Source organism: Pinus tabuliformis, chromosome Q (assembly GCF_031772625.1).
Source record: "Pinus tabuliformis cultivar Carrire ecotype Pingquan chromosome Q, CPIR1, whole genome shotgun sequence".
NCBI classification, from domain to species: Eukaryota; Viridiplantae; Streptophyta; class Pinopsida; order Pinales; family Pinaceae; genus Pinus; species Pinus tabuliformis.
In genome coordinates this window covers 676,188,566-676,260,654 of record NC_142296.1, presented here as the reverse complement: position 1 = coordinate 676,260,654, position 72,089 = coordinate 676,188,566, and the positions used below count along the sequence as shown (strand labels likewise).

General features: G+C 35.7%; 1 non-coding gene and 1 pseudogene across 1 annotated transcript; both read left to right on the top strand.

Annotated features, from left to right (window-relative positions):
- The first annotated feature begins 18,441 nt into the window (after positions 1-18,441).
- Positions 18,442-69,644, top strand: LOC149221348 (DNA gyrase subunit B, chloroplastic/mitochondrial pseudogene; annotated as a pseudogene).
- Positions 19,732-19,803, top strand: TRNAV-UAC (transfer RNA valine (anticodon UAC)). The gene has a single exon. It is a non-coding gene; the product is annotated as a tRNA-Val (tRNA).
- Positions 69,645-72,089: the final 2,445 nt, after the last annotated feature.

The following is a 72,089-nucleotide window of genomic DNA, read 5'->3' as shown; positions in this document are numbered from 1 at the left end:
ATTCATTAGAGAAGGCATTCAGGTTAGCAAGAAAAATGGAAAGCAAAATTATGGCAACTAGGAAGCATACCATTCACAACTATAAAGATGGAAGTGTTGTTGCCCATAGTCTTCCACAACCTACAAGGTTGACACCACAACAATTGGAAGAAAAAAGAGCAAAAGGGCTTTGTTACAATTGTGATAGCAAATACACAAAAGGTCATAAGTGTGCTGAGAAGAAATTATTCTACATAGATTGTGAAGAGGAAGAAGAAAAGGAGCAAGAAAGGTCAAAAGAAGAGGATATATTCCAGGAACAAAGCCTAGATGAAGAACAAATAAATCCGACCATATCTTGTAATGCATTGGCAGGAATTACCACTCCTCAAACCATCAAGATAGAAGGACAAATCAAGAAGAAAAAGGTAATAGTGTTGATTGATTCAGGAAGCACCCACAATTTTATTCATTGTAGGGTAGCAAAAGAATTGAATTGCTTCCTATATCCAGCACCAGAGTGTCAAGTGATGATTGCAAATGGAGGAACAATAAATTGCTCTGGAAAGTGCCATAATATCAAGCTATCCATGGGAGAATATGTATTGACTAGCCCAATGCTTTCCATTCCAATGGGAGGTGCTGATGTTGTACTAGGAGTCCAATGGCTACAATCCTTGGGTACAATAGCTTTTAATTTTCAAGAACTTTTCATGAAATTTTCTGTGGAAGGAAAGGAAGTTGAATTAAGGGGTATTGCAGGGAAACCAGGAAAGATAATCAGCTCTAATGGTATGACAAAGCTTCTAAAAAAGGAGCAAAGAGGTGTAATTGCACAATTATGTTCGCTAGATGTTTCCACATTAGAATCATCTATTTCTCCAGATCTCCAAAAAGTCCTGGACAATCATTCCAAGGTATTTGAGACTCCCAAAGGTCTCCCACCTATGCGTGATCATGATCATGCTATTCATCTGATTCCAGGAAGTGTTCCTCCAAACATCAGGCCGTACAGATATCCCTATGTCCAAAAAAGTGAAATTGAACGTATGGTTGCAGAAATGCTAGAGGCTGGTATAATTCAACCGAGTCAAAGTTCTTTCTCTGCTCCAGTAGTATTGGTGCACAAGAAGGATGGATCATGGCGCATGTGTCCGGATTATAGGGAGCTCAACAAGCTCACTATTAAAGATAAGTTCCCCATTCCTGTCATTGATGAATTACTGGATGAATTGCATGGATCAATTTACTTCACCAAGTTGGATCTTCGTTCAGGATATCATCAAATCAGAATGAAGATTGAAGACATTCCGAAAACGGCATTTAGAACTCATGAGGGTCATTATGAATTTTTGGTCATGCCTTTTGGCCTTACCAATGCACCTTCAACATTTCAAGGTTTGATGAATTCAATTTTCAAACCATTCCTTAGAAAATTTGTGTTAGTATTTTTTGATGATATACTAATCTACAGCAAGTCTTGGAAGGATCATGTTGAACATGTTGACAGGGTGCTACAACTATTGGAGGAGAAACAATTATATGCCAAAAGATCCAAATGTTTCTTTGGAGTCCGGAGGTGGAATATTTGGGTCATATTGTATCTCATGAAGGAGTTAAGGTAGACCCTAGCAAAATTAAAGCCATTAAGGAATGGAAAATCCCCACATCCATAAAGCATTTGCGAGGATTTCTTGGGTTGACAGGGTATTATCGCAAGTTTGTTAAGAATTATGGGAGAATAGCAGCACCTCTAACAACATTATTGAAGAAAGATGCATTTTCATGGACTCCGAAAGCAACAAAGGCCTTTGAACATCTTAAAGAGGCAATGTGCCAAGCACCGGTCTTAGCTACACCGGACTTCACAAAAACCTTTATTGTGGAATGTGATGCTTCAGGAAATGGAATTGGTGCTGTTCTAATGCAAGATGAAAGACCCATTGCTTTTGAAAGTCGTCCAATCAAGGGAAAGTTTTTAAGAAAAGCTATTTATGAGAAGGAAATGTTGGCAATACTCCATGCACTTAAGAAATGGCGACCCTACCTAATGGGAAGACACTTCAAGGTAAAAACAGATCATGATAGCCTTAAATACTTTTTAGAACAAAGATTATCCTCTGAAGAGCAACAAAAGTGGGTCACAAAGATGTTGGGTTATGACTTTGAAATCATCTACAAAAAGGGAAGCAAAATGTGGTGGCAGATGCACTCTCAAGAAAGGATGAGGATGTGGAAGCATTGTTGTGCGCTATTTCTATTATCCAACCAGATTGGATAAATGAAGCAAGGGAGGAATGGAAGAATGACGAAGAAGTGTGGGCACTTATTCGAAAGCTACAACAAGATTCCAGTACGTCTGATACATTTAGCTGGAAAAATGATTCGTTATGGTACAAAGATCGCTTATACCTCTGTAAGAATTCCCAGCTAAAACAAAAGATTCTTATGGAATTGCACACTTCTCCCTTAGGAGGGCACTCAGGATTTTTAAAAACTTACCACAGGGTTAAGAAGGAATTTTTTTGGGATGGCCTTAAATCAGATATTCAAAAGTTTGTGGCAGAATGTTTGGTTTGCCAGCAAAATAAAGTTGAAACAATTAAGACACCAGGTCTATTACAACCTTTATCCATTCCAAGCCAACGTTGGGAGGAGGTTTCAATGGATTTTATCACAGGTTTACCCAAGTCTGAGGGAAAGAGTGTCATCATGGTGGTAGTTGACAGACTTACCAAGTATGCACACTTTTGTGCATTATCACATCCATTTAAAGCCAGTACAGTTTCTACTGCATTTATGGAAACAGTTCAAAAGCTACATGGAAACCCAAAGATTATTGTAAGTGACAGAGATCCCATTTTCACTGGAAATTTTTGGACATAATTATTTTCTTGTCTTGGTACTCAGTTAGCTCATAGCTCATCTTATCATCCTCAATCTGATGGGCAAACTGAGATAGTAAACAAATGTTTGGAAGGATATCTTCGTTGCTTTGTATCTGATAAACAGACACAATGGGTCAAATGGTTGCCTCTGGCTGAATGGTGGTATAACACTTCCTTTCATACAGCAACAAAAATGACCCCATTTATGGCACTTTATGGGTATCAACCACCATCCATCACATCATATTTAAGAGAAAATTCTAAGGTTCAGGCAGTGGAACATCACATCGAACATCAACAACAAGTCCTCCAACTCTTAAAGGATAACCTGTGTTGGCACAGAATAGAATGAAACAACAGGCAGATCAACATCGCAGTGAAAGAAGTTTTGATGTAGGTGATTGGGTATTCCTACGGCTACAACCATATAAGCAAATGTCCCTCAAGCAAGCTAAGAAGGATAATAAATTATCACCAAAGTATTATGGTCCGTACAAGGTGTTGCAAAAGATTGGTACTATGGCATACAAATTGGAGCTTCCTGCAGCTTCTCGATTGCACCCAGTTTTCCATGTTTCATGCTTAAAAAAGGTTATAGGCGACAAGCTCCTGGTTCAAACAATATTGCCAGAACTTGACGAAGAAGGAAAAATTATATTGGAACCGGAAGCAGTTATAGAAACAAGAACTCGACAGTTACGAAATCGATCAATTTCAGAGTACCTTATCAAGTGGAAGAACTTATTCGCTGAAAATTCCACATGGGAGGACGAGAATTTTATGCAGAAGTATCCTAAACTACTCAAGCGTTGAGGACAACACTTTTTTGAAGGAGAGGGGCATGTTGGGTCCCTATAATACTAGTGATTACCCCATTACTATTGTAGTTATACCCCTTATTTATATTGATGTACCCATGTAGTGCCCATATTGTTACTATTGTGCCACATAGAAGCCCACTATTGTTATTGTTGTGCCCTACAATATTATTGCTATGTAGGCTTTGATTGTATTGGGACCACTTAGACTCCTATATATAGAAAGGAGGTATTTTCATTTGTATCATACAAGAATTGTTCATTTATGTAATGTAAAGGAGGTTGCCCCCTCGAAGAGGCTGAATTCTAAGGCGTGGATCTCTCTTTTCTATCTTTTTGTGAGCTGGTTTCATAACATAATGCTTTACTATGCCCTTTGAATTCCGTTAAACCAAGCTTACACAAAAATTTAAAAAAAAACTACACACCTTTTTTCACTTTATAGAAGCCTGATATTGAATCTGATGTATCTCTGTAATTTCGGATCATCCAGTTCTGAAATTGGTATCTGTAGTGGCCTTCTGCGTCCTCTTTCCAATGCCACAACTCTGAGCCCAATTGGATTCTCCAAGGAAGAGTTATGTGAAATCTCCCACAGTGACTTGCTTTTAGACTGGTTCAGTAGAGCGAACTTGTACGACGTGCCACGAGTCACTATTTTAACCTTTGAATCTGAAACTCACCCAAAAGAAACTACAGTCCGTCCTCTTTCTGTACCTTTTTACGAAATTTCAATCCGATCCTCAGAGAGAGAGTTATGACGATTTTCCCCAGGTCACCTGTTTTGAATGTAATTCAGGAGTCTTCAAAAAGGCCAAATTCCTCAGATCATATCTCCGAAAATATCGCGCTAAAAGCTCTGAAATTCGGACCCAAAGTGCAGCGCCAATTCTTCTCAAACGGGTTTTTTTTGTGACTTTTGAAACGTCACAGAAAAAAAATTTATAGCGAAAATTCCACGATGACCTATTTGGAGCAGCGAAACCCTAGAATCCAAAGCTCTGATACCAAATGTTATGAAACCAGCTCACAAAAAGATAGAAAAGAGAGATCCACGCCTTAGAATTCAGCCTCTTCGAGGGGGAAACCTCCTTTGCATTACATAAATGAACTATTCTTGGATGATACAAATGAAAATACCTCCTTTCTATATATAGGAGTCTAAGTGGTCCCAATACAATCAAAGCCTACATAACAATAATATTGCAGGGCACAACAATAACAATAGTGGGCTTCTATGTGGCAAAATAGTAACAATATGGGCACTACATGGGTACATCAATATAATAAGTGGGTTATACTAACAACAATAGGAGGGTAATAGGGCACAACAATATAAATAAGGGGTATAACTACAATAGTAATGGGGTAATCACTAGTATTATAGGGACCCAACAAACTATTTAATATGGGTTGACTTTTAGTGATGTTTCTATGGATCATCTTATGATGTTGTGGACTATTCAGAAGACCCATCACTAGTAAGTCAAGTTTTTATGTCTCCTTCTCATGTTTATACAAAATAAAGTAGAGAATGGATGGGAATCTTTAATTCATGGTACTAAAGATGGGATCACAAATTATCTTAAGTTTACACACAATATCTTCACAATGTATCCATGTGAGAAGTGCTAGAGTAGAGGGATTGCATCAACCAAGCCTTTTCAATATATGAAAATATTAGGTTTCAAGAGTTCATGTGTTGTAGTAATAGATGCATTAAAGAGGGTCAATCAAATTAACTCAAACTACTAGAATGGGATAATGATGGGTGGAGGTTAAGTTGTACCTATTATGGGAGCCTCATCTTTAGTATCTCCTTGGTCTATATGTTCTCCTTAGGTGATGGAACTTTTTCAGAAAACTATTTTGAGTGTTAACATTTGTTGATTACATAGTCATCTTGTTTCATTAATAGAATTATATTTCTTGATAAAACAAGTAGAAAAAATCCTATTGCTGTATTAGGATTCAAAGTAATTTTTCCTTCCCCTAATATTATTTTTTAACTTGAGGAGGTGGAGGATTTTGAGGATGGCATATTTTGTTCTTCTAGGCAATGTGAGTAGGCCTTTTACTTAGATGTTCTAGGTAAAGTAATATGTTCATATTTGGTTAGGTAAAATCCAAGAGGAAGGTCTATAAAGTATAAATAATTGTGGATGGATCAATATATTATTTTTCAGCCATATTTTAGAGCAGAATATTTGGAGGAGTCAACTTTATGTGTCATTTTTACTACTTCTCCCAACTTGAAAATTTCTGGAGGGAAGCTTTAAGATCCATGTTGGGGCCTTAAATGACCACACATTTTGTTCTGAACCTTATTATTCACCTAGATTCCATAATTCACATACCTTTTGATAATGAAAATTTTTCCAACAATAGTTTGTAACTCTCTATGGTATGAGGTCCCAACTGGACCTCACAAAATTTGGTATGAGAGGACCATTCAAATTTTGGCTCAACTCCCATGCTTAGTTTTGTGTAATTACAATGAGATGTGTGTGATCATTACAATGATGGATGCAACTATTGGGCTTGTAGCTATATTGAATGCAAGAATGCAAGAATTATAACCTATTTAAAGGGGGAAATTGATGACAAAAGTTGAGGTGATGAACTCGTCGAAAATTACATATATCCACATTTAAGGATTGTTTATTATAAACGTGGAAGGCATTGCACACTTATCTGATAAAAAACAAGACATATAATAGTCATTAACCAAACCAATAAGTACCCAATGTAGAAGGTAGCCAAACTGAAACCATGTACAACGGATGATACTTCCCAAGGATCAAACGTGCAACTCTTCTTCTTCAAAAAGTCCTTATTAAGTACATTATGAATCTAAAATCCATTGTCGGCGATTGTCAAATTCATTGGCTAGTAATTGAGGAGAACATTAAGAGTATTTAGCCTATCCATTGGTTCTCATAGTTTATTCTTTACCTCTTTAAACATGGCAATTTCCTACTCAAGTATAGAGGATAGCTCATATGTCTTTTGTTTCTTATTTTGTTGTTATGACTACTCTAACTATTCTCTCCTTTGGAATCAAGATATGGATGTTAAAATCCAAATAAAGAAGAAAAATATTTGTTAAAATCCACATCAAGATGTTGAAAATTGCCAAAAAAATCTAATTGGGACTTGGATAGGTGAGCCGTAAATTATGTCATACTCCTAACATTAGATCATATCTAGGAGCAACCTTTTATTATGATCCCATCGGTTTAAAATTGCACTCCTTGAAGATCTTTTGTTATAGAGTTTAGCTTAGAAAATATCAATGCGATTTTTTCACAAAGTGTCCAATTTTGCAAGACCTTGACTCAAGTTATTTCAGATATTGTGCTCATATTTGGTTAAACACACTAATTCTATATTTTGGAACTCATTTATACCACTTCTTTTAGCTTTTCTACCCATGGATCGAATTCACAATGTGTTTTTGAATGAAGTGATTTGCAACTTTCCATAAAAGTATGCCTAGGGAGTTAGATGGGAAAACCCAATATTTTGTTGGACTCCTTGGATTAGCATATATTTGTAAGCATCCTTCTACTATGATTCCATTGTCCATAAATTTATTTATTTGAGGATCTCTAGAGCTATTCTTTTTCTTCGTAAGGATCAGTGTAGTTTTTGTTGAAAGGGTCGATTTTGGAAAACGTTGGCTTGAACTTGCTAACATTAGCATTTGCCAAAAAAACTTACCAAATTTGATGGAAATTTTTTATTCTATATATTTTAGTTTTAATATCCCTAAGCTAAATTCTTAATGTTCCTATGAATGGTTCCAGGATGGTAATTACAATTTTGCGTAAAAGTATAACCTCGACAAAGATTGGAAACCCATTGATTGTTTTAATTTGGTAATAGGTTATAGTTATGGGAAATCCTACTAATTCTAATGGATGAATATCTGTAGTGAAAGGATTTTCTCACAAGGGACAACATTTGTTTCTAGGAAGATGTTGCTACTAGAAGTAAGGAATGGTTTTTTGCAGGAAGGGGAGGTGCTAGAGTAGAAAATAAATGGGTTTGGCAAAAATTCGTACCCTTACCATGGACCAATATAACATACTTCATTCAAAAGTAATTCAATTGCAAATGGTAACAATACGTTATTTTCTTATACCACTTGAAGCTATTCAACCATTTACAACACCATATGTTGGTAAAATCAACCTTCTTTTTCTAGAAAATGTTGTAGTAGATGGTATTGAGTGTCCAAATGTACAATGTGTTACCTCTTGTCATGCATGAATTAGAATATGTGGGTAACATTATAGTTGACCTTGTAGGCATTCCCCTATTTTTCTCAAAGTTGGAAGATAGGGGATAGAGTGTGATGCCAGATGAAGCAATAATGAATACCACAAATAGGGGAAGATGCAACCGGAATTGTTTTGCTTTCTTATTAGTTTTTTTCCTCTAATTTTGTTTTTTGTGGTTGATTTAAGTATATTTCACTATATTTGACTTGATTTCTTATGACATTTATGGAAATTCGTCTTTAATCTTTGCATCATAAATTTCCAAGATACATAACTATTGATATCTGATTAGTCACCGGCATCTGAAATTTTGAGTGAATATGTTTGTTTGCACATTTTGGGTTCTAGATCTAATATTTTGTGGCTAGATCTAGATCTAATCTTATCTTCTGCCTTATTTCTCTGCGAGTGGGGCCTATGGGCATGTAAAATATGGCTCTCAGCTTCGCAAAAACAATTGTTGGCGTATCCGCTTCTGGAGGGCAAGTTCCTGCCCATATCGTTGGTGAAGCCCCAACTCAAACTATCCAGGTTGTCCAGGCCTCACTCGATGAGGCTTTGAAGTTTTCCGAAAGTGCCCTAATCTGCCGGTTCAATGGTTTTTGGTCACGGCTGACAGCTCTCCACAATTGGATCTTGGAGGTATGGAAGCGTATAATTTCTGATAAAATTAATATCTACCCCTGTGCTAGGGGTTTCTTTATAGTAGATTTTGAAATTCCTAAAAGTAGACAATGTATTCTAGATTTCAGCCTTTAGTTTTGGGAAGAATCAGGCCTATTCATGAAGCCATGGAACCCACCATTCGGTCCCTCTACAATAGTCATAACCTCAGCACCAGTTTGGGTGAGATTACCAAACCTACCCTTGCATCTCTGGAATCTCTCCTCGCTAAAGGCCATTGGAAATGCAATTGAGAAATTTTACTGCAGGTGCCGAGAAACAGAGGAATATGCCAGAACCACCTATGCATGCATTTGTGTGGAAATGGACTTCAGCGCTGGATTCCCAGCTGAAATAAACCTAACAAGTAAAGACTACGTGTGGAACCAAAAACTCGATTATGAAAGTGTCCTCTTCAGATGTCGATCCTGCTTTGAGACAGGCCATCTAGCCAAAAATTGCCAAAAAGCCTCCCAAAAAAATTTTGCTAGAAAAAACCCCCACAGATCTACATGGTGGGAAGGAGCACAAAAATAACACTACACTATCATCAAAGAAGAATATTCTAGAGAAAACTCTGAATCATAAGAAATCGGGCAAGAAAGAAACAACTCTCAAGACAAGCAGGGAGAAAGCTCCGCCCAACAAATCAATAACTATGAGGATTCCAATACCGCACAAAATAAATCTTCATTTAACAGCAAAGCAAATCTCCTAGACCAAAATTCGTCTTCGACTATCTTCAAAAGGACGAACACAATAGATGGCGAAGCTAAGACACCAATGTCCCAAGAACCAGAAAAGATGAAGGAGATGCAAGATAAAGGAAGTTGGAAGACTGTAGAGAGAAAAAAGAAAGCTACAGCACCAATCTCACCAAGAAAGACGAGGATCCAGATAATTAAAAACTAAGAAAATTGTAGGTCTGATAGACCAATTTGGTCCCAGTGGACGTTAACCACCACCACCACCACCATCATCATCGCATTTGAGCACTAATGTGAATGCCATTTTTTTAAATGGAATATTTTTTCAAGAAATTAATGTTATGCTATCAAATTATATTTTTAAAGACATTTTACTTGTAGGTTGTAATATTATCACTCCAAATAAGATCATAATTACATGTATGAATTATCTCCCTCGTAAATCTCATTTAGACTTAGTATACACACTCATAAGACTGTAAATCTCTAATGACATCTAGCATTTTTTCAAGAAATTGACATTCTAAATATGATGTGGAAGAAATTGAAAATTAAACACCAATCAAATTTAAACCCACCAATATACAAATACCTCTAAACACTAAAAATTTTATTTAAATTTTTTTCTTAAATTTTAAAACCATTATACTCTTACTTAACCATTACATTCTAATTTCTATATTTTATAGTTAAGAAAAAAAAAGATTAATATTTTTATAATGTTATTTCTATTGTTTAACATGCTCATTTTTTATCCCGGTTTACTAAGCTCTTCGCGAGTAATTAATTATCGATTTGATTTTTTTTCATTCAAGATTTTATCCAAGCGTTTATATTCTATTTATATTCTGATTGGAGATTTTATTGAAGGGTTTCTAAAGGCTGAGAAAACCCTTGATGCCTTGATCACAATGCATGGGCATGTTGCGTGCAGAAATAAGGTTCCCATATTTAGGCACCAGGTTCGGTGGTTCTAGATCCAATCCAAACATGCAGCAGTTCGATAATTGCCATATTCGGGCACTAGGTTGGGTGGTTCTAGATCCAATCCAAACGTGCAACAGTTTGATAATGAAGGGATTTGCGTGGAAGGGTTCGTAGGAACACATTACAAAAGAGGGAGCACAAAAAACACTTATTGTTCGTTGAAGGTTGAAAGCTGAATCCTTTCATTCTGCCTTTCCTAGGTATGCGATATCTTGACCTTTGACTACACTTCAACTAGGATTCTTACGGCGTACTTTTATCAACATACCTACCATCCATCAGACAATACAAATAGGCTATAGTTTAAAGAGAACCAATAGACCATGTTGGTGTTTTGAATGAAGACGTAGACAGTGGGAATGTAGATCTCTTGCTCTTGGGTCCATAAATGCTATGCCATAGGGCGGATGAACTTGGTGAACCACTGAACTCGAATAAGGTATTTCCCAACACCCACTTTTAGCATTATGTGTGATGCTACTGGAGGAATCGTTTTATCCTGAATGAAATTTTCAGAGATCTTGGAGTTTTTGAATTTTCTCTGCTATATTGGTAGTGGCGCGAGATCTTTAAACAGCTTCTGGATTTTCTCCAAGAGTATAAGGTCTATTGCCACTTGTTGGGTTTCATCAAGAGGTATACTCACCACGAAAACCCCATCATGCTAATATTCTTCTGAATACTGAAACACCAAACCCTCTTTCCTTTAACACAGGTTTCTCCTGTGGTTTGTTTCGCATACACAAAACAAACTCATTTCTAATCTGCAGTTTGGATTTGCATCCTAACTTTAAATTTACTAATGCTCTGTTTCCAAATATAGATATTTCCCAAGCTGGGCACATTCCTCTTATTCCATACCAAAACCATGATGTCATAGAAGTGTGGAAAATCTCCAAAAATCAATCATGATTCTCCTTGCCAAGACCACGTTTCCCTTACAACTCAGATTTAACCAAAATAAAAATGCCAATACTTATTATGACTAGATACAATCCTTGGATACAATTTTGGAATCCTTCAACCGAGGGTGATTTCCTTCAAAACTTAATCACGATTTTTGACTAGGCATGTTTTAGCGAGAACAAAGGGACCCTCAATGTATTTCCGATACAATGCGGAGGAGTATCAATGCCCTCTTTTGTAAGTTTTCCTTGCAGAACTTTAATTCCACAATTTCAAAATATATTTATAGATCTTCACCCTACACTACACTATAAACAATGATAAAATATGATCTTGCAAGATATATGTCCTAGCCATAAGAATTCTTGCCATCAAAACCCCACTTTGGAGCGATTTGAGTCCTCATGGTAATGCCACATTGTGACCATGACTGGTTAATGCTACCGCTTGCAAAATTGCGTTAATAAAATGCTAGTGTATACAATGTTCATTTCCTGGTGCATAAGATAATCAAGTCCTAATAAAAATTATAGGATGCCCTCATTGATCCTGGTAGAGATGATAACATATTATCATAACATATTTAATAGCTTCATTTCCTGTTATAAATAATGAATGGCTATAGCTTAATAACTCTAAGTGTCTTCATTCCTTGTTGTAAATAATTAAAGACTATACTTTAATAATGGTAGTTTGAACTTTATTTTTGAAACATATCTCCAATTTATGAAAACGAAAGACTATAGTCCAACAAGTGGTCGATGCAGTCCCTGTAGTGCATTGATAATTGCATATGAGATTTCCCTTACTGTCTCAAATGCTGTCAGCATCTTCAATAGAAATGCCATGAAGCAATCATTGCCCACAACGCTAGGAAGGAGTGCCAATGTGGTTGGGAATTTATGTCTTGGTCGCTCTTCACCCAAGAGGTGAATTTCCTTTAGTCCTTGACCATTCCTACAACCAATTGTTAGGTTTTCTCTTTAGTGTTGATACTTGACTATTTTTCCCAACACAGTGTGTCAAAATTAGAACATATTAACTTACACAGTTTCCACAGAAAAGATGTTGAATTCCCACACTCTTGGGTTTCGGACACAGGGATTTACGAAAAAAGGAAATTTGAGATCACTCTTTCATCTGCATAGAAAATAACATGTTAGATGACTTTCATCTATCATACATGGCAAATATATCATACCGCAGTGTCAAAACCCCTAGGTTGTGGAAAATTGTGCCCTAACACCATGTAAAATCCTAGGTTGTCGACTATAGAGTGGTGCAAGATGATTGAAATCCATTGAGGAGCATAAGTACCAGCTACATTGTCTCTTTGGCTAAAAGATGTGACTTTGTTCAACTATACTTAGAATTGATAATCATCTGATTGTGCAACAACATGCCAATAGGGCATTGATTCATTCGTTAGATTGAATTAAATACCAAGCCATAAAACAATGTTTCCACTATCACTGTGGTCTTTCCCACTTGAATGGCATGAGCTTCAAAGGGATGATGCCTAATGCAAGTCCAGAGTAATTTATGCATAGTAGTTAACCCTCAGTTCAGGTAGTTAAGCTAAAGGAAGGCCGCTCTATTTGTTGTAGCCCTTCACTATGTGTTTCTCAAAGCATTTGTACCCAAAACAAATTTTATTCAGTGTTAATGCTCATAGCCTTACACTGCTAATTTCCATATGGCTGAGTATCCACTAACATGAAGGCGAGAGAAATTGGTAGGGATGTCCTAGTGCAAAAGGGTTGAATCCTGAAATCTATGGTAAGATTCTCATTTCCTAGTGTTATCTAACAGAATTCTAAAAGATTTATGAATGAATGTTTATCCCAATACATTAAGTTTCAGGTTTATCCCAATACACAGTGGAATCTCCACGGCTTCTCTGATTCCACAAAGAATCACCCCTAAAGAAAATATATGCTTGCAATAGGTGATTATTCATTGAATTTTAGGAAACAATTGGAGGATTTCCATTTCAAGAATGGAATTCTAATTCGCTGCTACAACTAAAATAATGGCTTTTGCTGAGGAAGGGTGTGTTAAGAATATTCATGACAATTGAAGTTTCACTGAATTGGATTTGAACTACATTTGTCTGAATATGGTATTGATCTTTTAATTGTAATGATTCTGACCATGTCAAAGTGTTTTTGTGAAATGATTGTGCTCTACTGCAAATTGCAAATTTTAGGTTACAAATTTTAGGTTTCAAATTTTGGATTTGAAATTTTAGAGTAGAAATAGTCTATGTCTGAACCAGACTATCTATAGCAATCCAAAATTTCAGAGTAGAAATGGTCTATGTCTGAATTAGACTATCTATAATAATCCAAAATTTTAAAGTAGAAATGGTCTATGTCTGAATGAATCACTATGTATAGTGGTTTTGTAGGTTTCAAATTTTGGATTTGAGTTCATGCGCAATTTCAGAGTAGAAATGATCTATGTCTAAAACATTCGAAGCACTTGCAGTGGTTTTGTGTATTATTATGTTGTATTGGAAAAAGTTTCTTTCAAATTTTGAGTAGAAATGGTCTATGGCATACTCATATGGTACCATACTAATATGTGAGAGTATAGAATGAACAATTGAATATGCCATTTTGGTACCATAGTAATTATGGCATCTTGGTACCATACTAATTTGTGAGAGCATAGGTGTGGTGTGGTTGAAGGGTACTCAAAGACACCTTTTGTTTGTACCTTTCTGATATCATATCTGATATATGAAAGGTACTAAGAGACATTTGATTTGGTTTGACTTGTTACATGTGATTTTTTAAGTTACTATGTTACTATGTCTGGTTAGGTTTTTTATGTTACTAGAGTTGTTGATAGATATTGTTGGGGTTTTCTTAAGTTACTTAAGTTACTATGCCTAGTTATTTATGGTTTTTTAAGTTACCCTTGTGGCTTCTAAAGTTTATTCTTGTGGTTTTTTAAACCATTGGAGTTGCTAAGAGAAATCATTGGTTTGATGATGGATTTTTTTTTTATAGTGTGATATTTATATGTATACACTATTATTTACATTTTGCAATGTATTTACTAATATTAAAACATGCAAAAACATGCATTTACTTTATACTTGTTTCATACTAAAAACATGCAATGTAATGCATTTAATAATATTTGTTTAATACTTCATTAATAGAAACATTCATTAATGAAAACATTCAGTGTATTCAAGTGAGGGATTTTAAATATCATGCTTTATGAAAACTTGCAATGTAATGTATTTGTTGATATTTGTTTCATACTTCATTAATGAAAATATATTCTTTTTAAATATCATGCTTTATGAAAACCTGCAATGTAATGTATTTGTTGATATTTGTTTGATACTTCATTAATAAAAATATATTCTTGATAGGTTGTTAATGTACTGGAGTTGCTAAGAGACAGTGTTGGTTGGTAAGGGGTTTTTTGATAGTGACATAAAACATTCAATGTAGTGAACGATTTTAAATATCATGCTTTAATGTAATTTATTTATTGATATTTCTTTGATACCTTATTTATAAAAACATAATATTCATTAATGAAAGAATTCAATGTATTAGAATTCAAGTTTATCCCAATATACGATTGAATCTGTGTGGTTTCTCTGATTCCACAAAGAATCAGCCCGAAAGAAACTATATGCTTGTAATAGGTAATTATTCGTTGAATTTTAGGAAATTATGGGAGGATTTACATTTCAAAAATGGAATTCTAATTAGCTCTACAGCTAAAATAATGGCTTTGGCTAAGGAAGGGTGTGTTAAGAATCCTCATACAACCATCCATCATACAATCTAGAATCATTCATCTTATGCTTCAACTCTTAAAGAACAAAGTAAAGGAAACCATCCTCTCGTGCTCTTATGAAGTACTGACTGATCAAGAGATGAAGTACTAATAAAGAACATCCTGTGCTAGTCTCTATAGGTTGGGCTACCCATGAAGAAATGCTTATCTATCCACTATCTTATTTCCCATCATCTTTTCTCCTTATCTACCCACCATATTCTCAATCATCCCCTCTACCATCATATTCTCTGCCAACCTTATTATAAACCATATTAGTAGATGACTTAGTAGATGAGCATTCGTAAACTCAAAGTTTTGACATAAAAAGGTGTTTAAAGCCAATTGATGACTGATATTGCATAGATTTCTTGGGCATATGAACTAGATTTGATTGATAGTCAAACCCTCAATTTGAAGAAAACCCCAAAGACAAGTGATAAGTCCCTTTAGAATGAACCTCAGGCATGATGAAGAGACCAATGAAAAACACATTAAAGTAAATGGTGTTTCTCGCCTAGATATCACAAATGCTTTTATAGAAGATAAAAAACAAAATCTAGAAAATATATAAAAAACAAACCTTGAAGGCAAACCGAGCTTGAATATGAGTTATAGGAACCCTACCAACCTGAGACGTACCTTACCCATGGAATTCCTAGAGTTTTGACGCAGATCAGCTCAGCCCGTGTATAACACCCAAAATACCACACTAGGAAACCTGGCAATGTTAACTTCAAATCATGTCCAATATGTTTATCCATAAAATAAAGATAATAAGTACGAGGATCATTTTCAGAGTAGTAGTGGTGTTATGTGTAGATATCTCTTGTCAAAGATATCCCACAAGCTTCACACGAGGCAGGTAATCTCTCCATAAAACTATGTGTGTTGTGTATACAAGCCAAAAGCATTGCTCGAGGAAACATTGAGTTTCAATCTATGCATTACACTGACCTTGAGGGCCAAGTGTCCACCTTTGGCATAGAAGTCACCTCTTGTGATAAATGACATTGGAATTTGTTCTATATATAAAATACCTATGGTATCCACCTACGTTGTGGATAGCCATCAATTTTGAAACAGGTGCCCTTGTCTAGACCTACTCCTTGATTCGCTAGAGTGTCTCCCTATTCATTGTTGTGTCTTTTCATATTCATGAGGTTTGGCTCCTTAACAGTGCCTTTTCATATTCATGACGTTTGGCTCCTTAACTTATTTAAGGAGGCAACTAACTAAGGCTGATATTGTAATGGAGCAAGCATTGTTATTCAAAACTCTCCCACCTCTGATATTATGGGTCTTGGCTCTACTAGAATGGTGTTGCTAAATGTTGTCTTACTCGTGTCCTTGTTAGCTGGTAGGACTTGAAAAAGTATGTAATCATCTAAGTGTTGCTTGGAATTGGGCAAGGAGTGGGGATGGGGAAGACAGTGATTATCTTAAAAATGGAAGTACGAAGACCCAATGGCTCTCTCATAAACAAAGTTGGTGTCCATGTTAGCTGGTACGACTTGAAAAAGTATGTAATCCTTTGAGTGTTGCTTGGAATTGGGCGGTGAATGGGGATGGGGAAGGCAATGATTGTCTTAAACATGGAAATACAGAGACGCAATGGCTCTCTCACAAGAAGAGCCAACCATCACTAGTCTAGGTACAGGAAAAATATGGAAAAGGGAGTCCTGGTACTCTCTTAAAGAGGTTATCATAGTAACAGATAGATGAATTTACCCTGCTCTTTTCTTACTAGATTTTTTTCTACAAACTAGCCATCTAGGGCTTGGACATTATTGATTCAATTTCTAGTTTTATTTTCACATCCCAAATAGTGGCAGATGATGACTTCGTAATAAAACAAACATGTTTGATATATTGGGCTGAGAAGTTTACTCACTGTCTATCAACCAACTAATTAAGTTATCTATGCTTGTAATTGTAAATGGATCTTCCACCTAGCACAAACTTTACTTGTAGTTTATTAAATCCATTGGTATTTTCTTAGGTATCAGACACCTAGTTCATTCTCGTCTGGGAAATCAAGTATGGTACATAATTTGATTAGAAATTGTGTATGATGTTGGTATTAAAAGTAAAATAATCAACTTACCCACAAATGCTCGAAGTTTCTAAACTAAAAGATATTAAAAGAATAAAATACATAATCATCCTTGCCTCTTCTAGAGACAGTTGATTGCATGTCACTGTATCTTGTGAATTCACATTTACTATATATGACTCATATTTAGATTACATGGCCCAGTGAATTTGGCCACAAGTTCTTGTAGTATTTTGCAAACATTGCAAGGTATGCCACAAGTAACATTAGAACAAGTCAAATTGTCGGCCTCTAGCCATTGTCACTTTTGAAATAAAATTTCCTTTCTAGTAGCCAAACATTTCTCTTCCACTTAATCAGTGAGAAGTGGATCAAAACATTTGATCTACCTCACTGTCTATTGAGGGAACACCACCATTTGAAATATTTCTGCTAAAATATTTTGACCTTTGTTGAAATAATATAACAATGCAATTAAAACTACCAATGTTGCCTCTAGTTTCTATGGAAATTTCATTTTTCTATCCTTCCCCACTCACCATATAATCTCATTGATCTATTGAAGAAGAATATTTGTTATCCTCTATATAGAAATATATAACTTGTATTTGTAAAATTCAGTGCCCTAATCTTTATTATGAAGCAAGATGATGTTTTCAATTTTTAGTACCATATAATTTCGTTTTCAAATTCTCCTACCCTTCCTTTCCTAGTTCTAACACCCAAAACATTGCACTGACTCGAAGAACACTAGAAATGATGCAATCATCATATTCTATGTAACCACATCTCTTGAGATATTTTGTTAAGATATGTTGTGAATCCTCTAGAATCATGCATAATTATTTAATGGTATCATGCAGATCCATTTTAGATTGGATAGACCCCTTCATTGTTGTGTATATACGTTATTTTCACTTTTCATGAGTCCAAACAAGTTAACATATATGCATGTATACTTATTTAGACAATTGAACTAGCCACCACTGTTATTATTTACACCTACCCTAAATAGACCTGTATTTGCTAACTCACCACCTAGTACAACCTTTCACAACAATTACTAGCCCCACCATTACACGGACATCCCTTGCTAGATAGTAGATTGTAACAATATCACAAGCCAATTTTTTTCCAAACATCAATATCTAGACTTGCTTACATGCCAATGTGTATACTGGTAATCCATTCTCTCTACTAATACTTGGTAACTTACTAGGTTGGCAAGTAACTATGATTTATAGTGTGTAGCATTCCCATACCTACACTGAAATGTACCCATGCTACATGCTTTACCATCCACTTTTATTCCTAACAATATATAGCATTTACTTTGCAGGTGCCATGGTTGTTGTTGAGTACAAGGATCATAACGGGAAAAGATTATTCTATGATGAAGGACCCACCGATGATAACAGGCTTTTCAAAACATTTGTAGAGGTTGAAGACAAACATGAAGGCTGTGAGGCATATAGAATGGTAAGTCCCACATCATGCAAATTGCCATTAGATAGAAATCATGATACAGTCTCTTTAACCCAAAACACTGGCATTGATTTCAACAAAAGGACAATTGGGCCTTTTGCCTTAAGATCTAGTAAGATTTGTCTTGCTCATTAGGTTGTGATCACAGAATATAACATTACAGCTTGCTAATCGTCTTTAATATTTGAATTCATTAACTAAGCCACCAACTAGGAATTGTGATTTTAATAAGAGAAAAGTAAGTTCTTGGCTGTGCTAATAAATTAAAATTACATGTTTATTATATTATATAAATATAGCACGCACATAAACTTATATATTAATTTCTATAATATATAATGGAAAACCTCATCCAAACCATTTCAAAAGATTTGAATTTGAATTGAACCTAATCATTCTCAAACTTGAATTGTGTGACATAGCCTTTAATTGAAATTCCTTGAAGTTGAGTTTAGCACCAACTTTTGAAGTCAAGTTAGTGGATATTATCATATAATACAAACAAGGTAGACTTTTGGAATGCATATTGATTCATTCAAGGATGGAACTTAAGGCCCTTGACACTTCCCGCTCTTATTGGTCAAGGAAGCTATCAACGGTAACACTTTGTCCATAGATACAATATTTTTTGTATTAGTCTTGTGTTTTAATTGTAATATATGACACATTTCCTTTTCTTTAAAGGGAAGAAACATTATGTGAGATTGAAGGGGACAAGAATTATAAAGGGAAATCTAGAGTGAATTCTAGCTTGGGTGGAGAGATATATAATGAATTACATCTCGACTTGAAGAAGTGAGGTTGAAATTTCTATAGTAGTTAGTCCTTTTTAATCCAGTATCTTGAATTTTGGAAGTTGTTCTAGTGATCAAATAAGTTGGACCACCAATTTCTAATCATATTTAATATTTGAAGTCATTAACTAAGCCACCAACTGGCAATTGTGATTTTAATAAGAGATAAATAAGTTGTTGGTTGTGCTAATAAATTATAATTACATCTTTAGTATATTATATAAATATAATACAAACATAAAATTATATATTTTTCTTGTTTAGTAAAATATTTGCCAAGACTTTACAAAGTTTTATAAGTAATTGAAAGTTTTATAAAGTTTAAGGCCTAATTTTTTAATGCCTAAAACTTTAAAGGGCGCTAGCTCAATGGAAGAGCACCTGCTTTACAAGCAGGAGGTTGGTGGTTCGATTCCATCGTGCCCTGATATCCATATGGAATGGTGACGATCAGTTTTTGGTGACAGAGGCTCTTTTTCCCATCACCAATGAGCTTATGGTGACATCTTTCGACCCTCACAAAAATATGAAATGGTGAAGGTCAATGAACGTCACCATATATATGCATCAATAATGATGACCATGAAAGGTGTGTAACCATAAACATTGTTGTTGATATGTAATGATAAAGGTAATTGTTTGTCATTATAGTCATTATTCATGACGGACCTTGAATGTCACCACAACACCTATATTTTTGGCAATGCAGATTTTAGTGACGGTCAATGAACGTTACCATATATATGCACCAATAGTGACGGACATGAAAGATCTATCACAATAAATCATTGTAGTTCATACGAAATGGTGACGGTCGCTATCTGTCATTTTAATCAATATTCGTGACGGCCTTTGAATGTCACCATAACACCTATAACTTTGGCAATGCCACCTTTGGTGACATTTATTTTTGGTGACCGAGAGTATAGTTTGTCACCATTGCTCATATGAAATGATGATGGTATCTATCCGTCATTATAAATTAGTATTGGTGACACACTTTGAATGTCACCATAATACCTATGCTTTTGGTGATGCCACCTTTAGTGACATTCAGTTTTTGGTGATGAAGGCTCTTTTGACCATCACCAATGAGTTTATGGTGGCATTTTTCACCCCTCACCAATGTCGTTTTTTCTTGTAGTGAATTAATGATGCACCCAAATAAAATGAATATATGACTAAGTTAGTCATTTATAATGATTATTAATGAAAATAAATGAAATGAATATAAACTACTAAATTAGTCATTTATATAATGAATATGAAACTACCAAAAAAATATAAATTACTACTGCAAATGTTTAATTTTTCATTATAAATTACATTTAAATTTTTGCATATATACGACTATTAGTATCTAATCTACAGTATCTTATAACATGAAAAAAATTTAGTCGTATTTCTTTGGTCATTAATTGGTTTCAAACGACAACTAAAATTTACATATATGTGACTATTAGTACCTAATTTACAGTATCTTATAACATGACCAACATTTTAGTCATATTTCTTTGGTCATTAATTGGTTTTCTCAAATAATCATATAGTAACATATTTTGTTGTATATTTGATCTTTAATTGTGGCAATAAATGACTAAATCAATAACTAAATTAATGACCAAATTTATGACTAAATATACTGCTAGATGATAAAATTGAGACAATCAATTAATGAATAAGCTAAACACGACTAAAATTTGGTCGCGTTATAAGATACTATAAATTAGCTACTATTGGTCATCGACTGAAAAATAGTCATTTATATGCAAATTGTAGTCATTGTTTTAATAACTAATTAGCCATTTTGTACTAGTGATAAGATCCTTACACCGTCACCAAGTCTATGGGTGAGAATTATTTTGAGGATAGTCATTGGGCAATTTATATTACTTCGAAGATATATGTTAGGATGATTTATGATTGATTGGGTGCATGTCTAGAAAGAGTTCCTTTAAGAGAATGAAAAATATGATCACACCATTACTAACATAAATAATTGGGATATCCTACTTGAATGATACTAGGTAACTACACAAGAGATTTTAATAATGACATTTTTAGGGTTTGTTTTATATCAAGGTATGCGGATCATTATGTTTTTTTTCCAAAGCATGTACATATGACTAAATTTTTTAAATAGTGTGTCACTCTAATATTATTTCTCTTACATTCTCCTAGGTTATAATTCAAAACATCATAGGTACTAAAACTCATGAAACTCTTATTTTTTTCTCTAAATATCTATAACTCTCAATTGTGCTACTCATAATATTCAACTTGCACTATTGTTAATACTACTTCCTCTAATTCCTATTTTTCCTCCATAAGTAATCTAACTACTAAGTGAACTTGAACCATTATTAACAAGGTAGTGTAGTGTTACCTAATTGTATTTAAGAAGCAAAAGGCATGGGGTTAGTACGAGGCCAACATTGCTAATGTCTAGCTCCATGCCCACTACTATGTTCTCATCCTCCCTAGATAGAAGGGACACATATGTCAGCCTTAGAATATGGTTTCCCATTAGATCATTTGATTCTTTCTCATCCACAACACAATTCTACATTGTATCCAACCTATCACTTTCTAATCGCATATCTCTCGTAACCCCACTCCAATGTGTTCATTAGACCTCATTGAGATGCCTTGACTCGTACTCCTTATTGATGTATGTTTATCACCAAATCTTTGTTTTGCAAACATTCACTGGTTAACTCACCTTTCCTATTCAAATTCTCCAAATCTCTCATCCTGAATTCACTACTCCCTTCCTAACTAATATCATTTTTTAACTCCTCGTAGCTTTCTTCATTTTCTCAAATCTAGTTCAACCACCACTAGTTATTTATCTCTACATCCTGAAAGTTTGTTCAACTTTCTCTTTAGCGTTTGTGTCCTCTATGGTCATTTGGTCCTTTGAGCTCTCATGTTTTTTTTACAATAACATGCTCAGTGGGTTAGTAGGAAACAAGTTTTCCTTCACCAACAACATTTTTATCCTTGTAGGGTTTGTGTTCACCAATCTCTCTCAAAACCCATTCTAAAATTGGTCCTTAGATTTTGAGTACAACTAGTACAATTCTACTACAAACTAGATACAATGCATCCGTCCATTGTCTGCTCTCCCTAAAAGACTATTGCTTGATTAACCAAGTGATCACAATGCTCCAAAGTTATTGGATTTAAGATTCAACTTACTTGTCTTCTTGTCTCCTCAATGGTGACGTGGGATTCATCAAGCATATTCAACCATTCACACAAACTCACTAGAAAACTCTATACATAAAATTTCAAAGATGTCTTCATACATGAATGTCTTCTTGAATTTTTCCATTCCCCAACAAAATAATGGAGCTTCCTCGTTAGAAAATATTTTATTCTATCATTAGAACAATCTTACACTTGTGTTTTAGCTAGTCATTCCTTCATTTTCCTAAGGCCTCAAAATCATGTCGTTGTCCCAACAAAATAACCATTTCTTGGCTTTAATTGGTAAACTAAGGTCCACTTAAGTGTCCAACAATCATTGTACTAGTCTAGCATTAACATTATCAATTCTTGAAGCAAGGACGACGTCACTTGAGGAGTGTTACCAAGGCATTAGATAGGTGGGGATCTCTACATAGTGAATTTATCATGCCGTGATGGATTGCTTTTAAGTAACATTCCATATACATTCATTTAACACTATGCAATCCAACAACAACCATAATTTGGTGTTTGATTATGCTATGACATTAAATTAGATTGTTGTAATTGATATTAATAATGGAGAGAGATTCAAACATTAATTTAAATATAAATCATAACAACATAACATGTATATAAATCATTGTGGAGCTTATGAATCCAAAGTTGAATATAGCTACTTAGAATGTGATTTAGACTCAACTAGTTGTTAGGATCGACAAGAAAAGCTTAAGAGTAGGAAGTGAGTTTAGGTTAGAATTAGGATTTGATCTTTAACTATCACTAGGATCATCTCTGAGCTCATGATCAAGAACATTTTTTTGAAATAAAAGTTTCAACCTATACCTTCCATTAAACTTTCAAAATAATTTTCTACCTCATTTATAATATTTGTGTAATAAATGGTAGCTATCAAATCTTTTTTCAATCACATTTGTAATATCCATTTTTAAGATATGTTTTTGAATCTAAAATTATGATTTTTATAAATAATTTTGACCTATATTTTTCACATATATTATATTGGTTTTTTGGACAAAATACTTTTCAACTTATTATCAACCTAATTCGTGACCCGTATATAAAATATGGGTGCATCACAAAGTCACACAATAGGTTGAAAAAACCTTTTCGTAAGTAATTTCAAGGTGCAATTGAGGCATAAAAAAAGGCTTATGGTTGTAGTGCTAGCTAATTCTCTTCTACTAATTAACCATAAATTTGAAGATGATCAAAATAAACACCATGAAAGGGGAATCAATTGTCCTTGGTGAAGAGACAAAGAGGTTTTAGATGAGCATAGAGGTCGGGTAACTAAGGAATGTTTCACCCATTAGTTAAATTGATCATTAGTTATTTGAGAGGCACATTTTAATATTCCAAGTTATTCCTAGAAAACATTCAACATATTGAACTCTTTATGCCTACACTAAAGAGAATTAAAGGGAATAAAATCCCTAAGGAATTGTCGACCATAGTAGGGGAAGATCTTCCTTATGTCGTGTAGGGAAGTGAAAGAGAGTGTCACTGATATCTGTGGGTTAGATTATATGTGTAATACTTTTTAATGAGTGAAGTAATAATTCCATGAGAGAAATGGGTTGCGTTGAGTGAGTGGGAGGCTATATCTTACATTGAGTTTCCCTAGTGACCTCATAACCGAACTTGGGGATGGCATCTTGAGTGGATGCCTATGACTGGGAGGAAAATTGTTCATATGAAACTAATTTCCTTGGACCATTCTTAGTTAAAAAACAAATGTCTATGAAATTTGATTGAATATTATTTGTTGTAATAAATTAAGATGGATTATGCATGTTATGTGTGGTTAAATTTAATTTAAACATAGATTCTTGGTTGCTATGAAATGTTAATGAATGCTTGTTTAATCCCATTGCATTTTTGTTATTACACCTAAGTGTGCATTTAAATGAATTAAATACCTCCTTAAGAAAACCATATTTGTGTTATAATGGTGAGCGGTCCCTCAAGGGACGAATGGCCTATAAGTGGCTACCCATCTATGGCTGAAAATGCATGGGATGTAAATGCCACATTACTTTTTCTACCCCTTAAAAGTTTTGACTTCTTACTAATTTTTAACTATCACTTTAACTAGTGCAACCAATTTCTTAAGTAGGCTCACCATTTTGTTTTTGAATTTATCTTGCATGTTTGCATTTCATCCATCCCATCATAGAGTCATCTCCCAAAAACGCAAACAACATAAATATGACATATCCACAATCTTGAGTTTTCTTAGTCATTCAATATCCAATATTAGATAAATTGGCATAATTTCACTGTAGCTCCAGGGATAATTGAAATGATCCCTTGGACTCAAACATGTTCTTAGGTTTAGCTTCAAATACTACGATTACTTTTGTTCAAGGCCTGATTGTTCTACCAAATTTAATTTTGATTACATTGGATTAAGAGGTGGAGAATGAAAATATAGTAGTTAAAACCATGATTTTTTTGTGCTTCCATGTTAAATAAAGGCTACTTTGTTTAATTGTTTGCTAATTGGTTAACTTTAGACAAATATGTTAACATTATGTCTATAAAAAAGCAAAGTTATAGGTTCTTTTTTCCACTATTGATATATAATGTAAAGTCATAGTTAATTTCCTACCTTATATTTCCTTACTATTTGCTACTTAAAATTTGATTGAAATTTAATTCAGACATTCCTTATAATCTATAGATAACTATTTATCAAGGTTAAAAATAATTCACAAACTTAATGATCTATTGAATTTTCAACTTTGACACTTATGGGCCATGGATTTATGTAGCTAACATCCAGCATTCACTATTAAGGTTAGTCAGGTTTTGGACTACTAATGGAGTCATTCTCCCAAGTTATATTTTCAATAATTGGTGATGAGTGATTATAAAATGTATTTGTGATCAACCAGTAAGAAGCCAATCATGTTTTACGGTAAGCCAATCGAGTTTTAGGGCTAACTATAAGATGTTTTGGTTTTGATTAAGTACTAATAATTCAACTAGGCTTTGGGGGTATGGATCAAAGTGACCATTGTAGGCAATTTCGGAAATGTTTCCTTGAAAGTAAAACACGATTGGTACCATTTGGAGCAAGTCGCCATTGAAAATTTATTTAATTAAGTTGAACTTTTACCCATGGGCCATTACATTTGGGTATTAGGATGTCAGTATGTGGGTGATTCAAGGTTGGTGTTGGTTATAGCTCTCAATTTCTGTTTGTACAATTTTATAGCCATTGAATTTTATAACTTTCTTAGATAAGTATACCATATGTCTGTTTTGGCTATGGTTGGTTATTTTTTGTTGTGAATTATTCCTTCGTGATTTTTTTTCTTATTTAATGAGCTGTTTTGTAATGCGAAACAAGAAATTATTGCCAAAAAATTGTTCTACATGGCCTGGCTGACTCGCTATTTATTGAGAATGTTGTGATTTGGCCGAGTCATTAGTGATATTTTCCATAAATTCTTTTGACAGGGCCCAAACCTTTTTGTAAAATGTTTTTTTTAGGATAATTTTTGCTCAGCATTTGATTTTTCCAGTGAGAGTTAGCTCAATGTGCTAATAGAGGGGAACATGGTGTTTAATCAGTAATAGAGATACTTACTTGGATTAGGAAATGAATTAAAAATAAATCAAGTCATGTTCATTTTTCAAGGTTCTCCGAGATTTTGCTAACTTTTCTAATTGTTTCTAGGTTCTTCCCATGTCAATTGAACCTAATGTAGTTATCCTCGAACATGAGTTCTAGAATATTTTTGTTAATATATTCCTAGTGATATCCTCGAAAAGGTAAATGTTTACAAGATATAACGTTGTTGGAAAAACATTTGTAGTGGCATTGCTTCAAGCCCATTTATTACCATGTTGTTTAGTATTGTAGGATTCTTAAGTCAACTAGAAATTATAAAAAACTTCTTGAAAATTCTATAATTTAGTTTATACATCAAGCATTTTTAAAAAAATATTTGTGAGGTTTATGGGCTTTTTGGTGCTTATAATTTCAGTAATTAGATTGATCATACTGTACTTGTATTGTACAGAAATTTTGCTGAATTTCATACGGCTGTGGAATTTCATTACTGCACAATCCAATGTGGTTGAATCTTGCTGCTATGGGGCCTTAGATCAACTATTTTATTTCTTTTCAAAGTTAGATTTTTTAGTTTTGTATTATGATATAATTTAATAAGCTTTAGTGTCAAGGGCTCATATACAAAAATTCAATCTAGAAAGAATCCCTGTCAGCACATTATATAGAGCAATGTGTAATGAGACCTTATAGGAGCATGGTACCATGTATAAGATCCTAAGTAATAGGACAAGTCCGTTACGGGCCCCATGTCTATTGAGCATGTGATGCACTAGGATGTGTGTCCTAAAAATTAATACTTGATGTAACTTTAGCTGATACCTTAAGAAAATTGTCCAACAACATTTATACATTTACAATACAATTTCTGAAGCTCTGCTATCATCATTAAGCAATTTAACTTGCGTCTTGTCCTTATGAACTAGAAATGGAAAAACTAGATGTGAGCTTCACGCGATTTAATGGTTCTGTAGTCATGTTCCTGAAAGTAAAATACCTACCTCCACCCAAGAAAAGTAGACCAGTATGTCATCCTAATGGCTACTCATACCTCTAGCGTTCTTGTGAACTCCATGATTTTGTGACATCTTACTAAAATAGGTTGGTATTATTCATGGTGATAAATAAAATATACATGTATGTATGATTCTATGCACTAAAATGCTAAATCATCTCATGGAGGCACATGAAATACGTAAGTCAATTGCTACATTAATTTAATACGAAAGAATCACCCTCCATGTGGACAAAATTTGGCATTTAACTACAAGATATACATTTCGTATTTCCAAGGACGATAAGGCAAGAGACTAATTATTAAGCAACCCATTAATATATAGAACATTCATACAATTATGGAATACTATAAGGCATTCCATGCATACCAAATCTTATCACCAAAGTGGCATACAGGAAATTAATCAGTACAAAAAGGCATTCATTTATGCTCTGCATTTAATCATAGCATCACCCATTGAACAATAGTCACTATACAGGGAAAACCTAGGAAGATGTGCATCCAAATCATAGTGAACCGTTATGCAACTTCTATAATAATTGCACATAACCCTTAGTGGCAATTTCAGATATAGCATTAAAAAAGAACAACATCCTTCCATCAACAATTCATATATAGCAGCTGGTGGCTTGTATACATTGAGACTATGTAATATGGGTGAAATAGTAGAATCCCATGTGAAATTATCATTCCAACATTTATCCATCAATACTTTATATATAGTACATTGAGATTATGATACAGATGGATGACTTCATAATGTTAAGCTTGCAAGAATCACTTGCTATGTTACTATTTGCATGAAAAATCCAAATTAGAAGCACAAAAATCAATTTAGCAAGAGTCCACTATATATAGGAAGATTATTGTTTGTAATATTTCACTACAAGAAAAAAGGACATTGGCGAGGGGCGAAAAATGTCACCATAATCTCATTGGTGACGGTCAAAAGAGCATTCGTCACCAAAAACTGAACGTCACCAAAGGTGGCATCGCCAAAAGTATAGGTGTTGTACTGGCATATAAAGTTTGTCACCGATGATGATTTATAATGACGGATAACAACCGTCACCATTTCATATGAGCAATGGTGATGGACCATAGCTTCCGTCACCAAAAACTGAACGTCACCAAAGGTGGGATTGCCAAAAGTATAGGTGTTGTAGTGACATTCAATGTCCATCACCAATAATGATTTATACTAATGGATAGTGACCATCACCATTGCATATGAGCAATGGTGATGACCATAGCCTCAGTCACAAAAATGGAACGTCACCAAAGGTGGCGTTGCCAAAAGTATAGGCGTTATGGTGACATTCAAGGTCCATCATAAATATTGATTATAATGACGGATAGTGACCGTCACCATTTCATATGAACAATAATGATTTATTGTGATGGATCTTTAATGGCCGTCACTATTAGTGCATATATATGGTGACGTTCATTGACCATCACCAAAATCCGCATTGCTAGAAGTATATGTGTTGTGGTGACATTCAATGTCCATCACGAATAATGAATATAATGACGTACAATGATAGTCACCATTTAATATCAACAACACCGATTTATGGTTACAAACCTTTGAGGGTTTTCACTATTGATGTGTATATATGGTGGCGTTCGTTGACTGTCACCATTTCCTATTTTTTGTGAGGGTCGAAAAATGTCATGAAAGCTCATTGGTGATGGTCAAAAGATCCTCCGTCACCAAAAATTGATCGTCGCCATTCCATATGGATGTCAGGGCATGATGGAATTGAACCGCCAACCTCTTGCTTGTAAAGTAGGTTCTTCCATTAAGCTAACACCCTTTAAAGAATTATATTTTTTAAAATTAGACCTTGAAACTTCATAAATTGTAAATTCTACAACTTTCAATAAATTAAAGTCTCAGAAATATTTTACTAAATAAGAAAAGCAACATCAAAGATGTAGGCCATTACCTAATGGTTATTGAAGTTATGAAAATTGGATGGAGGGAAAATAGGTATGTATAAGAGAATCAATATGTTCAGTTGAATACTCAATTAGAAGTGAAACTCTGAAGACATTTATAACCTATAAATGACCTATAACTATCAAATGCACCAAATATTACGAATCAAATGTCTTAAGTGGATATCGTATGGAAGAAGAGGAGGTAGGGACTTGGACCCCTTGTACATCTTGGCATGCCTTGGTACCTGGCACATCTTAGCTTGTTTGACATGTCTTTGTGCTATCTGGCACATCTTAGCATGCCCTAGCATTCCCTAACACACCTTGGCAGTCATGATCTCACAACTAGCATTACATTTTTCCATGACTTGGGAACCTTACATTCACTAGAACACCTTGGCACTCCCTAGTTGTCATGCCCTCTGTTATCCTCCATAATGTCCTGGACTGATGAAGAGATCGACGGAGGTACAACTACATTCCAAGCTTTTAGTTTGGTAGCTAGCCCTACCAAACCAGAGAGGGCTCTCTCTATGAAATCATAGCCAAGAGATGACTGGAATGTAAAGGATTTTAGGCTAGATAGCTAGGGTCAGGTGGATTTTTGGAAAATTTAGGGACTTGGAACTCTATCCACCAGTGTCTTGTCTGGCAGGGACTTTGTCAAGTAGGAAAGGACTTGGAACTCTATCTAGGATAAATCACCTAACATGCATGATAGAAGCTCCATAGAATAGACTACCTCCTACCTAGAAGAGTGTCCCCTGCTCAAAATATAGAACCCTTCTCTAACGTCCACTTTTCTTAAAGATAAATCTGTGCATAAAATAGTACTAATAAAAACACATAAATTAAGAAAAGTGAGCATCTAAGTCCAACTATAAAAGTATAATAAATACATGGCTCTATATAAGTTTGGGAAACACTATAAAAGAATGATTTCATACAACAACAATAAGATGCCTAAAATCGATGCGATTCTTTCATCATTGCTATACCCTCATAGCAAAACTGGAATCTATAGCATGTGCCCCAAGGTTGTATGCATTTGCTGAAGGTGTAGATTGAAAGGATCTACTAAGATGAATTATTATTGAAGGAGAAACACCTTCAAAACAATAGATAAAGTCTATTGTGAATTCAACCCATTTGCACATAGACCAAGGCTACTACTAGGTATACTTCTCCACTAAATGGAAACTAGAATGTATTGTAGTGCTACTGAAGGAAAAACACCTTTAGTGCAACACGGATAAAACTATAATAGATGTTGTCATTGTGGCCTTGGTTGTTGATGATCTCATCAATATAGGTAACAAGTTCGATAATTGAAAAACAAAAAGGTGAGATGCATAGATAATTTGAAATGATAGCTTTGGGCATACTTTATTATAGTTTAGGAGATTTAGTATAGAAAATGTAAGGTAACTTGTTGGGTATTTACGTCACAGGCCAAGGATGTGAAGAAATACATAAAATATTAAATAGCATGGTATAAGTAGATAGTAGGTTATTTTGAAACAGGAATGGAATTCTCCTTGTGCGGGTTCTAATCTAGTGGGTATAACTTTAAATAAGAAACTGATAGTTATGGGGTTGAAATTGTCGCACAATTCATGAAAGGTCCCAAATTTGTTCACTAGAAAGAAGTAGAGCGAGTCGTCAAGTTTATGGAAAGGAACACCCTATTTGCAGGAAGATAACTTGAAATTAGTCAGGCATATTATTTCTCATCTTCTTGTACGTATGTGCTTTGAAAAGATAAGCACATCAAAAGACTCAATAAAAACTCTGGTAAGGTTTATGGATGTGAAGCACTTCTGAGAAAACCCATTGCTTAATGACAATTGAGTGAGGAATATGTCGAAGGATTCAATCTTGCACTCAGTCATAAAAAGGAAGTTGGGGTATCTAGCATCTTGCCAACAAACAGACTCCAACCATACTGTGAAAGGTAGGTTAACTGCAAAACCTCTTTCCCACTTTGTAGTATTGTTCCCTCTTGAATTCTAACAGGTATCTGGCTGCTTAGATCCAAAAAACTCATGCCAGGTAAACTATACATGATACAACTGTGACGTGCAATCTTGACACACACTCTAGTTTCCCTCTAAAAGAGGGTAAGTCAAAATATTATGACAATATTAACTGTAATTTTATCATACAATATTGAGGTATTGCATGTAATAAACAATATACTATCAATGCACTAATGAAGAACTCAAAATAAATGAATCTCTTATTGCTACAATAGCGCCTCTTGGTATTCTTGGATAAAGCACCTAACCTGCATGGAAAAAGTTTCCTAGAATAGAGTACTTCCTACCTAGAAGTGTGTCCCCTACTCAAAATATAGAACCCTTCTCTACTGTGTTACTTTCAAAAAGAAAAACATGTGCATAGAACACAACTAATAAAAACACCTAAATTAAGAAAAGTGAGCATCTAAGTCAAACTATGAAAGCATACTAAATATGCCTAAAATCAATGCACTTCTTTCATCACTGCTACGACCTCATAGGAAAACTATAATCTACAACATGTATCCCAAGGTTGCATGCATTTGCTAAAGGTGCAGACCAAAAATATCTACTAAGATGAAGTATTGTTGAAGGATAAACACCTTCAAAAGAATAGATAGAGTCTAATGTGCATTCAACGCATCTGCACATAGGCCTAGGTTGCTACTAGGTACACTTCTCCCCTAAATGGAAGCTACAGTTTATTGCTGCTCTACTGAAGGAGAAACACCTTCAGAGAAATACGGATAAAACTATAACATATATTGTCACTGTGGTATCAGTTGTAGAAGTTCTCATCAATAGATCATTTGAAATGATATATTTGGCCATACTTTATTGTTATTTAGGAGTGTTAATATAGAAAATTCAAGGTAGCTTGTTGCATCTTTATGTCACAAACCAAGGATGTGGATAAATATAGAAAATATTAAATAGCATGGTACAAGTCGATTGCAGGTTCTTTCGAAACAAGTATGGAGTTCTCCTTTTGCATATTATAATCTATTGGGTATAGATTTAAATAGGAAATTTATAGTTATGGGGTTGGAATTGTCTCACGATTCATGGCAAGTCCCAAAGTTGTTCACTAGAAAGAAGTAGAGCGAGTCATCAGGTTTATGAAAGGGAACACCCTATTCACTAGTAGATAACTTCAAATTAGATGGGCATATTATTTCTCCTCTTTTTGTACGTGTGTGCTTTGAAAAGCTAACCACCTTCTATGACTCAAAAACAACTCTACTAAAGTTTATAGGTGTTCAACACTTCTAAGAAAATGCATCACTTAATGACAATCGAGCAAGGAATATGTCGAAGGATTCAATTTTTCTCTCAGTCATAAAAAGGAAGTTGGAGTATCCAGCATCTTGCCAACAAACCGACTCCAACCATAATGTGAAATCGATGTTAACTATGAAACCTCTTTCCCACTTTGTAGTATTGTTGCCTCTTGAATTCCAACAGGTATCTTGCTTCTTATATCCACAAAAGTTGTCCCAAGTAAACTTTTCATGACACAATTGTGATGTGCAAGCTTGACACGCACTCTAGTTTCCCTATAAGAGAGGGTAAGTCAAAATATTATGACAGGTTTAACTGTAATTTGATCATACAATGTTGAGGTATTGTATGGAATAAACAATATACTATCAATGTACTAATAAAGAACTCAAAATAAACGAATTTCTTGTTGCTACAATAGTGCCACTCTTGGGATTCTGCAAGGAGCCACTAATTTATACAATTTGGAATCTTTACTTAGTCTGCAGAAAGATTAAGCAATGGTAGTGACCACTTTTTGCCCTCCCATGGAATGTCTATACAGAGTCAACAATAAATTGATTTAAAAGTGAGGTATATGCCTGAAAAATGGGAGTTTGACTCTTCAATTCTAATTTAGTGGCAAGGAAATATTCAATTGTAAATGCTTGATCTTCTATAGTGTAAATTTCTAGATAAATGGTTAGTGTAAATCTGTCCATTGTCCACATATCCAAAATAACCATGTATGTCTAGACTCTGGTTGTGTGTAAGAGAGGGGAGATCACATAAATAATCCATTATCAAAAGAAAAAGTTAAAACACAACATTCTATGGAGAATTTTCTTTAAATTTTATTACATACCTTAGAAAGTTTGAAAGGACATAACTGAAGCTTCCCTCTCCTTCCACACTTCCTTAAATATGCCCCTTTCTCAATGCAGATGTGGCCTGCAGAATCACAATCAGCAAATAGAATATGAAAAGTGAGCTTAATGAATTAAAGTAGCTTTGTTATACCTCAAGCAAATGGACTATGAGAAATTAGATTCATTCTCTACAAAAGATGATATAGCAAGATCTAATTACATTTTTAACTAAAACAAAGGTAAATTGGATTCATGCTCTGCAATAGACGATATAATGAGATCTAATGACATTTTCAACTCAAACAAAGGTAATTTGAGTATGCTCAAGCTCCAAAATGATGGCATCCAACTTCTAAGTGGCAGTTACTATATATCTCTAGCTAGAGGCTATAACATAAAGATATTTGTTGTATGTGAAGATAATAAAATTAAAGGAATGTGAAATTTTGACCATCAACTATAAGTTCCTTTCAAGAACTAGATCAAACCATAACATTGTTATCAAGATAATCAACTCACCCATTCTACTATGCTTCTGGTAGTTTCATGATAAAACTAAAACTCAATAAACTTCAAACAACATAAATTAACCAACAATATGTCTGAGGTTGGTTACCTAAGAATTATATCATACTAAATTACCTTTTGCATGTAACATTGAAAATGACAGTGAAATAAATGAAGACAAATCAGTGATTATGATGGATGCATGTGATGAAATAAAATAAAAAAATACCTTTCTTCTTGCTACTGATGAGGCTTCTAGGGGATTCTTGGATGAAGTTGATCCTGATCTGCTTTTTGAAATCAAATAGACACTTTCTAGCTACTATGATTTGATGGGAAACAACCCTAATTCTTATGAAAATGAATACGGAAAGTAATAAGCATCAATGAACCGAGTGTTGAAGAAGGTGTCTCAAAGTCTAATATGGATAGTATTTTAAATTTTGACAGCTAGCAAAGGGTTTTCCCAGTTGGGTTCCCTAGAAAATTTTGTGTTTTTTGCTATAGTGTGATTTTGTTTTATTTCTGTTCTATTCCACTACAAATTGGTAGATATATTTTTTTGTCATCATGCAACAATTAGTTTCAGATTTATTCATTCAAGTAATAGCAAAATTTCTACGAAATTCTACACAAGGGAAAATTAATCTATATTTTCACTTATATCTTTTGCAAGTAAAATTCACAACTAAATTTTCACCCAAAGTGTTTAGGTTACTGGCAAGTGGTATCACAGCATATCTCAACATTTCAAGGCATAAATCATATTATTCAATAAGGTTGAGACTTGAGATACAAAAATATTCCAAAGTTATGCAAGTAAGAAAACTGCTAATTTTCAGTTCTAAATCTATCCAACCATAACAAAATTATGCTATTTTCAACACCCTCTAGTCAAAGTTATTCCTCGCATCATTCAACTCGATTATATCTCAATCTCGTTGAGATTTATTCTTAATTTCATGCTTCTAAGTTATATATTTATGCAACCTAATATATCATTTATGTTAAGTGATAATTCATTAAAAATTATTTAGTCCGTCCAGCGCATCTACCTAATTTTCTGATCAGTTTCTTGGAATACTCTATCAGACATTTACAGCAAAAAATAGAAGACTATTTTAGTACTTAGTGTTATAAAACTCTAATCTGGAAAAGTATTTTGGGTTGTTTCCCTAAAAATATTTACAAAATTTTCAATCCCAAAGCCATTTCATGGAGAATTCTAGTCAGGGAGAAATTTAGTATTATTTTTGGAAAATTTGAATGCAACTAAAAAAAATTCTTTCTGTTTGCTCAAAAGATTCCACCACCAAATATGAGTGAATTCACAGAACTTAAGATTTGGAAATAATTAAATTTCACTTCGCTTTCCAAGGACCATATATGAGTGAATTCACAAAACTTGAGATTTGGATTTTGGAACATTTAAATTCACCTCATTTATTAGGATTGGAAGTTCCCTAAGATACAAACATGTAGCATTAAGGATCTACTTTTGTTGTTTAAGGACAATGTTCAGTTTATAAATAGTGATACAAGAATCCTTGTATACATGCTTGACATAGTTCTTTGGTCACAACTAATGAAACTAAACTCCATCAATACATAATAGACAAGGTACAATGTAAGAGAGCATATACTTTTCAACATATACTCTGACAAAAATAAACATCTATATAGTCATATAAAGTTGTCACCACACCAAAAAGGAATTAAAAACCAAAATAAAAATAGGAGCAGGCTTGGATTGTTATGGTTACTCTAAAAAAATGTTAAATAGGATCAATATGTTAATATGGAAAATAGTGTAGTTGATTATGATTTATTGAGCCCAAGGGGTTAGCCCAATTGAATGTCATTAATGTTACTGGGTATTTGGCTAGTTTTGGGATAGAAGGTTCCCTATTTGAAATCCCTTGGGTGAGGTGCACTAGTCAATGCTAATGGGTTTACCATGGATTCCATCCATGAATGTGGGGAACATCCATTGGGATTCCCAAGAGATTTTTTCTTGGAAAGAATAAAAATAGGATTTTCTAAAGAGAAATTTTGAGATGTATACAATGTACACCCAGTAAAATCAACTCTATAGAGACAAACCATAAAATAAGGAAAAATACATATGCTTTTACCTATGTTCCCTCATTTTCCCTCCCGCCCTGTAAAAAGTGAAAATATGCTACTCTTAAACTTAAAAGAAAGGATGAAAAAAATAGTGAATTTTGAACCGATCCTCCTTGTGTGGAAGAAGACTAAAAGTGGGGTGGAAATGCAACCCTTGTGTGGAAGAAGACTAAAAGTGGGGTTGAAATGTAGCGAGGTTAGCAATGAAACATACCTGGTCAACATTAATGGATTGAAGAGTTAAAACTTTAACTCACAACTCTCTTCAATCTCGTTTTCCCTCCCGCCCTGTGAAAAGTGAAAATATGCTACTCATAGACTTAAAAGCAAGGATGAAAAAAATTGTGAATTTTGAACCAGAGATCTGAGGTGTGTGTACTCCTCCCAAGATCTAATGGTGGGGTTCAATATCAATCTACTACTGGTAAAACCTTAATTCACAACTGTCTTCAATCTCGTTTTCCCTCCCGCCCTGTGAAGAGTGAAAATATTCTACTAGTTTTCTCTCCCTCCGCCTTATGAAAAGTGAAAATTTAATTTACAACTCTCTTCAATATCGTTTTCCCTCTTCCCTATGGGAAGTGAAAATATACTACTTGTTTTAGAAAGTAAATGAAGATTGGAATTAGGAAGGCTTTGTTACATCAAAATTAAGGCTGTATTTTTTTCAAAAATGTTAAAATTTCCCTCCCTAAAAATCAATAAATACAATATTTATAGAGTATAGAGTAGGTGTGTAGGTGTAATGTAAGGATGCAAACAATTCTAAATATGGGCTTAGTTAAAGAATAATAGTAATAATAATAATAAAAAGTCAAAAGTATGGGGATGACAGCAAAAATCTAAATGTTGGCTCAATTAATAATAAAAATAATAAAATTCAATTTGTTATATTTTGATTTTGTTATTAACTTGTGAATAGGTTATGTTACAATACCATGAGAAAATACCATGGCTTATCAATACCTCAAGCCCAATAACCATAACTTATTTCACAACCAAATTATTTTATAACAATATGACAAGATTCTTAACCACGGATATTCACCCTCCACTTTACAGTGGATATTATTAACTTGTAAAAAATTGCTTTTGTTATAATATAATGGGCCAATACTATGGCTTATCAATATCACATGCTCTAAAAACATAACTTATTTCACAATCAAAATATTTTATAACAATATGAAAATATTCTTAAGCTTGGATATTCATCTCACTTTACCATGAATATTATTAACTTGGAAATAGAATTTGTTACAATACCATAGGCCAATACCATGGCTTATCAATATCACATGCCAAAAAAACATAACTTATTTCAAAATCAAAATATCTTATAATAATATGACAGGATTCTTAGTCATGGATATTCAGCCTTGCTTTTTCATTGATATTATGAACTTGTGAATAGGCTTTGTTACAATAGCATGGGCTAATACCATGGCTTATCAATACCACATGCCAAAAAATCATATCTTATTTCACAATCTAAATATTTTATAACAATATGACAAGATTCTTAACCATCGATATTCACCCCGACTTTACCATGGATATTATTAACTTGTAAATAGGATTTGTTACAATACCATGGGCCAATATCATTACTTATCAATACCACATGCCGAAAACCATAACTTATTTCACAATAAAAATATTTTAATTTAATTTATTTTTTATAACATTTTTTATTTGAAGCTAATAGGAAAACGGTTGTAATTAGTTTTGAGATATATGTAAACCCTCTATCCTCACGAGTAGTAAAATCATTCCCATATAAATTAGATTAAGGTTTTAATAAAATTAAAAATGAGAATACTTGTGTATTTAAAGATGTGAAATTTATATAATACAAATATTAGTAAGAATCAACATAGATCTATCTTAACTAAGGATCCAAGTGATGATAGCAAGCAAAGTGAAGGGAAGAGAGGGGGAGGGAGATAGTGACAAAGATGGATAGTGGAGAGAGAGAGGGAGAGAGGGAGAGAAAGAGAGAGTGAGAGAGTGATGGGAGGAGACAAAGAGAAGGAGGTAGGAAGAGAGAGAGGGAAGAGAGAGAAGAAGAGAGTGGGGGAGAGACATATGGAGTTGGAGGGGGAGAGAGAGATATGGAGTTAGAGGGGGAGAGAGAGGGAGGAAAGAACTAAGGCATATGGAGATAGAGGTGGAGAGAGAGAGGGAGTGACAAGGGATAGATGGATAGAGAGAGAGGGATAGAAGAGAGGAGGGGAGAGAGAGAATAGGTGGGGATAAAGATAGGGAGAGAACGGAAAGAGAGAGAGGGAGGCACAAAGATGGAGGGGGGAGAGAGAGAGAGTGATGGGGGGGACAAAGGGAGGTGAGGGAGAAAGGGAGAGAGAGGACTAAGATAAAGGAGAGAGAGATGAAGTTAGAGGGGGAGAGAGAGGGAAGGAAGAAGAAAGACATAGAGGGAGAAAGGTAGAGAGAGAGAGGGAGTGACAAGGGAGCGATGGAGATAGGAGAGATAGAGGGAAGAGAGAAATGCAGAGAGGAAGAGGGAAGGAGAGAGAGTGTGTATGTTTGGGGTGTGAGGTAGAGAGAGGGAATAAGAAAGAGACACATAGATACAAATATAGATATTATATACTATTATATAACCAGCCTAGATCCATCTTAACCTAGATCTACCAAGCGCCAAAAAAGAGGTTTGCACATCGAGAGATTGGATTCCTCTCAGCACTTGATAAATCCTGGTTAAGATGGATCTAGGTTGGCTTAATAATTTTTTAGTTGTATTTGATAAACTAACACTTTTTTTATGGTTGTGTTTGAAAACAATTTTTCCATACTTGGTGTATTTATCATAATAATAAAAATTTAATTTTAATTTAATTTTAAGCTTACCTTTTTTATGTAATGATTTTGTTGTTAGTTTATAGAGATAGACATGTTATATTTTTGGAATTTGAAAATGAAACACATGCTCTTAACTTGGTTCTATTAAAAGCATAAGTGTTCTTGTATACTAGGTGGGTACAAACAAGAGAGAGTTTATGGTAAGTGGATTAAATAGTTAAAAAAAAATGTTAGTTAAGGAGAAAGTTACAAAAATATAACAAATAGGCTAGGGTTAGGATGTTTCGGGACATCTAAAGTCGAAGGTACATTTTATGGAGGTGTAGTCTAAGCCCTTGGGTGTAGGGCACATATGATGGGTATCTTGGACTTTTGGTGTGTGTTAGTGGTCTCAACTAGTGGTGGAGTGTCCAACCAATGAGTAGGCAAAGTTTTTCATTTAGAAGGTTGGCATCAATCAAGTATTCTCCCTCTCTACCCAACTCTAAGATGAGGAGTGTGCATAATTGACTTATTATTGTAACAAATTCCAAATATTTGATTATATTTAAGTTCAAGGGCTTGAAGTGGCTGCCTCAACCTACAAGTATTTAAAGGTACTATGTGTTTTTCAATTAAACCCTTGTGGTCAAGGAGCTATAAAAGAGGAAGGCTTTATGGCTATTTTTAAGGGGTTGTAATGACCCTCATCTTGTGGTAAATATGTAGATATGATGCTAATGGTCCTAATCCTAGTCCATTCACGTATATAATGTAAATATTTTCATATCACATTACATTGTGTACCCTGATGTACATGTTAAAGTTCCACTTGCATGATTATGGGAAACACTTCTTAGTTATCCTTGTGTACATGGGGAAGATCATAATTACTTTATGTGATAAAAACACCTAGTAATATTTTCACACTAAACACTATACAATAAACCTAACCCTAATATCTTAGTGAAGAAAAAGTAACTAGATAGACTTTGGAAGGGTTTTTGGATTGACTGTTAGTGAAACTCATTGCAATTAGGTGTGCCAATGTGTGGTGAGTGTTAGTGAATGCTAGGGAAACATAAGGGGGCACTAGGTCAAAATGCATGGAAATGAATGAATAAGAGTTTGTGATAGGGAATGTCAATGAGTTCCAGGTGTGGTAAGAGGGGAGTGACATGGTATGCTAAGTAGCGCTAAGTCATTCTAGCATGCCAGAGCGACATGCAGCCAATATGTGCTAGGTGCCAAGTTGTGCCAAATAGTGCTAGGAAGTGTTAGGGAGCATTCGTGAAACACAAGGGAGCACTACGTGAAAATAATGCATGCAAATGAACAATTAAGAGTTTGGGACATGATATGTCAGTGATTTCATGGTGTGCTAAGGAGGGAGTGACAAGGTATGCTAGGCAGTGCTAAGGAATTCTAGAGGCAAGGGAAACATGACAAGATGTGCTAGGTGCTAAGATGTGCCAATGCATGCCAGGGTGAGTTATGGAGTGTCAGTGGAAAAAAAAGGAGCACTAGTTTCAAATGCATGGAAATGAATGACTAAGAGTGTGTGACATGGATTGTTAGTGAATTCTACGTGTGCTAAGGAGGGATTGACAAGGTATGCTACATAGTTCCAAGGAATGCTAGATTGCCAGGGCAACATGAAAAGATGTGCCAAGTCCTAGGGTGTGCCAATGTGTGTCAGGGAGTGCCATGAGAACGCAAGGGAGAACTAGTTCAAATTGCATGGAAATGAATAGATAAGAGTGTGTGATAGGGAGTGTCACCAAGTTCCAATTGTTTTAATAAAGGAGTGACAAGGGTATATGATAGGCAATGCCAAGGATTGCTAGAGTGTCAGGTCATGTTAGGGAGTGGTAGGGTCTACTAGGGAGTGGAAAATCATGCCAATGAATGCAGGAGATGATAATTTGTGCCATGTAGCGCCAATGGATTGTTATACGTGCCAGATGTTATGGCATGTGAAGATTTAAACTATATTGCTTAGTTGTTTTATGGGCACTGTTGGATGTGAGCTTTGACTTGGTAACTTGTTAAGTGGGATGAGTTAATATTGGACATGAGAAGCCTAATATGATTTATAGTCCATTAGGGTAACAACGCATAGTCTAGTTGTAGTAAATATAACTTGGTGAAGTCGTTGTAGTCGAGGTAGGACTTGGTTAGGTTCCTATTTCTAAAAGAAAATAAGGGTAGTTATGAGGGAATGATAATTAAGGAGTGCCATGGCATGCCAAGGAATGAAAAGGCATGCTGACAAATTCCAGATAGTGTTAATGCATGTCAAGGAGTGTTTGGAAGTGCTAGGGAATCATAAGGAAGAACTAAGTCAACGTGCATGGAAATGAATGAATAATAGATTATGCCAGCGAGTGTCAGTGAATTCAAGGTGTCCCATGGATGAAGTGTGTTAGGAGAATTTAATATTAGGAATTGTAGGAGGAAAGCCTAAGATTGTGATAAGAGGATGGAAAAAGCAGTTTGAGACAAAGGGAGACTTTGGTCTAGCCACAACACTATTTTTTCAATGACCTGGTTGGGTTCCCAAGTCATAAGAAAAGTAAGGTTATATAGGAGGGCATGAAAACTAGGGAGTGCCAAGGTGTGTAGGGAATTTCAAGAAGTGCTAACACATTTTATAAAATTAAATGAATGTTAGGCATGTCAATACATGCCAAGTGCTAAGGCATAGCAATGTGTGCTAGGTTCTAGGATGTGGCGCCAACACATGCTGGGGATTGCCAAGGAAACACAAGGGAGGACTCATTTCAATTACATGTAAATGAATGAGTGTGCATGTGTGATAGGGAGTGTTAACAAGTTATAGGTGTGCTAAGGAGGGAGTGAAAATGTATGATAAGTAGTGCCAATAGATGATAGAGTGCTAGGAAATCCTACTAAGATGTGACAAGTTCCATGGTGTGCCAATGTGTGCCAAAGAGTGTTAGGGAGTGTTCGGGAAACAAAAGGGAGCACTAGGTAATAATGCATGGAAATGAAGGAATAAGTGTGTGTCATGGAGTGTTAGTGAGTTACAAGTTTGTTAAGAAGGAGTTACAAGGCATGCTTGGCAATGCTAAGGAATGCTAGAGTTCTAGGGCGACATGCGACCAAGATGTGCCAACACGTGTAAGGAAGTGTTAGCTGGGAGTGCCAGGGAAGCACAAGGGAGAATTATGTCAAAATGAATGGAAATGAACAAATAAAAGTTTTTGATTAGAAGTTTCAGTGAGTTCTAGGTGTGCTAAAGACAAATTGACAAGGTATGCTAGGCAATGTTAAGGCATGTTAGATGCTAGGGCAACATGCCAAGATGTCATAGGTGCTAGGGTGTAACAACACGTGTCAAGGAGTGATAAGGAGTGCTAGGAAAACACAAGGGAGAACTTGGTAAAAATGCATGGAAATGAATGAATAAGAGTTTGTGACTAGGAGTGTCAGTGATGTCTAGGTGTGCTAAGCAGAGAATGACAAGGTATACTATGTAGTGCCAAGGAATGGTAGAGTGTTAAGGTGATAGGCCAAGATGTGTGAAGTGCTAGGGTGAGGTAGGGAGTGTTAGGGGGTTTCAAGGAAACATAAGGAAGCACTAGTTCAAAATGCATGGAAATTAATGAATAATAGTGTGTGAGAGGGAGTTTCAATGAGTTCTAGGTGTGTTAAGGAGGGAGTGACAAGGTTATATGTTAGGCAATGTGAAGGAATGCTAAACTACCAAGGCATGTTAGGAAGTGCCACAATGTGCTAGGGAGTGTTAAAGCATGCCAAGGAATGTAGGGGATGTTAACGCATGCCACATAGTGTCAATGAATTCTAAGACATGTCAGGTGCTATGGCATGTCAAGATGTAAATTGTGCTGCTTAATTGTTTTAGACCAAGGTTGGATGTGATGAGCCTTGTCTTGGTAACTTGTTAAGTGGGATGATTGATGTTATACATGAGTACCCTAATATGAGTTACAAGTAGTTCTTAGGTGAACAAGGCATATGCTGAATTTCCGTGACACATGAGAATCTGGGTTTGGCCTTAGAATGTTTTATGCGAACACACTCAAGTGCCGCAACACATCTACTATGCAGAATGAAATCTTCCATGAAATAAAAAGTAATGGATTGAATGCACATAGCTTAACTTCTGCACATCTTCATATGTTAATTCCTATTATTGTGATATACAATTGCCATTTATATGTCTCGTGTAAGATTCCTCTGGAGATTTCTATCAAACAACAACATCTCTATGGTAAAAGGTGTATTGTCAGAGGTTGCTCCATCAAAAATAGCAACCAAAAGGGACCTTACTATGCACACAGATGAAGAATTAAGAATATTGTCACCTATGAGTGCTGATGTGGAGGTATGGGACAAAATTACATAGGAAGCAAACCTTTTTGTTCAACCAATAAAGATCTAAAAAGGAAAATGTGTGATTATATATACATATGTGATAGTATTTGGAGAAATACAAACCTAACCCACAAATTTGTTGACATTTTGCTGGAGCTAACCTACAATCATTCCTAAATTTAATAAACATGTAAAATAGGACTGACTTTTCAATACAAAATATAAATTGATCGGAACATGGCCAAATTGTGAAAGTGTAAAAATTGGTATGGTTTAAAGGGACCGATCCTTTTGAAAAGTCTTAAATGTGGTAATGAAGGTTGAGTCGTGTTCTAGAACCCCTTTGGGCATCTGTCTTAGGAATTGATGTAAGATGCAACACTTCAGAATAATTTTTGTAGTAGTGATGTCAACACTTGTATAGTGACATGCGGTTGGAGTTGTGTATAGTGACATGCAGTTGGAGTTGGCCTGTCAAAGCTCATTGGTCTACTTTTTAACTTCTCTAGGGTGATGCCTTAGATGATTTGGAGTACGAGGGCGTGATTTGATATTTAGTTTGCATTGGAGAAGCTTTGGAGGCTAGATACTGTAGAAAAACTCTTGTTCTGAACATGGAATCATATGCCACTCAAGAAAGTAAAAACAAGTACATAGATTTGAAACTCAAATCACATCACTATTTATTACTCTTTAAAACAAGAAATAACTAAAAATTTCAAACATTACTATTCACTTTTCCTTTAGTCTAGAAGGTACAATGAATCTGGAAACATGTACAACAATGTCTCAACTTTCTTAACTCCTAATCCTAATGCACGTTCCTTGCATGGATAGATAAGACAATTAAAGTTTGTGCTAGTGAATATGATATGAGATATGAAAGCATGCTTTCTTAGCTAAGGCTAAGAATTAATAACCAGGGAAGTGCTCCTTTTAACTGTGCATGTAAAAACTAAACAAAGCAAAGAGTTTCGCTACTCCAAGTGCCAGAAATGAATCCACTCCCTAAGGTAAGTGCTTTACACAGAACAAGATATTAAGGACTCAGAAAATTTGTTGCTTCCTTCAAGAGAGTTGTATGCTAAACAGAACTAAGATATCATGCACTATCCTCCAAATTCATTCACCTTTAATAGAAATCTTTGCACAGAAAAGACAAGAGACCAATATCTAACAAAATTCGCTCACCAACTAGAGACCCTTGTGCTCAAATAGTGAGATAATAACTTGGGAATGTCAACTAGGGTGGAATATTTCACCATCGAAATTGAAAAGAGATAGAAGGGATCAAAAAATATCAGACCTAATGCTCAAGAACAAATGAATTAATCCACACTTGGTGATCCAAAATGAATTCAATCCTTCTTTATTTATAGATTTTGCAAAGGGGTTTCATATTCTTAAGTGATTAAGTAAACCTTACTCCAAACCCCAAATTTGGGTTTTTTAAGCCTAGTTTCCCCAAAAATTTCCCAACAATGTGTAATTTGGGGTTTTTCCCCTTTATGGAGGACTATAGTCTATGGGGATGGTTAGGATATTACGTCCCATTTGTCCTCAATTTGTAGAGGACATTACATGGCACCTAGTAAAAGAAACAATGCTTTAGTTTAGTTGGTAATAACTTAATTCTTATTTCTTTCCACCTAGGACATACATCTTGCAAAAATGATCATGAGGTACAAATACTACAAGAGGCCCAAATCTTACTAGCATTGTCATAGTCCAAGAATAAAAACCCTTTCAAGTGAAACAAGGTTAGTACCACATACTACAAGCACAAATGACAAATTCAAAAACAATATACTTATTCAATGAAAGAATGATGAATCATATTAGTGCACTTCAAATTTAATAGCAATTGAGTTGCAGTGTCAATCAAAATTTCTCAGGTTGGATCATAATTAGGTACTCAATGTTGTTTTGGGTCCAATTTGGGGAAAAGGAGGAGCTTTGGTGATAATGGGATGATCGAGCTTTTCAGAGTGGAGCTCTGCGATACTTTTCAACATAGAAGCCATACATTCTAGTGGAGGAGATATACAGAAGCCTTTAATATGGACCTTTCCAAGATCAATTTGGAGGAAAATCCATTTTCAAAGCTTAAACATAGTTCTAGATTCAAACAAGAGTAGTCATTTTTCAAAAGAATTATTAATTCCCAAGAAATTGGAGCCAAGCTGACATGTTGACCATTTATTCTTCTACTGGACAAGGAAGCATTTATGAAAAGTCCTTGGCCCTTTGATCCAGCATTTTATGTAAATATCTTGATTAGAAATGTAATAAGAGATGCAATTTATATTAAGGAAAAGGGAAAAGTAGAGGGCCAGTTAATAATTATCTCTAAAAGACTCTCAATAGAATCCTAACATATTTGAAATGGAAAAGGATAACTCCATCGTTAGTTTTTTATTTAGAAACTTTGCTAATTTTGATGATTGAATCATGTATTCATGCTTGAAAGAAGCTCACAAATGCTTTTGATATTGGTTGAAGCAAAGAAAATGTGCAAAGTTACACTCACATAGAGGTATGGAAAAAAAGTATGTGGAGCTTGTTGTCCCAGACTCCAAACAAAGAATGGACAAAAGGTGAAAAAACCAACACAAAATTTATCTGTAGCTTTTGTCATGCATAGGTAGGTGTTAACTCCACACTCTACAGTGAAGGCTTTGCGGTGCAAGTGACACAAAGGTTTGCATGCATAACTTTGGATTAAAAGGAGTGGAGCTTGATGCTACATGTCCACTATTACCCCACTTTTTGTATGAGCTACAGGAGATAAAAATAATGAGATACAGGAGATACAAAGTAGATACTATTGTTATTCAAATTTAATAAAAAATATTACTATGCCTTCCTCATCATAAAAGAAACATCTTCCATAAAATATTTTCTCCATGAACCTGATTTAAAATGAATCTCTTCCATTGACGCGCCCAACCGCAAATAGAAACGATGTTGATGGGCCAATTTTAGATTAGAAAATTCACAGTTAGCTTCACTTATAAGATCTCCTATTTTCAGTTCAAATTTCAGATACAAGCAATGACACAGGACTCGCCAATCAATTGTGATTAATCACAAGTTGGAATCTACTCGCTCTCCAAACGATCCGATCTAAATATTTGATACTCTAACTCACATTGACCAAGTTTAACTCATGGTCACTGCAAGTTTGACTTGATACTTTCCGATTAAAGCAGATTCCTGCGATTGATTCCAATTTATTCGATTTTCAGCCTTGACTCGACGAGCACGTGTTTTTCAAGTTTAGGTACGCCTCATTGCTAAAAACTAAATGCCAGTCATTCCAAAATGTATTTCTCATTTCTCAAGCCCAAAACTCATACGTCGAGACCTTCAGTAATCAATCACTACTCACTAATACAGAGTCCACACTCAATATCGGGGAACTGCCAAGGTAAGCCTAAGTCCAAACTCCATATCGGGCAGTCGCCAATGTGTGGTCTATCCATACTCCATATTGACCCTCGGGAAGTCACGCGTCATCTTCAGTATGTCTTACCTTTAGGCTTAGCCGCTTCACTATTGAACAATCGAGGTACATTGGCACTTGGCTTAAATAATAGGTATATTACTATATTGAAGTTTCAATGTCGTTTTCAATGGCAAGTTTCAAGTTTCATTGTTCAACAATCGAATGTTTGGTGTATTCCTTTGGTTATGACTTTCAAACCTATAAATGGGGCTTAAATAGATTTTAAAAATGCACTAAGAAATGGTTTCATACCAACCATCGACTAAGTCATCAAGCATTCCTTCCTTGGTCGATGTCTTGCTGACTTCAAAGGCTTTAACCATGCATTCACAACTTTGGGTATTTTTGTTCTTCCAAAATTTCTTATTGACTTATTGGTTCAGTTGTCTTATGCTAAACAAACTTGAAAATTCAATATTAAAATGTAATATATGTTGATAATATTTCCTTTAGGTATCATTTACTCGTATATACCTAATTGCATTTCAAGGTCATTGTTAGCCTCGCTAGCACTAGGCCCAAAATTTGATCCATATATGCTCTTAAAGTTTCCAAGATTGCTTAAAATCATCCCATGGGATCCGTGCATGCTCTTGAAATCGTCAACATTTGCTAAAAAATCATTCAAGGGTCAAAATCAGCACAAGAGGAGAGCCCTTGGAAGGGCGTAAATACACTATCGGGAGGCTAAAATCCTCCAAAACAGTGAAAAAACAAAGTATTACAAGAATAAATAGGGTAACGCACAGTTGCCATTAGATCTGGCTGATCAATGGCCCAGATCTAAGTGGCTAATCACAATCGGTTGAGTAGAGAGGATAGTCTAAAGGCAGGTGCATGACACCATCGATCAGAGATCGTTGATGATCAGATCAGCGGGTCACATCAGCAGTCGCAGCTATGGAGAACATATGTTATGTTATATCAAGACCTGGGCATTGAGCGATTAGCGTTTTGGATTTATCACATCGCTATGTCACATCGGCGATATACCACGGGTTGGGCCTAGGCACAGGCATGTGTGCGACCCGATGGGTTAGACCCGACAGAATCAAATGCAACATTTGATAAATTTTCAAGTTTGCGTGAAGGCCTATTTTTAATGTATTTTAACGTATTTCATTGTATAATGAAATACAAAGGAACACATGACAACGTCGATAGCGATAAAGCCCAGACCTGAAAGGGTCCAAGAATGATATTATATAATATTTCAAGTTTGGGGAAAGCCATATTTTAATGCTTTATGTATTTTTGTTATTTCAATGAAATACGAAGGGAATGGGTCAAGTGTGACTTGTGATAGAAACAAGGCTAGACCTAATGGGTTTCAGAGTTAAAATATATACTGTTTCAGGTCCACCAAAGCCGATTTTGAGTGTTTTTCAATGTTTTTTTTCGGGTTTCCAAATACAAGGAAAACACACAGGAGCAAGCTTTTGTGACTTGCAATGGCGAGAAGGGCAGACCTGAGACAAAAATAAACCATTTTTAAAGACCTCTGAAGTTCGAAAAGGACAGAGAAGGGTGGGATTTTTCATCATTGTTATGTTTTATGTTTTTAACGAAAATAGTCACTATTTGTAGTTTAAATGGAAAACAAAGGCACGCAGATCCTTTCCATTACCTAACAGAGGCCTGAGGAGCTATTGCACAACAAAACTGAATCAACCCAAAGCAATCGTGGACCCCATCAGGACACAACCAGAACAAACTAAATGATTTTGGAGCATCTCCAGCATGAGAGAGCTCCCAGACAGTGCAACAACTAGCCAAAATATCTTAATGTGGTTATTCCTCTATCAGAAGCGGAAAAGCTCCAAGCCATGCTTACCGATTGAGGGAATGAAACAGTTAACAAGACATAGGGATAGATCAAACCTCTGAAGCCTCAGAAGGCTTAGCATCATTGTAAATAGGCTATAAATAGATGTTAGTAAGATGTAATAGAGGTTCAACTTTTGGATATTATTCCTCCTCTGCTCATTCAAGCCTCTCATCTTCATTCTAAGAAATATAAGCTTCTTTTGCCAATATATGTTCAATGTCCATTCTCTTTGCAGTTCTATGCTTGCACTTAAATAATTGGTTCACGTTTTCTTTGTGTCTAAGGCCAGATAACTGTCATCTTATCTCTACGTTGATATATTATATTTGAAAGTTTCTTCGTTGCCTGTAGCTAGCCATCCATATGTGGTCATATATGCATCTGCTAATATAGTCAATATTCTCTTTTGCTACCTGTAGCTAGCTATTGATGTATGTTTATGTATGCAATTTGCTGGTATAGGCAGTATTCTCCGTCTATCCATTGAATTTATAGCTTATTGAGAATTAGTGGTTTAAAGCCTTGTATTGGTGAGAGAATTCATGCATGCATTGAGTGAAACAAAGCTGAAATGGTTATCTAACTTGATCCAAACCATCATTTATTCCAATAGTTCAGAGAACAATATTGAAGATTATATGTTACCAGGCATCTCCGATCTGCAACCTAGGAAGGTTTCCTGTAGTGCTAACATAATTGGCGCTATTGCCGACGAGAGGAGACAGAATTTTAGCTTCCCTGGGAAATGACACAAATCTAGCTTTGATGATAGACAAAGTTTGGGCACATTTGTGGTTGTAATAATCTATTTTGTGACTCTACTGGAGGCTGAACCTCTTGGCGACTCCACTTCATAGTTCGAGCTCAGTTTGTGAGGCATACTTGGAGAAATCCTCAGGCGCTACAAGCTAACCCAATACCTGACCCAGAAAAAATTATCAAAGAGAGAAAGGTTTTGTATAAAGGAGCATTAGGATCTGGTAAACCTAAACAATCTTTTGGATCTCTTCAAGAAAGGCTTTTAATAGAATTAATACATGTTGAGAGTATAGCATCTAATACTAGTAGTGAAGGAAAACACTCAGAGATTCATAAATCTCCTTATTCTTTAGGTTCTCTTTTTTCTTTAAGCCCAAAGGAAACCTCACCTCCTATCCATCATACTCCTTTAGTCCTGTCAGTCACTCCTCAACCCTCTATCATTTAGATTGCCAATACTCTTTTAGCCACCACAGCTATGGCAGGTCCACAAGCACTTACCAAAATGGAAAGAATCATAGCTACTAGGTATGGACCTCTAATACTGCCCACTCCTTTGAATGCATGCCTACTGGAGAATATCAGAAATATAGGACTAAGTTCATTGGGACTGAAGGTGTTACTACTAAACAACATCTTAAGTCATTCTATAGCTATGTTGATAATCTGGACATTAGTGAAGATGATGTGTGGATGAGAGTCTTTATCCAAAGCCTAGATGGAGAGGCTAGGAAATTGTTCAGAGAACTAACCCCAATATCTATAGTAGATATTAAATCTTTGGATGATGCATTACTAAAGCATTGGGGGGATAAGAAGGATCTCCTCTATTACCACACTGATTTTGGGAACTTAAACAGGGAAATGGTGAGTTTCTATCTGATTTTAATAAGAGGTTTAACCATATGTACAACAAGATACCAGCTAAACTAAAACCTACTACTACCTCTACTAAACTCACCTATGCCAGTGCTTTCGATTCTGACTTCTACCTACTATTGAGGGAGAGGTGATGTGCTACTTTGGCTGACATGTAGGATGAAGCCTTGCAAGTGGAATCAAACATCATGGCTACAGAGAAGATCAAGGGAAATGTTGATAGAAGATGACAGAGGGGCGAGTCTTCATCATCCTCTGATCCTAAGATAGATAAAATGACCAAAATGATCAAGTCGTTAGCCTCCGAAATCTCTAAATTGAAGGTTGAGTAGCACCTGGGGAAAGGAAGAGTGCCTAATACCTTTGCTCCTAGAAATCCAAATCCAAATCCATATAGGAGAACAAATGAGCAGTTGCAAATATTGCAAAGAAACAAAGATGCTAATGAACACCAAAGGGTGAAGGCTCCTTTTCAAAATTCAGTCATGGATGAAGATCAGTTTGAATAAGACGATGAGATTCATTATCTGGAAGACAAAGGCAATGCTTCCCTTTTTACCTCAGTTGCCTATGAAAAGTCATTATGCAATGACAAGATCAGCCAAGAATGGGAAGGTGAAGCTATTCTACAAACCGTAGATCAGCAAAGATATAATTTGAGGTCAAATATAAATAATGTCAAGGAAACTCTTGTACAAAGAGTTGTTGTCCTTATAGTACAACAAGCTAATAAGCAAAAACAACTGGCATTTGATCCCATCATCCTCAAAGCTCCAGCTCACGAGGTAAAATTCCTTGACAAGTCTTCTTCTCCTTTCAATTTTCAATCAAAAATTTAGAAGCTAAGAATACTTATGCCTCTGATTAAACTACTGAAGAATGAGTCCTTCAAAAGATCCATCCTTGAGGCCCTTGAGCTTAAAGCCATCTGAGCCTCCACTGACTATGTAAATCTGCAAGATGACAAGCCAACTATTATTCTCAGCCCAATGATTGAAAATTGTGAAGATAGCTCCCCATCATTCTATGTCTCTCTGACTATTCATGAAAAAATTCTTCATAACTACCTTTTGGACACTCGAGCCAGCCATAATCTAATTCCCAAGGCTGTCATGGATGAGTTGGGTCTTGACATCACTAAGCCTTATCATGACATGTTTTCTTTTGACTCTAGAAAAGTGAAATGTCTAGGATGAATTAAGGACCTAGCCATCACTTTGTCTCAACTGCCTATGAAAAGCATGATCATGGATATTGTGGTAGTTGATGCACCCCCCAAGTTTGGCATGTTACTTTCCAGAGGTTGGATAAGAGATTAGGTGGATCATTGCAAAATGATCTGCCTTATGCTACTGTCCCAGTTTTCGGAGGTGAGAGCAAGAGATTATACAGAGAGGCGCAATTGACTTATATCATCAGCAATGAGAAGAACCCTACCAATCATCCCATATATGCTATCGAAATTGATTTTGGAGCTTGTATTCTTCATATTGAAGAATCTCAGTTGGCCTCCATGCAGCTCAAGAAACCAGTTTGCCAGATCATAGAGGAAGAAAACCCACAGATTTGGGATATGTTTTTTGATGGGGCTTGCTCTAAAGAAGTTGCAGGGGCAAGTTTAGTCCTTGTGTCCCAAACACAAGAATACATTCATTTATCTTTAAAATAAACCTTTCAGGTCACAAACAACATCGCAAAGTATGAAGCTTTGATTATAGGCTTAAATACTACTAAAGAAATCGGTATCAAAGGCCTGAAAGTGTTTGGAGACAGACCTCATTATTTAGTAGGTAAATAAAACTTTCCAAGCTAAGCATCCAAGGTTGAAGGAATATAGAGGTGAGGTATGGAGGCTCAATGATTCTTTTAATGATTTCAACATTTCTTATATTCCAAGAATGAAGAATCAGCTTGCCGACTCCCTCACTGTGTCTGCTAGCACGTTTATTACTGCCTTTCCTCCTAACTTGACATATGATGTTTGGGTAAAATATAGACTGTCTCTACCTAACAATGTCAAATATTGGAGATTTTTTGAAGACGATGAGGAAATTAACAGGTTTTTGCAAGTTGTTGAGGAATTTTCTGAAATTCACATCGATCAGGAAAATGAATCCATGGGAGAATGCGGCCAGCCCAAGTTAAAAAATGAGATCGGCTGAGGCAGCATCGTCCAGTTGCATAGTAACCCTATACCAAAGGGATTAGTTCTTCTAGAGAAGTTGTTCAACCAAAATGACGTGCCATATAAGTCAGTCAAAACAAAGAATGAGTCTGTTGTTTGTAAACATAATATAGGGAGCCCAACCCATCCAAAAAACATAAATGTATCCACGCATTTGTCCTCTGCCCAAAATTCTGAGTATTGCACCCTTATGAAGCAATTCATTGACATTTTTTCCTAGGAATACAATGATCTTAAAACCTATGATGTAGACATCATTTAGCATAAGATCCCACTTGAAAAGAACACCATCCCTTTTAAGCAAAAGTTAAGACCTATCAACCCTCTCTTGTTCTCTTTGATTGAGAAAGAAATCACGAAGTTGTTGGATGCCAAAATCATAGTTCCCCTAAGGTATTCAAAGTGGATAGCCAACCTTGTGGTAGTAATAAAAAAAAATGGAGAAATCAGGCTTTGTGTTGACTTCAAAAATCTGAACAAGTGCTCTAAAAAATATAATTATCCCCTGCCCAAGATGGAACAATTGCTGCAAAGAGTGTCAGCGCTAAAGTCGTGTTTTTCTTAGATTGATTTTCAAGTTACAATCAGATTGTTCTACATCCTCAAGATCAAGAAAAGACTGCCTTCACTACTCCTTGGGGCACTTTCATGTACTCCAAGATGGATTTCGAACTCATGAATGCTAGGGCTATTTTTCAGAGGGCCATGAACATAGCCTTTGTGGGAGAGAAGGAAAAAATTGTCGTTATTTATCTTGATGACATAACAATCTTCTCTATATCCACAAAGACCATTTACATCATTTGAAGAAGGTCTTCCTAAAGTGCAGGTAGTTTGGAATTTCAGTGAACCCAAAGAAGTCATAGTTTCCTCTAGAAGAAGGAAAACTTTTGGGACATATTGTTTATGTTGAAGGTCTGAAGATTGATCCAACAAGGGTTCAAGCCATTCAAACATTGTCCATCCTAAGGTCAAAAAGGGACATCCAATCCTTCTTGGGTAAGATTAAGTTCGTAAGGAGATTCATTCCAAAATTTGCAGAGCTTGTAAAGCACATCACTTCCATGTTGAAGAAAGGAGCATAAATAAAATGGATAGATGCTTCAAGAAGCTCTTTTGAAGCCCTCAAGCAAGATATCATGGAATCTCCCACTCTAATCAGCCTAGATTACACTAGGGAGTTTTATATCTTCCCTTTCGCCTCTTATGATACACTTTCAGTAGTTCTATTAGAGAAAAATGATGAAGGCATAGAGCACCCCGTGGCCTTCTTCAACAGAACTTTAAGGGATACTGAATTAAGGTATGACCTTATTGAAAAACAAGCTTATGCTCTCATAAAGTATTTAAAGACATTCAAAAATTATATTGTGCATTTCAAAGTAGTTGCATATGTACCTTCAGCTTCACTAAAAGATGTCTTAGCTCAGCCAGATATTGATGGGAAGAGAGCTAAATGGATTGAAAAATTCATAGAGTTTAACATAGAGGTGAAGCCCACTAAGCTTGTCAAAGGCCAAGGCTTGGCTAAACTTATGGCTGAAGAAAATTGTAGCTTGTTATATATAAATTCCATGGGTCTAAATTTAGATTATGAGCTGGCAAAGGGAGTAGCAGAAGATCAAAAGCAGAATCAGTCTTTGGCTGAAAATCTAGCCACATGTGAAAGGTATTACAACATAGTTCATTTTTTGCAAAAGCTAGAAGTCCCTCCCGGGCTTAGCTCAAGTCAAGCTCGTTCCATTAAACTTAGATCTGCCAAATTCTACATTAATAAAAATCTGCTTGATTGGAAAGACCCATCAGGAATCCTCTTGAGGTGTCTAGATAAAGAACAATTTGTGGAAGTCATGCACCAGTTCCATTCTAGCATTTGTGGAGGGCATCATTATTGGAAAACCACAGCTCACAAAATCTTGAGGGCTGGATATTATTTGCCTACTCTATTCTCTAATGTGTTCTCTTTTGTCAAAGCTTGTGACAAGTGAAAGAGGTTTGCAGGAAGACAGCAGTTAAAATCTCTTCCCTTGAAGCCAATACATGTCAATGGTCCCTTCCAGTAGTGGGGCTTAGACTTTATAGGTGAGATCAACCCACATTCCAGTGGCCAACATAAATGGATCTTAGTAGCCACTGATTATTTCACACAGTGGACTAAGGCTATACCCACTAAAATTGTCAATCATCAATTTGTCATAAAGTTCTTGAATGAGAATATTTTCATTAGATTTGGTTGCCCAACCAAACTAGTCACTGATAATGAAATAGCTTTCAAGGCAAAGGAATTGATGGACATGACTGAATCCATAGGCATTCAAGTGTTGCATTCTACCTCATATTATCCTCAAGGCAATGGCCTAGCAGAATCATCTAATAAGAGTCTGGTAAGGGTAATAAAAAAACTGTTAGAGGTCAACAAAAGGAGTTGGGATTCCAAGTTGAAGTTTGTACTATGGGCTGATAGAGTTACCATCTAAAAGTCCATAGGGAACTCTCCATTTAAACTGGTTGATGGTGCTGATGTTATTTTCCCTATCCAGCTGATTCTCCCTGTGGCTAAATTCTTGCAAGAATAACAAGAGGAAGAGAATGACATGGTAAGAAGAATGAATAACCTGGTCAACCTACATCAAATCAGAAAGCAGCTGGTTGAGAAGTCAAAGGCTCATCAGAAGGCAATCAAAGAAACCTTTGACAGGAAGGCAAAAGTGGACGATTTCCAAGTTGGTGACTAAGTTCTTAAATGGGATGCATTTAAGGAAAAGAGAGGTAATCATGACAAGTTTGACCCCTTATGGATAGGTCCTTTTGTCATTGCTCAAGTTTAGTAGAACAATACGTTCATTCTACATAGACTGAAAGGAGGAGATACTTTTGCTAGCCCAGTAAATGGGTGGTTCTTGAAACTTTATTTCGTTTAAGGCTTTAAAGCCTTGTCATTGTAAATATGTTTTTCCAGTTTTTATTTTCATTAAAAAATAGACTCCATGCCCAATGGAACACTAGAAGGAAGATTTAATTTTTGTTTTATAGGAAAGGCATTAATCTGCGATCCTTGAAACCTCACAGGGAGGATTTCATCCCCAGAAGGAGCCAGTGTTAGCCTCGCTAGCACTAGGCCCAAAATTTGATCCATATATGCCCTTAAATTTTCCAAGATTACTTAAAATCATCCCATGGGATCCATGTATGCTCTTGAAATCTTCAGCATTTGCTAAAAAATCATCCAAGGGTCAAAATCAGCACAAGAGGAGAGCCCTTGGAAGGGCGGAAATACACTATCGGGAGGCTAAAACACACCAAAACAGTGAAAAAACAAAGTATTACAAGCATAAACAAGGTAACACACAGTTTCTGTTAGATCTGGCTGATCAACGACCCAGATCTAAGCAGCTAATCGCAATCGGTCGAGCAGAGAGGATAGTCTAAAGGCAGGCGCATGACACTGCTGATCAGTGATCGCTGATGATTGGATCAGTAGGTCAAATCGGCAGTTGCGGCGGTGGAAAACATATGCTATGTTATATCAAGGCACGAGCATTGAGCAATTGGCAATTGCGATTTATCACATCGCTATGTCGCATCGGAAATATACCATGGGCAGGGCCCAGGCACAGGCATGTGTGGGACCCAATGGGCTGGACCTGACAGAATTAAATGCAACATTTGATAAATTTTCAAGTCCGCATGAAGGCCTATCTTTAGTGTATTTTAACGTATTTCGTCATATAATGAAATACAAAGGAAGACATAACAGCGCTGATAGCTATAAAGCCCTGACCTGAAAGGTTTCGAGAATGATATTATATAATATTTCAAGTCCTGGGAAATCCATATTTTAATTTTTTATGTATTTTCATTATTTCAACGAAATACGAAGGGAATGGGTCAAATGCGACTTGCGATAGTGACAAGGCTGGACTGATGGCTTTCAGAGTTAAAGTATATACTGTTTCAGGTCCGCCAAAGCTGATTTCTCGTGTTTTTCAGTGTTTTTTGTGGGTTTCCAAATACAAGGAAAACACACAGGAGCATGCTTTTGTAACTTGCAATGGCGACAAGGGTAGACCCGAGACAAAAATAAACAATTTTTGAAGACCTTTGAAGTCTGAAAAGGACAAAGAATGGCACGATTTTTTTAGCATTGTTGTGTTTTCTTTTTTTAACAAAAATAGTCACTGTTTACAGTTTAAAGGGAAAAAAAAGGCACGTAGACCCTTTCCATTACCTAACAGAGACCCGAAGATCCATTCCGCAACACAACTGAATCAACCCAAAGCAATCGTGGTCCGCCAGCACGACATAGCCAGAACAAACATAATGATCATGGAGCATCTCTAGCATGAGACAGCTCTCGGACAGCACAAAAACTATCCAAAATATCTGAATGTGGTTATTCCTCTATCAAAAGAGGAAAATCTCCAAGCCATGCTTACCAATTGAGGTAATCAAACAATTAACAAGACAGAGGGATAGATTAAGACCTCTGAAGCCTGAAAAAGCTCAGCATCATTGTAAACAACCTATAAATAGATGTTAGTAAGATGTAATATAGGTTCAACTTTTGGAGATTAATCCTTGTCTGCTGATTCAAGCTTCTCATCTTCATTCTAAGCAATATAAGATTATTTTTCCATTATATGTTCAATGTCCATTCTCTTTGCAGTTCTATGCTTGCATTTAAACATTTTGTTAATTTTTTCTTTTTGTCTAAGGCCAGATAACTATCATCTTATCTCTACTTTTATATATTAGATTTGGAAGCTACTTCGCTGCCTGTAGCTAGCCATCCATATGTGGTTATATATGCATCAGCCAGTACAGTCAGTATTCCCTTTTGCTGCATGTAGCTAGCCATTGATGTATGTTTATGTATGCAATCTGCTGGTATAGTCAGTATTCTCCATCTATCCATTGAATTGGTAACTTATTGAGCATTAGTGGTATAAGTCCTTGTATTGGTGAGAGTGTTCATGCATGCATTGAGTGAAAACAGAGCTGAAATGGTTATCTAACTTGATCCAAACCATCATTTATTCCAATAGTTCAGAACAATATTGAAGAATATATGTTACCAGGCATCTCTGATCTGCAACCTAGGAGAATTTCCTGGAGTGCTAGTAGTCATAATGATATATTAGGTCGAAATGTGCTTGTGTTGTTGGAGAGACTCCTCTTTGATCCTTAACAAAACCTCATGTCCTTTAAAACCAACCCTATTTTTTGCGAAGTTATATATGGCATTTTTAATTTTAATATTTTATTGTATTTTAGAAGAGCCAAATTAAATAGATGGCAAAATCCAAATGTAAATAGAAGCCACAATTTAAACACAAGTCCAAAACAACAACTTTGCCGAGGGAGAAGGACTTTGCTTGGGCTTATTATGACATGATTCTTGGAGACCTTAAACTCCTTTGTAAATTTTGAAAAGCAAAATGTAGTGGAGGAATTTATAGATTCAAGTACCACCTTGCACAAATACCTGGCCATGATATAGGTCTCTGCAAAAACATTGACAAAAATGTCAAACACCAAGCAACCTTGGCCATTGATATGTTGAGTTAGCATAATGCAAAGAAAGAAAAGAGAAAAAAAGAGATAGGAACTCCTGGAGTTGACAATTTTTCTTCCACTACCCAATTGTCATCTCCCTTTGTTGAATCCTCAATGTAGTTCCCAAGTTTCCCACACATGCCCCCAATTCCAAGTCAAACTCAAGGCTAAATGAATCCTCCTGCATTCAACATTGGAGGTGGAAACATAAAGACCTTTTTTTATCTGTGCAAAAAACTCGGTTCCCAAGCTACCTTGGATACCACTGGTTGGAAAAAAAATATCCATAGTCAGGCAAGGAAGGCCATTGTTAACTTTTGGTACTATTCTGACATACCTTTCCACTATGCCATAAGTCCTTATTGGCAAGCTATGTTTGATGCAATAGGTGTTGTAGGTCCAGGGCTCAAAGCTCCTTCATTAGAGAGCATTAGGACACATTTGTTATTAGAAAGTGTTGAAGATTCCATGCTTGTGCTACCTGAGTTTCATTCATCATGGGTAGAAACAGGGTGCACGATCATGATTAATGGATGGAAAAATTAGAGGAATAGAACTCTAATAAATCTCGTTGTATCTTGTCTAGTAGGTACAATGTTTCTCAAATTAGTGGATGCCTTAGACAAGGTTAAGACTGCACAACTTATTTGTGAAATGATGGAGCAAGTCATTCAAGAAGTGGGAGAAGAACATGTTGTACAAATCTTCACCGACAATGCAACTAATTATATGGTTGCTAGTAGACTTTTTGATATTAGGCACCCCACTATTTTTTGGACCTATTGTGTTGTCCATTGTATATATTTAATGCTTGAGGACATTGGTAAGCTTCATTGGATACATGAGGTTGTGGAGAAGGAAAAATCCATAACCAAATACCTATGCAACCACATTATTGTCTTAAACACCATGAGAAAATAGATTGAAGGTAAAGAAATTGTTCCCAACAGTGACTAGATTTGCAACAAATTTCATATCTTTGCAATTTGTTGTTGAGTAAAAGATAAATCTGAAGAGGATTTCCTTGGGACCTGAGTAGATGGAATATAAACATTCCAAGACCCTTGAAGGCATTGAGGTTGTTGCAATTGTGTTTAATGACGGTTTCTGGAAAGATGCCAAAGAGATTATTGTTGTGATGGAGTCCCTTGTTAGAGTTCTTAGGTACTTCAAGTCTTTTAACTTTTTCATGTTTTAAATTTCATTTCAAGATTCTTTTTATTTTCAATGTTTCATATTAATTTAAATTTGAAAGCTTGAACTTTCAGGATGGTTTATGGTGACAAACCCGCTATGGGTTACATTTATGAGGCGATGGATCTCACAAAGGAGGCCATCAAAAGAAGATATGGGGATGAGGAGGAAAAGTATATGCCTCTTTGGGACATTATTGACGCACATTGGGATAGGAAATTGCATTCCCCCTTACATGCTGCTAGGTACTTCTTAAACCCATAGTATTTTTATGATAAGAGAAAATTTAATGAGGATGGGGAGGTTCACAGAGGACTTATGACATGCATGGAAAGGTGTGTCCCTGATCCAGAATTTCAAATTCATGTCTTTTCCCAACTATAGGATTATAGATCACCACCTAAATTATTTTCCTATACCAGTGTTATATGAGAAAGGTATATGGTGTTGCCAGGTACCCTTTGAGGCTTGAAAGCTTTATCAGTTCATTAAATTTGTTTAAACTTTATTTTATAAGTTAAATGTTTTATTAAATTTTTTTGTCTTTTTAAGTTTTTACTATTTAGTATTTAGTATGTCTACTCATGAACCCTTGCCACTTGCTAGGTCTTTGGTGGAAATTTTTTTATAGTGATACACCATATTTGAATAGATTTTTCATTCGAATCTTAAACCAAGCATGTAGTGCTTCAGGTTGTGAGTGCAACTGGAGCATGTTTGAGAAAATACATTCTCAGAAGCGCAACCGATTGACACAAAAGCACTTAAATGACCTTGTATTTTTCCATTACAATCTACAACTTCACAACAAGAAAATACTATGTGAGAGCTTGAATTTGAAGGTTTCATAATCTGATTTCGAATTTAAAGTTTAAACTTTAAAGTTCAAAGTCAAACTTAAATTCACATTTCAATGTCTCATGATAATGATAGGTTTGGATCATTCACTAATAGACCTTGAAGAGATAGATTTGCAAACTACAAATGCAACAAACTGGGTCCAATTAGAGGAGGCTCCACTTTTAAGCCTACATGACTTGAAGAACTTTGAGAGTCAAGCAAGTGGAGGAGTGGAAGGAATCACTTCTAGTTCTCACTCTTAAGAGCCTTAGACTCTTAGTTATTTATTTTTTCTACTTAGTATGCATTTGTTTGTAAACCTTCAGAAGCAGTTGCTTCTAGTTCTATGTAGTCACTAGTTAGGAGTCATGACTGAGTACTTTGGACCTTGTTTGGACTGATAACATATATGAGATTCTTATTCATTCTTGATATTTTGGACATCTATTGATAGTATGAATTGTTTGGAAATGGCTTTACTGAATATCAATGAGAAATGTTTTTTTTAATTCAATATATGTGTATATTTTTATTTATTGAATTCACTGATTTTTTCCCTATTTTTTTCCAGATTTTCCGCAACATGATTAAAACTCTCATATTTTTGCCTCGCTGATTTGTTGTCTATTCCGAGTCTAGTAAGAATGGTTACAAGTTTGATTATTCACTTATGTAAGGTGTGTTAGAGAGTTCCAATGCATGCTAATGAGTGTTAGGGAGTACTAGGACAACACAATGGTGCACTAGGTCAAAATGCATGGAAGTGAATGAATATGAGGGTGTGTTGGGGAGTGCCAATCAGTGCCAGTTGTCATCCCAATGAGGAAGTGAAAAGGTATGCTAAGAACGAGTAAGCCATGCCAAGGAATATCAGGGAATGTCAAGAAGTGCTATAGTGTGATAGGTAGTTTCGAGGTGTGCTAACATGTGCTAAACAGTGCCAAGGCATTCCAGGTGTTAAGACATGCTATGATGTGCAGGGTGCCAGAGTATGCCAATATGCATCAAGGATTTTCAAGGAAACAAAAGGAATAACCAAGCTAAAATGAAAGGAAATGAACACATAAGAGGGTTAATAAGTCAGGACTTTATCTTTTTCGAAAGGGGCAAGCTAGGCACAGTAATAATATGTTCCAATACATGCCAAGTGCCAATGTGTGCCAAGTGCTAATTTTTGTCAATGAAATGTTATGACAAGGAGTTCTAGGGCATGCTAGGGACTACAGGGAATGCCAACACATGATACGGGAGTGCTATGCTATGTTATGGCATGCCAACATGTGTTTTGGCATCCTACTCATGTCAAGATGTTCTAGGTACAAATATGTTCCAGGTACAAAGATGTTCCAAGACATGCGAGGTGCCAAGGAATGTTAGTGTACTGTTCCAAATCATGTTAAGGTGTGCCATGAGTGTTGAGGAACTTTATTTAAAGGAAATTTTCTAGATAATAAACCTAATAGAGATGAATGATGTGTTGACTCATAGGAAGATTATATTATTCTGACTTGAGGGAAATGATACACACTAATTACTTCTTAACAAATTGACTGGCTATTATAACCACTATGACCTTGGACACATAATGAAAAAGACTCTAGAAAAATGGTCTTAAATCAATATATTTCAACAAATAAATATAGTGACAGGTACATAGAATCATCAAAAACTCATTGGAGTGATCAATGATGATGAACATTTTTTGACCGTCACCAAAAGTAGCCAAAAAGAGCATTGGTGAGGGTCAATAAAATATCGTCACTCGAAGTGTCACCAAAGGGAGAATTAGTGATGGGCCTTTAACGACCCTCACCAAAGGTATCACCAAAGAGAGAATTAGTAATGGGAAATTAACGACCGCACCAAAAGTGTCATTGAAAATGGATTTGGTGACAAACCTTAAAGGACCATCACTATATACACTTACAACAACAATTTTTTAAATACCATCACCATATGCGACATTGGTGATGGACCTTAAAGGTCCATCATGGGCATGAAGCGTCATCAAAAACTCATTCGAATTATAAATGATGACAAACATTTATTGACTGTCACCAAAAGTAACCAAAAAGATCATTGGTGACAGTCAATAAAATATCGTCACTAGAAGGGTCACGAAAGAGATAATTAGTGATGGGCCTTTAACGACCCTCACCAAAAGTGTCACCAAAGAGAGAATTAGTGACGGGACTTTAACGACTCTCACCAAAAGTGTCATTGAAAATGGCTTTGGTGACAAACCGTAAAGGACCATCACTATATACAGTTACAACAATGCTTTTTTAAATACCGTCACCATATGTGACATTGGTGATAGACCTTAAAGGTTTGTCACAGGCATGACCCTCACTAATGACATTTTTTCTTGTAGTGTATGTATGATTGGGTTTTATCTCACTAATCCCTATCGCAACATACCTCTTCTTATTGTAGTTGAGACTTTTTTGTACCTATTTTTGCAATTTGTCAACCTTGGGCCGATTTTGTTCCACTGCCTGAGCGTTTCATTCTTGTCCCACTCTAACACCATTTAATTTGATAACCAAGAGTGGAAACATTCATAGTGGTATTCGGTCCCACATACCAGATGGGGCTCTATCCGAAATGGTGTGAGGTCTAAATAGGAATTCACACCATGGAGACCCCTATATTTGTTGGCAATAAATTTTGGACTATCAAAAAATTGGCACTAAAGGAGGGCTCAGATGAGAAGCTGAGCCGTTGGAGCGTGCAATTTAGTTTCATATCTATATATGCTCCGAGCCAAACTTTTCTCCTGGTGTGTTTATATGGTTTGTCCATTTTTCAATTTTCATTCCTTGAGGAATAGGTCTATCACTTGTCTTAGTTAAAGTTTGATGGTGAGGATGGAACATGCATAACCAAGCACATTTTTTATTTCCTTGAGTTTTGTGAATCTTATGAGATAGATGATGAGTAGTTTTCTTGTGTGATCTTCTCCCTCACCCTTGAAGGTTGCATCAAGCAATGGTGCCACACATTGCTAGCAGCTTCCATTCATTTGTTCGAGGAACTCATCGGTAATCTCTGACAAGCACTTTACAAGTACGATTTTCAAGACATGTTAATGAGGATAAATGAGCTTAGGATGAAACCTAAAGAATATTTGGAGGGTTTTGTTTTTAGATTTCTACATATTTGTTTTTAATTTCTTGAAAGAGATGTCGACTGGGTATATTTGAATGAAAACTTTCAAAAATTGGTTCTCATTTCTTTGAAACATTTTCAATTAGAAACAAATCTTGTTTCTCATGAGCATCATGATAATTTGTGGTTTACAAAACTTTTAGATTATACCCCTAATCTTGTTTTGCCTCTCTCTCTGAATATGGAACAACATCAAGCTTCTGAGGGGGAGATTACTGCTTGTGGGATTTCTCCTCATCCTCCTGACTTGTTACATAATAATATGTTAGCCTAAAATGGTTCAAACAATGAGAATTTATTTACGGGAAATGAATCAGATGGTCTCGACTCTAAAGCCCTCGTACATCTTCTTGATCTTGAATCTGAAAATTATGTTGATATAACATCTCTTCCTGCCGATGGAACCTAGATAGAGTCCATTGAACATATGTCTCACTATACTCCTAGATATCATTCACTTGTCCATGATGTCTTTGATCTTGTCTCAGATAAAGTTGATTTTCCCAGCAAATCCATGGTCCATGTCATGCATGGAAATCCATCTCCCCCTTTGACAAACATAAATGAGTAGGATGAGACTCTGGGTTCGAATGGTGCCCCTTCATCTGACCGTTTGCATCCATCTTACCCTAAATTATTTCATGTTTCTACTACACCGATGATAACTACAAGTCATTGACATCTTTATCTTTCTCGTTTTGATTGTTATCATGTACATGGGGGTGATGTTTCACAATCAAGGGATGTGAATCTTCAATCTATTATGCCTCATATTTTCCACCTGTATTGTTTAACAGGTGAAGAAGAGGGCCTTACATCTTGCCCAAATCAAGATGGTTCTCTCATTAATCCCTCTTCACTCTCAATCCAAGAAGAGCCTTATGTGTGAGATACCCAACCTGATCAAATGGTGGTTTCAGCGATTCTCATTATACCAAAAATATATTCGCTCACCCCTCAGGTGATTATCATTTCTATCCATATATTGATCCTATGAAGCCACCAGAATTTGGTGATCCGCCTTTCGAATGTTTGGGGACTCATTAGGATTTTGAGGCACTTTAGCTTCAGCTGATGGTTATGCCACGTTCTCATGTTCCTAATGAGACCCCTCAATGAAGTTGAATTAGGGTTTTTGGAATTAGGGTTTCTATACATCACGCTCCTCTCAACATCATCTTGTCGGATGTGAACTCATCTTGGAAATCCACTATTTCAAACTATGTCTCTCTGAGTAAATTTTTCCATCACCTTTTAGCTAATGTGTATCAACCTCTATACCCTATTTTTTTTGCTAAAGAGAATACACTAGCCATTGTCTCAAATATTTTTGACTGTTTCCTAGCCCATACAGTTTGTCAATGTATACAATCAAATGATGTCTTACAATCTGTTATATGGTAATGTACCTATCACCTGACCCCTACCACACCTGAGACTCTTCTGGTTGATTTGGTTCATTCTTGGGAATCTCAAGAATCTGATCTGTTGAGCTACCAAACTATCAATATTCAAACATATGATCTAATCCACATTGTTTTAACTTATAGTTGTCATGTCACAGCTAATGATAACCATATGCATTCACCTACAAATATTTCAAAACTACAATATTTGATGGCTTTTCATTTGAAGGTTCAGTGATTTGTCAGGATGATGAGGCACTTCAGCTACCACTGATGGTTATTTCAGGTCCTTGCACCTCTAACGAAACCTATGGATAACTTCAAACTAGTATTTCTGAAATTATGGTTTTTGCACTTGAATCCTCAGGTATCTCTATTACACTAGGTAGAAGCCCCTCTTCTCGAAATCATCAAATTGATTATCCTTTATATCATGATAGGGTTTCCTATCGGATTGAAGGGTCTTATTTGGCATATTTATCTACTAGAAGGCAACATCTTGGATCACTTACATTGGATTTAGGGTTAAGCATGAATGGATGTATGTCTTGGATGGATGATTATAAATTTCAAGTTTGTGATTCTGTTTACCAAGATTAGATTACAGTTTACCTTGAATGGTATATTGCAGTATGTTTCCCTGTAAGTGGACATGACTTTGTCACTATTGTGCATGTTTCACTAGTGAGAATTTTACCTTTTTCACAACTCTTTTCAAAAATTCTAAACATTGTAATCCTTGATTTTGCAAGTCAGCAACTGTTGCAGTGGTTGCATTAGAAGTTTGATTTCACATTACCCGACCTCCTCTATGGTTAAATTAATGTTTATGGTTTAGAATAGTTAGATTTTAGTTTTTTCTTGTTAATTTGCTGAGTAGCATTTGTTTTATGGTTTAAATTTGTTATGTTTATTTTCCTTACTAGAGGTAGTTTAGTTTCCTGCATTTAAATTTTCCACTGGCTTATAGTCACATTCTTACACTTCTCATTGTTGTTTAATGCACAAGACATATTTGCATGGTTATTTTATCTTCCATTAGCTTATCTCTGCTGCACATAGCATTACATCTAATCATTTAAGCTCTACCTATTACATTACATCATGCATCCTTCTTCTTTCTTGGCATACACTCATCTTTGACCTGGCCTGGAAATCCATTTATGTTGCATACCACTACATGAGCCTTCATGAATTTGAAGCGTTCAAACCTTTGGTACTGTGAATATCTTTCTCACACCTTTTTTCACATGCTCAAACCTTAAACTGGCTACTTTGACCCCTTTGCACATGTCGAAATCCTAGGAGAGTTTCCCTGGTCACCTACAATTAAAGCCCTAGCCCTAATGATTGTGTGAAGTTATGATGGTTACACCAATGGGTATCTTCTATTAGAACAAGTCATCAAATTTTCCTCCTATTTTTCTCACATGTGTATAATTTATTAACAATGAAGATAAGAATAGATCGCTCGTGGGGAACCCTAATCAATTTGAATGACCTACACCAATAACCTAAATCTTGTGCTTAGCAAGGTATTCAATGTTTCAATAGCTTATTTTCATTGTTCACTTGTCAACTGGAGATGAGATGTGGAATCTTGGCATGAGCGCAAACCTAAATCATCATATCTTTTAGTTTCTTCCATAAAATAAATAACCTCTCTTGCTCATAAAATAAGTTGGGATCCATCATATGCCTTGGTGCAATGAATTCCTAGTAATAATTGCAAATGTAGACATGAACGAAAATGAAATTAAAAAAAAGGGTGGTTTAAAGGATCGAGAAAGGCTTCCTGCACAGAGAGGTAATGGAACGACTCCACTGAGTTATTGACCAGACTCACTCACAACAGAGAAACGTCTATGATTTCTTGAAGTGACTCTGTCGGGTACTGTCTAGGCCTGCTAGTAGCAAAGAAATACCAAAAAATTTTTAAATAAGAAAATTATGAATACAATAAGTCATCTGCCTCGTTTTTTTCATCATCATCAACCACTGGCATGTGGAAACTTCTAATTGGGTGTTTACTAACTAGAAAGACCTACCTAAGACACAAAGGGAAGGCATATCTATAATGGTTGAGGCAACGCAAGAGGTACTCACAGTGGTTGTTCAATATATCCCCTGCATCATTATTCAGACTTGAACTATTGCAGGAATGTTGACAGACATATTGGATTCTACCAGTGATTCGCCAATTGTTGTAGTCACTACAACACCACCCAAATTTTCTGTACATATCAAAATTTTGGGTACCCCACTCCTTACCTCAGGCTACTAGGGTTTCGATAAGGCATTCAACTGGTTACTCTCCCCATGACCCTTCCTAGAAAACCTTGTTGATGCACCGACTCACGCTTCATACATTGCATCCACACATCATGTTTTACCTCAGACATAGGCCTTAGGGTTGTCTTAGGGTTTTCAAGGTAAATATCTCCATTGATGCGATTAAGAGTCTCCCATGATTTTGAAACTCATAATATGCATCGTGATTAGATGATTCCCTATATCTGGGAAATCATGCATTCAATTTGCCTTTCCTTACAATTGATAATATTAAGGTTTGGGAGAAACCCAAAATTGGAAAAAAAAGTGACCCCCCCTGTTTTAACCTAATTAGCATCCCTATAAGAGTGAATTCCCATCGACATTTTCAGACATCATGGAAGAAATTATTGCATGTCATATCACCCTAGGTTCACAATTGGCTCCTCATCTCAGCATGTGCATTAGGCTTTATAACAAGGATCTTGTTCCCACGTATATTTGAAGCCCTATATCTTGGTAATCAATACCTTGACTATCATAAATGTTTCAAGGCACTCTCTATGAGTGCATCATCCCCTTGTACATTATGTAATATCAAAATCAACTGCAATTGACAGATCCATGAAAGCACCTAATGTTGATTTAGCCTCCAAACTTAAGCATGAATTTATAAACCAATATAATTTATAACATCTTAGTTTGGATCATTTATTGTTTAGGCTCATCAAATGAAATATTTTATTTACTCATTTGATTTCACACGAAAATATCGCTATTGCACACTAACTTATTTTCGTCTCATCTTCTTTTCAGGAAGTCAGTTGAAGATGCCATGGAGATACAATGATCTATGCTACAGTTGCATAAGTAGTCCCTTCACATGATACCGCCAAGATGCTCTAATGCTAGAGATCATGCACCCTTAGAAGGATTACAAATGTCACACCTGCAAGATGTTCTACAACCATACAGGCTTTTATGTCATCGAATATTTCAACATACGCTTCATCTAATCCAACTGCTGCAAAGTCTTATAATGATGGATAGATTCAAGTTTTGGAAGGTCTAGACCGAGTACAAAAGGGGCTAGTGAGATACATTGGAAGCACTAGATCTTGTGTTCTCCATCATTTGGTTTATAAAGTTTTAGACAATGCCATAGATGAGGCCCAAGCTGGGATTGCAACATGCATATATTTTATTCTCTTCCTTGATGGCTTTGTTAGCATCAAAGATAATGGTCAAGGGATTCCAAGAGATTTAAATCATGTTACACAGAAGTCTACTTTGGACACTGTTTTGACGGTGTTGCATATTGAAGGACGTTTGGTGGGGAAAGTAGCGGCTATAATGTTTCTCGACAATTGCATGGAATTGGTGTTTCTGTAGTGAATTCTTCGTCTAATAAATTGGAAGTAACAGTTGAGCATGATGGAAAGGAATGGGATCAAATCTTTTTCTGTTGAAAGCCAGTGACTGAACTCACCTCTCATGACATTTTATATGAATCCAAATTTCATTAGGGAACATGTGTAAGGTTTTGGCCAGATTAGGAAGTCTTCACAATCATGAAATTTTTTGACTATAACATAGTAGCTAGACGTGTCAGAGAGATTGCATTTCTGAAGCCATAGGTAATGATAACCTTAAAGGAGGAGAATTTAGATGTAGCAAATGTAACCTATAACGAATATCACTATGTTGGAGGCTTAGTTGAATACATCAATTGGTTGAACTGTGACAACACACCTATTCATGAACCGATTTCCTTTAAGAGGGAAAGAGATGGAGTTATTGTTGACTTAGTCATTTAGTGATGCACTTATGCATATACAGACACCTTGTTGGGATATGAAAGAAGTATCTAAAAAAGTGATGGAGGTTCTCATATGGAGTGTGTGAAATCTGCAGAGACCAAAACAATGAATAACCTTGGAAGGAAGTCAAATATTGTCAAGAAGGAGGATGATAAGCTCAGTGGTGAGCATGTGAGGGAAGAGTTGGCATGTGTATTTTTAGTTAAAGTTTCAAGAGTGCAGTTTGAGGGGAAAAAAAGACAAGGTTAGGAATTTAGAGGTGAGGGGGATTATGGACCAATCTGTTCAGGAATATCTTACAGTGTGTTTGAAATCTAATCCTCGAGTTCTATAATCCATTCTCTCAAAGGCTTTAGTTGCATACAAGGCATCCATGGAAGAAAAAAATGCAAAAAAAAATTGGTAAGGAGAAAAAAAAATTAATGTCCTCTGTACTTCCTAGAAAGTTGGTTGACTATTCTTCCTTAGATCCTCATGAATCTGAGATTTTTATAGTTGAAGGAGAGTCCACAAGTGGTAGCACAAAGAAGGATGAGATAAGTGATTTCAGGCTATCTTACCTCTGCATGGCAAGAGATTGAACATTGAATGTAAAGATCAAGCATCTATGTATAAAAATGAAGAATTTTAAAATCTTATCATTGGGTTAGGACTTGGGGTGAAGGTTGAGGATTTCAAGGAAAATGCTTTACAATATCATAAGATCATCATACTTGCAAATGCTGATGTAGATGGTGCTCATATTCGAACTCTTCTATTAACATTATTTTTTAGATATCGGAAAGCTCTTTTTGAGGAAGGATCCATATATGTAAGATTACTACCACTATAAAAAGTTGAGAGGGGTATGCAAGCTCATTATGGCTTTGATAATGATGATTTAAAGGAATTGGAAAAGTCATTCCCATCAAATGCATCATATAACATTTAGTGTTTCACAGGATTAGGGGAGATGATGCCTTTACAATTTATGGGAGAATACCATGGATCCAGCAACAAGGAAGTTGAAACAACTAATAGTGGAAGATGCTCCAAAAGAAAATGAGGTTTTCTCTTTATTAATGGGAAATCAGGTGGAACCACGAAAGGAATTTATTGAGAAATTAGCATCTAAAATCAGCATTCTAAACCTTGATATTTAAGAGAAATCCCAAGAAGAGATGATGTTGGGAAGTATATTCTCAACCATGTTGTTGCTATAAAAAGTCATTTATTTAAACTAAATGTCTTAGAAGCCATGTATGATATTGATTTTGTTGTAAAATTTGAACCTAAGAGTAGATTTTTCTGGTGATGTTTCTTTTGTGGTTGTATTATCACAGAGTAAGTTCAAAGGGTAGGGTTAAAGGAAATTTTTGGGGAAGTGGGGGGAAATCATATTGTATTCCAGAAGTAAATGAAAAACTCTATAAGAGTTTTAAAATGTATGATTATCATTTCTGGCGAGCCTTATGAAAGCACCCCACTAAGTGTGAAGCTATCAATTTATACAACACCAAAGTTCCAACGGGTCACATTCTTTTAGAAATCCTGGAAGTCATGAATTCACGTCTTAAGAGTATAAAGTGGAGGTGCAACTAGCTTCACTGTGACTAAACAACCTCTAGGAGGTCGCACTTCTAGCCAAGTAGCTCAGTCGCATTCTAATGCTTCAGGCGAGATTGCAAAAAATACGACCAACCATTCCTTGCGACTATGCAACCTTCATTTATTCACACTCCCACCTAGGTCACGAGATCACATTCTTATGCCTCACAAGAGAATCTAAGTAACATGACTTTGTGAAAGTAAGACTATGCAACCTTTCGTAAGTTGTCAACTACTTCACTGGTCGCTACTTTGGTGGAATGGTCTCTTGAAAAGGTTCTTCTTCTGTGTGGTCACACTACATTTCCAGTTCGATCAAATTGTTCAGTTGATCGAGAAATTGATATAAATTCGAGGATCAAAACCTGGAGTGACTCATGCCACGAAAAATGGGATGCTCACATTCCAATGATAGAGATGAAACAATTCACTATTGGCCAGTCAAATTGTACGAAACATTATATTGAGGATGGGTGAAAGTTATTATGTTTCTTGCGAATGGAAAATATATTGTAGTCTCTTTCAACCATGAGACTACAATTTTGAGGAAAGACGATGACTCCAAAAAATAATTTTAATCATTTATTGATTTCCCTGAGTTCAAGATTTCGATTTGTCTGGTTATTAGAATATCTTTGTGGTCTGTGATAACTTGAATACCATTTATTTTCTAAAATCAAATGACTTCAAAGCATCATTTACAAGCAATAAGGACACTTTTTGGAGTGTTCATTTGGGAGGACAGGGAAGAACATATATTTGATATGTGTAGTATCATGGCTATTACATCAGATTGTAGTTAATCACTCGAACAGGAGGGAAACCCACCAACCGAAACTAAGGAGACAACATCCATTCAGAATATCTTATGTTTGTTTCCACAAGGATATTTCTATGCTAGTTGTGATTGGGCCAGTTAAGGGAGAAGTTAGGGGTTTTATTTTATATGGTTAAATTCATGAAGAACGACATCAGAGATATGATACCATTGAAGGAACTATAACACGAAGAAGTGGGCTACTCCTCTATGGATCCCCTAAAGAAAGTTGTATTGGTGCATCCCCTTGAATTGACGATTTTTGTGCAAATTAGGAAAATGAAACCTCATCCAACACTTGTCTCATGGATGAGAGCCCATAAATGGAAATATATCTAAGGAAGTCTAAGAGGGCCCTCCAAGGCCACATGCATTGATAATACCATGGCACAACAATTGACCACACATGGGTCTAAATTAATTATTTATGAATGTCTTTCTTTCAATTAGTTGGTTGTATTTCCATTATCATTTTAATTGAAATTATGCCTGACTAATGTTATTTTCCTATAGGTAGAAGGGAATAAAATATTGGTCTACACGAAGGGATTAGGGTCTCTTGTGGAGCTTGCATAACTATGGTTTCCTTTGAAGAAGATAGGTGGTCCCTCACAAGTTCCAAGAACCTTTTAGTAAACTCAAAGGTGAATCATGAGAATATTGATGAATGTGAGCTACACATAGTGGCAAGAAAACAAGTTGGTCCCAGGACAAAACATCTGCATCATTGCAACATATGGGCAACAACCATTCTAGGTTTTCTAATAACCCTCCACATCCTTATCTCTCTCTCCTTCATCACAATGTAAATATTTCCCACCATTATCTAAGCCACTATGTTAGGATTGATTTAGGCATGTAACGATCATTTTGGTTTTGAGAAAGGAGCAGGTAATCCCAAGAGTTGTGAGGGTAGCTGAAAGGGCATGAGGGAAGGCCAAGGGTCACGGTAGGTGAAGAATCACCTCATATCTATAAATTGTCCCTCACGCCTCATTATCATGGACTTTAGCACCTGAGTTGAGGATATGATTGGATAATTGATTTATGCCTGAGAGTTAGAGCCACTCATCTCTTGGCATCTAGTTGAGTGGATTTTCAGCGGGGCTAGGGTTTTGCATTGGGCAATGGTGTGAGCATCCCATGTTCCACTATTGGGTTCTGACCAATTGCATGATATGTA